Source organism: Pongo abelii, chromosome 23 (genome assembly GCF_028885655.2).
Source record: "Pongo abelii isolate AG06213 chromosome 23, NHGRI_mPonAbe1-v2.0_pri, whole genome shotgun sequence".
Lineage (NCBI taxonomy): Eukaryota > Metazoa > Chordata > Mammalia > Primates > Hominidae > Pongo > Pongo abelii.
The window spans coordinates 30,918,588-30,979,535 of record NC_085929.1 but is presented as its reverse complement, the minus strand read 5'-3'; the positions used below and the strand labels follow the sequence as shown (position 1 = coordinate 30,979,535).

Here is a 60,948-nt window from a genome sequence, read left to right as displayed (position 1 = left end):
ACTTAGTGGAGAAGTCCGTGGATCTGAGAAGCCCCCAAGTTCCTCAAGGGCAATGGCAAAAGTGTCTATGAGACGGCAATGGTGGGGAGCAGTGAACTGGGCAGGAAGGAAAGAGGTGTGATCTACATCCACATGGGAGAAGCATGCTGCTGCACCATGAGAGAGAGTAATAGTCAAGCAGCAGCCCGGGGAGCCTGAGAGAGGCCACATGGACAGAACTTGAAGGCTAAGATGGGTCTCAGTCCCGTGACGGTCACATTTTATTTCTCAGCATGATTTTGTGTTTTCTCATTGATGGACACTGATGTAAGCATCAACATAATAATAATCCACACTAATTCCTTCAGTGCGAGACAGAGTGACCTTCTGAACAAAGGCCCCAGACAGGGAGAATGAGTCAGCTGTCCACACCAATAGGGAAATTCGATCAGGAGTTCCCCGCTATGGCTCCGTTGCTCACCCTCAGCAGCAGCCACCTGCTTATGTAGATGACACAGTGAGAGAGAATGAAACCAGGCCACAGGAAAGGTGCTGTGGAGTCTGTCTCCCAGGATCTCATTTCAGTGGCTCTGCTGCAACATGTGCGGTCACAGGGCAGTAATGACATGTTGACGGCTTCATGAATGTGCCGTAGCAGTGATCAGTCACTTTCTCCAGTGCCCTAGAGAACCGTGAGTGATTCTCCACCTGGCCTGGTCCATCTTGGCTGCCCTTTCAAAACCAGCTTCACAGCACAAGTACATACTTATTTTATTTTTTATGTTTTAATCTATTTTCATTGAGGTGAAATATACATATATAATTTACTATCTACAGTTTATAAGTGCATGGTTATTTTAAGACTTCTTTAAGACTCCATATAACACAAAAGTACATATAATTTTAAAAAAACTTTACATTCCTTTTTTCATCTTCTACCCTGAAGGAACTCTCCAAAGTTACTTTTCCTCCCCAACATCTAATAGTGTCTACAAGGAGCCCACACCATGTCTTCCTATAGGTCCATTGGACCGTCCCTCAGTACACTGAATAGGTTGGAGGAAGTTCACAGGTTTGTATCTTGTTTCCCTATGGGCTCCCACACAATGCAGTCCTCAAGGTTCCTGTCCTGTGCTAAATGGTAAAAATCAGCACAGAACCAATGCGGAACACTGAGGAAATCACAAACATAAGTGGCATATATTTTGTCATAAATCTATGACTCCAGGGCCCATCTTTTAGATGGTGAATAAGAATCCTTCCAAAGCCCCAACCAGACGTGTGGTGCTCATCTTAGGTGTTCATCTTTTTCTGGCCCCCAAAAACCTCTCAATCTCATTCGTTTTTTACCAATTACTTCATTTTATATCTAAAATTGCTCCTTTTGCTTTTTTTCACTTAGGAATCTATAAAAAGACACCATCATCTCATCCTGAATTATTTCCTCTGAAACATTAGTGTGCCTGTCTCTGGTGTTGCCTCAGTTTACCTTGCAATCCATTCTCCATTCTGCACCTGAAGAGCTCATAAACACCAGCTAAGGATTTACTATCTACAGTGACTCCATGTGGCCTCTGTGGACATGTGCACACTTCTCAGGATCTGTCCTCTTCATGATCTGTTTACATTATACCTTTCTGTCGTCTGGACACATCTAGAATCACTTCCCCTAATCCTGTCCCCGCTGAGATCTGCCATACCCAAGCCAAACACAAGTCATATTAATTAGTTAAATGAACAGCTGTTTTATCCCTATTCTTGGCAAATGCTATTACCAACACCTGCAATATTCTATCATCGCTCCTCCTTATAGCTCACCTCCATTAATACTAAAGATATCATATTAGATCTCTTATTAGGCCTCTAAGGTCAGGCATCTGTGACCTAAAGCTTTCCCATCACAAACCCTGTCTGGGGAGTAAACTCCATAGGTGTCCCCATGCAACTTTTAATTCTCCTCACACATCTGATGATGGTGAGTGGCAGAAACAGGAGGAGATGGAGCTCTAGAGGCAGCATTGAGAAAGTTGGCCTTTGGAAAACTACAGAAGGAAGTTGTGTTGTGGCATTACTGTTCCTGTGCTAGAAATGACAGCAAGGGGTCAATGCACACTGTAATGGTGCAAAGTCCCCTTAACTGATCACCACATAGAATTGAAAGACTGTTGGCAGAAAAGATGAGTAAGTGAACCATCTTTTAGCGACTCCAGGCATCCTTGTTTTTATCAGTTTCTCTATGAAATGAAATCAGAGGTTAAGTAAACATATCTAGACTTTCTGTTCTTTAGATTTACTATTAACAATCTATGTAATGCTTATCATTAAACAGATCCTAAAATACTTTAGAATTGGGCTGCACGTCAATATTAGTTGAATGAGAAATTCTGAACAGTCTTAACTGAATTTGTGGAGCACTGTTAGTACTCCCAACTTTAAAAAGGTCCTTTAGTTAAGAGCCCCTTCAAACGTCCAATAGTGTCCACAAGGAGCCCACATCATGCCTTCCTAGAGGTCCACTGGGCAATTCCTCAGCGCAGTGAATAGGTTGGAGGAGCTCACAGGTTTGTATCTCATTTCCCCGTGGGCCCCCACACAATGCAGTCCTCAAGGTTCCCGTCCTGTGATAAACAATACACATCAGCACAGTTCCCAGGCTTCAGCCCAGAAGTGGTGAGGGAGGCCATGTTATTTGACTTGTACCCAGGGAAGAGGAGAGGCTTGATGGTAAATGTATCACAAGATAACTCATAAAGATACAGAGGGAGAGATGTGGTATTTTTGGAGAGAAAATTGGAGAAGTCATGAGTAGACAAGTCCACCTCCAGCATTCAGGCAGGAAATTGGAGAGAGCTGATGGGGACAGGCTGAGAGCTGAGCCAGGGTGGGGTCACTCTGGGGAGTTTCTGTATCACTTCCCCATGGGTCTGGAGAACTGTGTGATTACCGCCGCTATCACAAGAATGACAGTAGTAGTTGACCTCATCTTCAGACTGCAGCCCAGAGATGGTCAGGGAGGCAGAGTTGGATGGAGCTGCTGGAGCCAGAGAACCAATGTGTAACACTGAAGGGTCTTCAATGCATAACACTGAAGGGTCTTTTGTTATCATTGTAGATTATGGCGGTGGGGGCACTGCCCAGGCGCTGATGGCACCAATGCACATATTTGCTCTCAATGCTACCACTGCTCCAGGTGCCGAAGATGGTGTTCTTTTGTCCCAGAGACCCTGACAGAGTGGGACTGAGTGAACACATCCTCCCACCAAGACCCTGAAAGAAGGGAACAACACAGAGAACAGAGAGGACAGATCAGGCCTGCTTCCCAGAGAGGAGGGAAAGGTCATCATCGCAGGTGACATCCAGGAGCTTCCCTTGAATTCTCTGCAGGCAGCCACCTGTGCAATGTGTGAAGAAAGGGAGGATGCATGGAACCCAGGCCACAGTGGAGATGCCCCAGGCTCTGCTGCCCGAGTCCATGGCCAGGACTGAGCCCACCATCACCTCTTATCCATCACACTGATTCTAAGGGTGGGAGGACTCCATGCAAATCTTCCCCATTTCTGGAGGCTGTGCAAGCCCCTCCTTTAACCTCAGTCTGAACTACAGCTGAGAAAAGGAAACACTGTAGAAGGAGAAAGACTTTCACCCCAGAGAGGGCACAGCAACACCTTCCTGAAGCAAGAAAAAGGGGGCTTTCAGCTGAGGAGCCCTAAGCAGGTGCTTAGCCCACAGCACCCTCTGGTAAATGTGGGAGTCATGTGGACTTCAGGCAGGCACTGGTTCCCAAGGCTCCGGCCCCCCACACCACCACCACCACCAAAATTTCCATCTTTTCAGATTGGCTTCTGTCATTTAGCAATATGCACGTAGCTTTCTGCATATTCTTTTGTGCCCCGGTACCTCCTTCTTACTGTAGAATAATACTTCATTCTATCGGTTACCAAGGCTTGTGGATCCATTTGCCTATTGAAGAACACATTGGTTGTTTTCAAGCTTTGACAATCATGATTAGAGTAGCTATAAGCATTTGGGTACAGGGTCTTGTGTGGCACATGTTGCTCATTTAGTTACATAGCTAGAAGTATATTCAGTTCAGCTAGGGTTCTGAATTGTAGGCTAAGAGTGTGTTCAGCTTTTTTAGAACCTGCCAACATGAGATCACCAATATTCTCATGTGTTGGAGAGATATGTCCTCACTCTGGAATATGCTAAGGCAAGGAGGGAGGTGACAGACAATTTTGTTAGAACGGTCTCTTTACACAAGAATGATGGATGTGGATTTTGTGTTTAAGGCTTGGATAAAGAGTCAGTGACCTCGAAATCACATGAAAGAATATGCAGAAAGCTTACTGTGCACTGTCCTAGAGTCATCTAGTTCCTGAATTTTGAGAAGCAAGTAATAGGTCACTCGGGCCTTCACTGGGGAAAGTGATGTTCAGAACCATGTCACCTCAGGTGCACACTGCAGGTGACAACAGTCTCAACCCAGCCATCCCCCATCCCACGCCTGCTGCAGCAACATTCTCCACACTCTCACATAAAAAGGGTTACCTGGGGCCAGGCGTGGTGGCTCACGCCTGTAATCCCAGCACTTTGAGAGGCCGAGGTGGGCAGATCATGAGGTCAAGAGATCGAGAACGAACACGGTGAAACCCCGTCGCTACTGAAAAAAAAAAAAAAAAAAAAAAAATTAGCCGGGCATCGTGGCACATGCCTATAGTCCCAGCTACTAGGGAGGCTAAGGCAGGAGAATCGCTTGAACCCAGGAGGTGGAGGTTGCAGTGAGTCAAGATCGCACCATTGCACTCCAGCCTGGGCAACAAGAGTGAAACTCCATCTCAAAAAAAAAAAAAAAAAAAAAGGATTATCTGTGCATTTACTCAGGTCTTCTTTAAGACCTGCATCTAAGCAATGTTTTATGACTTCTAGTGTGTAAAACAACAATTTTTGTCATACTTATCATTTCATGCTTTACGCTATTTTCAATGTATTGACTTTTCAACTACTGATGGTTCCTTACTGATATAGAGAATACAATTCCCATCTGCATCCCTGTACTGTATCCCAATGCTCATATATTAAAACTCTCAGACCAGCAGCATCTCTGAGTTACTTCTAGACTCTGGGCTGAGATGAACCCCAACCCACCCCTCTTGCCTTCTTCAATGTCAACCCTGAGAGATTTTACCCCTGAGCAAGGGATGTCTGCCTGTGAAATGTGAGCAAGGTAGGACTTTGTTAGATCTACTTGTCCGTGGGAGCTCCAGTGCTGTTGATGTGACAACAGATATCACCCCCTGAGCTAGATTTGGTCAGAGCCACCAGCAGGGGTGACTTCACTAGGGCAGGAGAGTAGAGGGGAGGTTTTTGTCTTACTTCCTCATGGGTCTGGAGCACTGTGTGAGTCTTAGAGTTGCCGTGCCATGTACCACAGTAATAGTCAGCCTCATCCTCAGGCTGGAGCCCAGAGATACGCAGAATCCCTGCATTGGCTGATGCATCATTGGAGCCAGAGAAGCGGCTGGGAACTCCAGAGCCTTGGCCCTTATCGGAGTCTGAGTGGTAGTACAGGAGATACCGGGGAGGGTTCCCTGGCTTTTGTTGGTACCAGCTTATCCAGAAGTCCCCAACACTGAAGCCACTGCTCAGTGTGCAGGTGAGTCTGGCTGATGCTCCAGAAGATGCAGAATGGGAAGATGGCTCAGTTGGCACAGGCTGGGAGAGGGAACCTGAAAACACAGACATCATGGGTGATAAGGCAGTGCCCAGGGTAAAGCTTCTCGTAGGTCTGAGCCAGAGGGGATGGTGTAGGTTGGACACTGAGACTCAGTTTATAAGGACTTTCCCTACCTGTGCAGTGAGAGAGGAGCACGAGAAGGAGAAGAGTCCAGCCCATAGTGGACACAGCCCCTGAGCCCTAACAGTAGGCCTGGGCTGCCCCAGGTCTCCTTTTCTTCTCCATCCTCTGCCAGAGGAGGGGCTGCTCATGCAAATATGTTTCCATCCAAGGACTGCCCAGCCCCTCCCTGAGCCCTGGGGCTGAAGCTCAGCTCACACTGCAGACTGAGGAGGAGGAAGGTTTGGTTTCCCCCTTGGGAGGGCCCTGGGAAGAAGCACCTGCCGAGACCATATCCAGGTCTCTGCTTAGGGGACTCTGCCAGGCCAGAGAGGACACAGCTCCTGAGTCCCCATCATTGAACACAGGGCACAGGTTCCTTGGAGTGAATGGTTCTTACTAAGCAGCTGTGTAGGGACCATAGGGCAGTCCTGCAGCATCCCCTGCTGGTTGCAAGGCACACACCTCCTGATATAGTGTGGATGTGTGTCCTCTCTCAATCTCCTGTTGAAACGTAATCCCCAATGTTGCATGTGGCACCTGGTGGGAGGTGGTTGGGTCATCAGAGAGGATTCCGCGAGGCTTGGTGCTGTCCTCATGACAGTGGGTGAGTTCTTGCAAGATCTGATTGTTCAGATGTGTGGAACCTCCCGCCTTACTCTCTTTCTTGCTCCCACTCTGCCATGAGAGATGTCTGCTCCCACTTCATGTTCCACCGAGTAAAATCCCCTTGAGATATCCTCAGAAGCCAAGCAACTGCAGGCACCATAACTCTTGTACAGCCTGCAGAACCATAAGCCAATTCAAACTCTTTTATTTGTAAATTTCCCAACCTCGAGTATTTCTTTGTAGCAATGCAAGAATGTTCTAACACATATACTTGGTAAATAAAGTATTGCTAAAAGATACCTGATAGTACAAAAGCAGCTGTGGAACTCAGTCATGGCCAGAGACTGGAAGGGTTTGGGGGGCTCAGGAGAAAACAGTGTGAAAGGAAAAGTAAATCTTGGGACCCCACTCAACCTGGGAACTGCTTAGAGCACACCTGCCTCCCATTCTATTGAAAGTCTCCCCTCTGCTCACTGAGATAAACACATACCTGATTGCCTCTTTTTGGAGAGGCTCATCAGAAGCGCAAAAGAATGCAACCATGTGTCTCTTATCTATCTAAGACTGGAAGCCCATTCCCTGCTTCAAGTTGTCCTGCCTTCACCTGGAGCCCCTTTCCAGACTGAACTGATGTACATCTTACATATTGATTGATGTCTCATGTCTCCCTAAAATGTATAAAACCAAGCTGTACCCCTACCACCTTGGACACATGTCGTCAGGATCTCCTGAGGCTGTGTCACAGATGTGCCTTCTCAACCTTGGCAAAATAAGCTTTCTGAGTTAACTGAGACCTGTGTCCAATTTTGGGGGTTCACAACAGGAAGAGTAGAAAATGTTTCAAACTTTATAGAGACTAGTTAAATGGTTGTGATCAAAATGCTGATGGTGTTATGAACAATGAATATAGGCTGTCAAAGTCTCAGATGGAAAGTGAGTAACTTATTGGGAACTGGGGCAAATATCTCCCACATTATGCCTTAGGAAAGAGTTTGGCTGAATTCTATTCATGTTCCAGGAATCTGTGGAAGTTGGAACTTCAGAACAATCAAGAGTATCTGGCAGAAGAAATTTCTAGGCAGAAAGAGTTCAAGATGTGGCCTGGCTGTGTCTAACAGCCAATACTCAGATGTGAGATCAAAGAAATTACTTTAATTTGGAATTTATATTTAAAAGGAAAGCAGAGCATAAAAGATTGAAAAATTTTCAGCTTGACTATGTGGTAGAAAATAACATCCTCTTTTCCTGAAAAGAATCCAAGTGGGCTGCAAAACAATCACTTGCTAGAGGTATTTGCATAACTAAAGAGGAGCCAAGTGTTGATAGCCAAGACAATGGGAAAAAGACCTCAAAGGTATTTCAGATATCTCTGAGGCCGCCTCTCACATTACAGGTCCTGAGCCTAGGTGAACTGAATGGCTTGCTGGGTCTGACCTAGGGCCCCACAGTCCTGTGCAGCCTCATGGCTGATTCAGCTCCAGCCTTGGCTCAAGAGGCTCCAGATACTGCTATGCGGCCAGGAGTTCGAGACCAGTCTAGGCAACATAGTGGAGCCTGTCTACACACACACACACACACACACACACACACACACACACACACACACACACACACACACACACACACACACACACACACACACACACACACACACACACACACACACACACACACACACACACACACACACACACACAGCCACGGCAGCATACACCTGTAGTCCCAGCTACGCGGGAGACTGAGGCAAGAGGATCATTTGAGCCCTGGAGGTTGAGGCTGCAATGAGCCGTGATGGCACCATGCAGTCCAGGCCAGGCAACAGAGCAAGATCTCATCTCTAAAAAAAAGAAAAAAAAGTATAGCCCATCACTAACCCATGTTATTGAAACTGCCTTTGCAAAAGTATAACTGAGGAAATTATGACAGTGAAAGAAATCAGAGGTAACTGACTCCATCTTGCTTCTAACCTTTAAGCTGTCCTCCTTCATTCCTGGGTGTAGGCTGAACTAACTTTGGGAAGGAACTCTGAAACAAAATTGGTAATAGCGCTTTCCCGAAAAGACCTCCTTCTTGCCTAGGGACCAGTCCGCATTTGCAGGACTAACAAATTAGCTACAAGGTTAAAAATTACCATTTAGGCCGGGTGCGGTGGCTCACGCCTGTAATCCCAGCACTTCGGGAGGCCGAGGCAGGCTGATCACAAGCTCAAGAGTTCGAAACCAGCCTGGTCAACATGGTGAAACCCCGTCACTACTAAGAACACAAAAATTAGCTGGGCATGGGGGCACATGCCCGTAATCCCAGCTACTTGGGAGGTTGAAGCAAAAGAATCATTTGAACCCGGGAGGCGGAGGTTGCAGCAAGCCGAGATTGCACCACTGCACTCCAGCCTGGGTGACAGAGCAAGACTCCGTCTGGGTGGGTGGGTGGGGGAATAAATTACAGTTTAGGGGTCATGCCGCCTCTGGCTCCAAGAGTCTGAACCTCCCCAAATTGCTCCTGGGGATAACATCACTGTCGTAAAACTTAAGATCAGGGCTGGAGATATTTGGCAGACCCTACACACCATGGATCAGCTGACACCACCCCGACTGCTAATCTGGTTCAACCAGTTCTGCCATCGCACCAGGAACAGAAGACAGCAAGAAAAACTCACTTCTACCGGCTGTGATTCCATTTTCAACCTGACCAATCAGCACTCCCCACTTCCCAAGCCCCTACTCACCAAATTACCTTTAAAAACTCTGATCCCCTTGGTCAGGCACCGAGGCTCATGTCAGTAATCCCTGCAGTTTGGTAGACCGAGGCAGGTGGATCACTTGAGGTCAGGAGTTCAAGACCAGCCAACACGGTGAAACCTCATCTCTACTAAAATCGCAATGATTAGCTAGGTGTGGTGGCACACGCCTGTAGTCCCAGCTGCTCGGGAGGCTGAGGCATGAAAATCACTTGAACGCAGGAGGTGGAGGTTGCAGTGAGCGTCTCAAAAAAAACAAAAAGCAAAAAACAAAAAACTGTGATCCCCGAATCCTTGGGGAGACTGACTTCAGTGATAATAAAACTCCGGTCGACTCTGCATGAATTACTCTTTGTCTACTGCAATTCCCGTCTTGATAAATAGGCTCTGTCTAGGCAGTTGGCAAGATGAACTCATGGTGCGGTTACATTACCTCTCTAAACCAGTGACAATTCCTGCTAAGCAGCGTTGTATCAGCCCACTCCTTATCTTCTTTTTTACTTTTTATTTATTTTCTTGAGACAGAATCTCGCTTTGTCGCCCAGGCTAGAGTACAGTGGCGTGATCTTGGCTTACTGCAGCCTCCACCTCCTGGGTTCAAGGGATTCTTCTGCCTCAGCCTCCCAAGTAGCTGGGACCACAGGTGCGTGCCACCACTCCCAGCTAATTTTTGTTTTGTTTTGAGACGTAGTTTTGCTCTTGTTGCCCAGGCTGGAGTGCAATGGCACAATCTTGGCTTACCGAAACCTCTGCCTCCAGGGTTCAAGCGATTCTCCTGCCTCAGCCTCCCAAGTGGCTGGGATTACAGGCGTGTGCCACCACACTCAACTGATTTTGTATGTTAGTAGAGTTGGGGGTTTCACTATGTTGGCCAGGCTGGTCTCGAATTCCCAACCTCAGGTGATCCACCTGCCTCGGCCTCCCATAGTGCTGGGATTAGAGGCAGGAGCCACCGCACCCGGTGACATTCCCTTTAAAGCTAAAAGAAGGCTCAATATAATTAAGAAACAATAAAACCACCTTCTGAGACTCCAAAACCACAAGAAGCGTGAACTTTGCTTTTCTAGATTTTAATCTCAAACTCTCTTTGGTACAAGGATGTGGTGCTGAGCTGGGGCTTACTGGGTGCAAGCTCCCTGCCAGGGGTTCAGCCCAGAGTGTTAGAAGCTGGTCTAGTAATTGGTATTGGTTTTGCGAGGTAAATATAAGATTTTTAAAATTTATTTGTTGAGACAGGGTCTCGCTCTGACACCCAGACTGGAGTGAAGTGGCACCATCACAGCTCACTGCAGCCTTGATCTCCTGGGCTCAAGCAATCCTCACACCTCAGCCTCCTGAGTAGCCGGGACCACAGGCATGTGCTGCCATGCCCAGCTAATTTTCTTTTAATATTTTTTTGTAGAAATGGGGACTCACCATTTTGCCCAGGGTGGTCTCGAGCTCCTGGGCCTCCCAAAGTGCTGGGATTATAAGCACGAGCCACCATGCCCAGTGAGATTTGATTTTTTCTTTTCTTTTTTTTTTTTTTTTTAAAGACGGAGTCTTGCTCTGTCGCCAGGCTGGAGTACAGTGATGCGATCTTGGCTCACTGCAACCTCCGCCTCCTGGGTTCAAGCAATAGTCCTGCCTCAGCCTCCAAGTAGCTAGGACTACAGGCGCGCAACCACCACGCCCAGCTAATTTTTGTATTTTTAGTAGATTCAGGGTTTCAGGGTCTCACCATGTTGGCCATTATGGTCTCGAACTCCTGATCTCATGATCCACCCACCTTGGCCTCCCAAAGTGCTGGATTACAGGTGTGAGCAATCGCGCCCGGCCAAGAACGTACATATTTTGATTGTGTTCCTCTGCCTCTGTCCTTCCCACCAAAGGCGCCTGTTTTCCCCCTGGGAGAGCCAAGCTCCCCACTACCCACATCTGTAAGAAGCAGGCTCTGAAAATCAAAGTGGTTTCCAAACCCCAGTCTCTGAGGAACACTTAATCCAGGTGTCTCCTGGGAGCCATGCTCTACTCCAATCCCCTCTCAGACACACCACTGCTTTTACAGGATCCCATGTGCCAGAAACCCGGGAAGATGGGCAGAAAGAGGCATAACCTCCAGGCTGCCCTACCACTCCTGCAGAGCACAGTCAAATCCCAGATGATGAGAACCATGACCATTTCTTGAAAAGGGATACTGAAGTTGGAGGTTGGCGCACAGTTCTTGGGAACTACCAAGACTGTCTGGGAGTCTCCTAGCTCTGGGACTATATGGGACATCTGTCTCATTACTGCCCTGCCTGGCACACCTCCCTGTCCCCTAATACGCAGTATTTCCAAGTGGCCTGGAGAGAGCAGGAGAATGACAAAGACCACTAGGCAGTCACTGCAAGCCACGCATAACCATTTCAACCCTTAAGGCTAAGAGTCAAGAGTGTTATCTGCACAAGCCTGTCAATTAAAGATGCTGGGAAGACCGATGGATGGATCAAGCCTTCTGGAAGGATGAGAAGGGGCCTGAGCCTGACCTGACCCTGTGATGAGAGGGGGAGGAAGGAAGAACTCATCAAATTTAACACCCAGCATGGAGTTTGGGGAATGCTTAAGAGAGGCTGGCAGCTACAGCCTGCTCCAGGCCTCCCATGGCCACCAGCGCCTGCAGAACAAAGGTCAATAGTGTTCACTGCATTGATTTCAGATGCTTAAAAACAAAGAAACTCCAGATACAGCAAGGGAAGGAGAGATCACTTAGCACCATGATGAAACCAATCACTCTTTCTCCTTGAGTAGGTTAAGTCCATGGCCAAAGCCATCAGGATGGCTGGAGCAACATAACAATGAGATGAAGCCAGGGGCTGGGAAAGCTAATGCCTGCCTGCATTGCAGGCAAGAGCACAGCACATTCAGGAAGAAATAAAAGACTCCATGGGCCTGGGGCACCCTGGCCCCAGCCAATCCCTCCCTGTCCCTATCCAGGTCCTTCCCTGTGCCTTCCCCCCCCACCCCCCCACCGCCTCTTCCCACACAGACTAGTTCTGCCCAGGCTCATACCCACCTGGCTGCCTCTTTGGCCCCTGCATGGCTAGTCTTGACTGCTACTGGTGGGGCTGTCACCACCAGACATCTGACCTTGGTCACCAGGGGCACAGGCTCAGGGAGAGAAAAGTGGGAACAGTTCTGATCAACCCCCTTCGCCCCCATGCAGCATTTAGTACCTTTCCATCGCATCTCCACTCATGTGATCTGACTTGAGCCTCATGAGCCCTTTGTGGGGAGGTAGAAACGGAGGCTCACAGAGATGAAATCTATCATCACACCACAGTCAGTAGATGAGCCAGGAAGAGAACTTCTAGCTCTCTGTGCAGGGGACTTTTCATCTCCAACCCCCAACCGCCACCCATTCTATACTCAGAATCAGGAACCGGTCCCATCCATCTGCTTTTCTATCAAACACATTTTCCTTTTCAGCCCTCAAAGCAGGCCCAGGCTATCTCAGACCAGCCATCCCATACATCCTTCTGGCTTTAGAGAGCTGACCTGTTCACCACCACTCCACAGATAAAATGCTGAAGGGCAGAAAACAGAACGGAATCCAAGTCCAGGGGAAGATGGGCTCCAGAGTTCCCACGGCAGCTTCTTCTGCTAGACACACATGCCCCTGGCATCAGCCATTCCTAGACCACTTGCACGATTTCCACTATATTTGATAATACTTGTACTATTATTACTACCATTTCTATTAAACAGATTCATTTCAGCCAGGCACGGTGGCTCACGCCTGTAATCCCAGCACTTTGGGAGGCCAAGGCGGGCAGACTGCCTGAGCTCAGGAGTTCGAGACACCGTGGTCAACATGGTGAAACCCGTCTCTACTAAAATAAAAAATTACCTGGGCGTGGTGGCGGGCACCTGTAATCCCAGATACTCGGGAGGCTGAAATTGAGAATTGCTTGAGCCCCAGAGAGGTTGCAGTGAGATAAGACTGCGCCACTGCACTCCAACTTCAGCTACAGAGTGAAATTCCGCCTCAAAATAAATAAATAAATAAATAAATAAATAAATAGATTGATTCTTGTGACTTCATATGTTTAAAGTGATGCTTTATATCACTACCACACATGGAAAAAAAATCAGTACCACTGACCATTAACCAGGAAAGAATCCTAAAAATAAATGAAACAAAAGCAAAAACAACCTAAGCTCTAGTCAGGCACTGTTCCCCACTTTGAGGACCTGAGCCATAGGTCTGCTCTTTATTACGAAAGGAAGATTAGCAAGCATTTAAAAGGTGTTAAAGGCAGACTAGCACCAATCTGAAACTTTCCTCTAAAAGAAATCACAAGGATTCGCAGAGAACTGAAAAGGGAGGAACTTTCTCACTAGGAGACTCAATGTTATTTCATGTTTAACCACCTCATGTCATTTCACTGGGAAGTCATTCTGTGCTGTGGAAACATCTTGTTACTCTACATTACAGCAAGGAGGGATGAGAGGAATGGGGGACAACCTACCACAAAGGCAATTCATGCCAGCTTCTCAAAGACCCCCTATTCACTGCCTACCATCACCCCAGGTAAGTTCAGCCTGTGGGCAAGTCCAAGGGCTGCTGATCACCTCCAAGTGTCTCTGTCTCCACTGCCCGTGTCTTACAGGGTGCAGTATTAACCACTCCAAAACTCCTCTGGAAATTAGGATCCGGCAGGGTCACTGGAAGCTACCCCAAATCCTGGCAACATCTCTGTGGGCAGTCAGCTTCCATACTCCCCTCCCCTCATTGCTGGAGGCTCTGCCATGCACCCTGGCAGAACTGGGTGGCTTTGTGCCAACGACCTGCCTGGGTTGCTCCTTGACATCTGGTGGATGTCAGACCTGCAACTGAGGGTTGCAGTCCAAAAAGCTTCCCCAGAACCTCCTTTGCCCACCCCAACACTCACACTTCTCACCACAAAGGTCGTCCCAAATGTTTCTGAAATAGCTAGATAAAACTATTTTCAACACCCAAGAGCACACAAAAGAGAAAATTCAAAAAAGATGAAGAGACAAAGACAGAAAAGCCTTAAGTTACCCCTGGCGGTGAGGCGAGGGGGTGGGTGGGAAGTGAGCAGCCTCCAAACTTGCTCCTCACCTGCCGGCACCCAGCACAGAGCAAGCAGATCGCTGCCAGGCAGGCACCTCGGGCTCAGCCAAGTTGCAGAGAAGACAAGGGCAACACCAGCGCACTGAGCCGCTCGGGCTGGATCAACGCTATCCACGGCTGCAGGCTTCGGGAAAGGGGCCGCAGTCTGCAAAGGCAGGGTCTGGGGACGACAGCCTTGGGGTCCCTCTGTCAGGGATCCACCTCGATGGGTCCTCCTAGTCGCCCTCCTATTCTGCCAAGATCCTGCCCAGGTTCCCTTGCACCAGTCAGTGTCTGGGGCAAAGCTCTGAACTCTCTCCCCGCGACGTTACCTGGAGGGGAGGCTTTTTTCCAACCAACACCTACTGGAGAAGTCCACCCCAAAGTAAACTGGAATTTGGCAGAAGAGCGGAGGAAAGAGGCAGGCGGCGCTGACAGGGTTTATCTTTTCTCTTTATTCTGTCTCCGGGATTTGTGCAGGAGTCAGATGAGCACCTTGGCGGCGCGGATCCCTGCCTTCCAGCAATGCCTCTTCCCTGCGGGCTGGGACTTAGCGAGGCCAAGGGCGGTGTCCGACCCATCGCGCGTCCCCACTGCCCCCGTTCCGCACCCTGCCCCTGCGCCCAGGCCCCCGGCCTCTGCCTCGCAGGGCCGGGCCCCGCCCCACCTAGGTACGCCCCGGGAGTCAGGTGACCGCGCGCTCCCCCAACTCCCTGCTGGGGACCTTCAGCGTCTCCTCAGGTCCCACGGCGCAACCTCCATCCGCTCCCCCCGGCGCTGGCATTTGCGAGGCTCGCTCCGGGCGCTGCCCGAGCCGGCAGCTCCCGGCTCCCACTCGTGCCACCGCAACGGGACCCACCCCGGCCCAGCCTCCCGCGCCCCAACCTCGGCCACTCGGATGGTGGAGGGCGTGGGGCGCAGGTACCGGGCAGAAGCGGACAGCGCTCCCGCGACCCCCGCTGCCCGGCTCCCAGGCGCCCTCCCGGCCCCAGCCTCACCCGGCCTCCCCTTGTCCGCTCCTGCTCCGGCCCCGCCCGCACCCCAGTCGGGGGCCCAGGGCTCTCTCCCCAGGCAGAGGCGTCTGCCGCCCTCCCCGCCCGGCCGGGATACTTCCCCGGTTCTGTCACTGTCTTTAAAATGGAGAGAGAGGCCACGCGCCGTGGCTCACGCCTGTAATCCCAGCACTTTGGGAGGCCGAAGCGGACAGACCACGAGGTCAGTAGATCCAGACCACCCTGGCTAACAGGGCGAAACCCCGTCTCTACTAAAAATACAAAAAAAATTAGCCGGGCGTGGTGGCAGGCGCCTGTAATCCCTACTCGGGAGGCTGGGCGGGAGAAGGGCGTGAACCCCGGAGGCGAAGCTTGCAGTGAGCCGAGATCGAACCACTGCACTCCAGCCTGGGCAACACAGCGAGACTCGTCTAAAACACAAACAAAAACCAAAAAACGGAGAGAAAACAGGCACCGAGAGGAAACGCACGTCCTCAGTCCAAAGGAAACTGCCTGCGTGCGGTCCCCTCCTGGTCGCCCCAAACTTACAGGGGGCACCAGAGCCCGGCGCCCGCCTGGACCCCGGTCGCATCTTCCGGGCCCTAGTCCTGGTGCGGGGGCGTGTGGACGGAGCGGAATGAGGCGGGATTCTGCCCCCAGCCTCCCCAGAGTCCGAGGAAAGATGGCCAAGCAGGGCTGCAGAGCGGGCTGGGGTCGGCTCCCCAAGAATACTGACTCTCCCGGCCCTGGGAGTTTGACTCCACACAGGTTGGACGACCAACTTAACTTCACTGCGACCCCGCTTCCTCCTGGCGGGCCGGGCGCTCCCACTCCACCCTCCCCGCTCCCCCCCCCAACCCCCACCCCCGGCCTGACCACTGCGCACTCACCACGGGATCCCTCCCGCCCCTGCATGTCCCGGGCGCAAGCCTCATTGGTTCAAGCAACTGCCCTATGTATTGGTCAGGCACAGTGGCTCAGGCCTGTAATCCCAACACTCTGGTAGGCCGAGGTGGGCAGATCACTTGAGGTCAGGAGTTCCAGACCAGCCTGAACAAATTAACATGGTGAAACCCCTTCTCTACTAAAAATATAAAAATTAGCTGGGCGTCGGGCATGGCGGCATTTGTCTGTAATCCCAGCTACACAGGCAATACCAACACTTTGGGAGGCTGAGGTAGGCAGATCACGAGGTCAGGAGATCGAGACCAGCCTGGCCAAAATGGTGAAACCCCCTCTCTACTAAAAATACAAAAATTAGCCAGATGTAGTGGCGGGCGCCTGTAGTCCCAGCTACTCTGGAGGCTGACGCAGGAGAATCACTTGAACCCGGGAGGCAGAGGTTGCAGTGAGCTGAGATCGAGATCTTGCCACTGCACTCAGAGCGAGACTCCGTCTCAAAAAAAAAAAACCTATGTATCAGTTTTGTACTATTATTAATTTTGTAAATAAAATAAAAAGACAAGTAAATGTTAATGCATGCGAAAGCACCCTGAAAGTCATCTGTAAGTGGCCTTGTTCGCTGTGCTGTTGGAGTTCATGTCCTCGCAGTGACTGTTGTCACCTCTGCCACTCACTGGGAAACCAGATAACCCAGCTTGACAAACATGAGAACGAGTACCTGAGGCTTTCCGTTCCCATCTGCAGAACTTCTCTGGCTCTCCGCTTTTCCTCCTGACTTGTGTCTGTTTGCTGTTTGCAAGAGGTTTTAGAAAGACTAGGCCGGGTGCAGTGGCTCATGTCTGTAATCCCAGAACTTTGGAAGGCCGAGGCAGGCGGATCAGTTGAAGTCGGGAGTTCAAGAATAACCTGGCCAACATGGTGAAACCCCGTCTCTACTAAAAATACAAGTTAGCCAGGCGGGATGGCGCGTGCCTGTAATCCCAGCTACTCGGGAGGCTGACACAGGAGAATCGCTTGAACCCGGGAGGCAGAGGTTGCAGTGAGCCAAGATTGAGCCACTGCACTCCAGCCTGGGCGATAGAGCGAGACTCCATCACCCACCCAACAACAACAAAAAAAACTTGGCGGGATGGGGGGGAATTAACTGAGTCATTTTCTCCACCGTAGACGTCGCCTCCCAGACCGAGGTTGCAATGAGCCGAGATTGTGTCACTGCACTCCAGCCTGGTGACAGAGCAAGACTGTCTCGAAAAAAAAAAATGTTGCCTCTGAGAGAGGGCTTCCTTGACCACTCACCTACACGGCACACCCTCAGTGGTTCTGCACCTAGCCGCTGGCTTGTTTCCTTCATGTTAATTATTCCAGGTTGAAGTTTGGGGGTTTTTTGTTGTTGCTGATTTGTCTGTGTGCTTGTTTTTTTGGTCTATTTGCCCCCCGGCCCTTGATGGAATGTAAACTCCATGAAGGCAGACCAGGTGCACACCTTAGTCATCACCATCATCTCCCCAGCCCACACTCAGGATGGTGTCTGCTCTACGCTAGCCCTCAATAAATATGATGGAAAGCAAAGAAGGGGAAAGAATGAGAGGAGGAAGAGAGAAAAGGAGGATTTTGTGTTCTGGAGCCTGAGCTTCCTCTGCCCCAGAAAAACTTTCCCAGGCTTTTGACTTGAAAGAATTGGATTGGCTGGAGGGGAGGGGAGGGCAGAACAGCGAGGTCTCAGTGATGGAGACCTACCCTCAGCCCGGACACCAGAGGCATAAACTCAGATGGGCGTATAAAGGATGCTCATATCCAGTCTCATACCACCAGCCTGCCAAGGAAAGGCATCAAAGCAGCGTCTCAACTCGAAGGTCTCTTTTAGGGAACCCAAGGCTTTTAAACAACTCTAGGGAGGGGAAGGCTCTAAAAATACTGTATTTCATGCCAATCCAAGAGGGTGGGATAAAGTCATATTTTTATTTATTTATATTGAGACATGATCTCACTCAGGTCACCCAGGCTGGAGTGCAGTGGCACGATCACGGCTCACTGCAGCCTTGGCCTCCTGGGCTCAAGCAATGCTCCTGCTTTAAGTCTCCAAGAATTCCAGAATAGCTGGGACTACAGGCACGTGCTACCACATGCAGCTAATTTTTTTTTTTTTTAAGAGAGAGAGATGGTCTCAATTTGTTGCCCAGGTTGGTCTTGAACTCCTAGCTTTAAGCGATCCTTCTCAGCCTCCCAAAGCACTAGGATTACAGCTGTGAGCCACTGCGTTTAGCCCATATTTTTATTTTATTCATTTATTTTTATTTTTTTGAGATGGAGTTTCACTCTTGTCACCCAGGCTGGAGTGCAATGGTATAATCTTGGCTCACTGCAACCTCCACCTCCTGGGTTTAAGCGTTTCTCCCGCCTCACCCTCCTGAGTAGCTGGGATTACAGGCACCTGCCAACACGCCCAGCTAGTTTTTGTATTTTTAGTAGAGACGGGGTTTCACCACATTGGCCAGGCTGGTCTCAAACTCATGACCTCAGGTGGTCTGCCTGCCTCGGCCTCCCAAAGTGCTGGGATTACAGGCAAGCCACCACACCTAACTCATATTTTTAAAAGACTTTTTAGAAAAATGAATGTAACTTGTTTCAAATTCAAGAGTGGGAGGTCAAATCATCACCTATTAACCAAGCCTGGCTCCTGACCAAGTGGTGACCTGTAGAGGTCTCCTCTCAAGTAACAAGAAGGAGAAGGATCCCAATACTCACCCGGGTTGTGGAGGAAACCAGGTAACATGGGTGGAAGGACCCAACACCTAGTACCGCCTTCCCGACCCTGAGCTGTAGAGACTTGCGCTACACAGGGCTGGTTGCACGGGCAGCTGCCACAGCCTCCCTGGCCCAGGCCTTCTCACCTGCCTGTCAGAAACTGCTGGGAATGCTGTGGGGTCAGGAGGAGCAGGAGAGAAGGGAGGGAGGAAAGCCATGGCCCCAGGGAGTCATCGCACCCATCCCTGGAGTAGCCATGGCCCTTCTGCGCTGTGTCTGAGACTTCTCAGAGACCACATCAGTCACTGCCTCTTCCTTGTCTTAAGGGGATTTGGGGAACAGGCCAGGAGCTGACACTGAGGCCCAGGCATTTTCCCAGTCCATACTCTCAACATCTTCCTGCCTTCAGCGTTTCTCTGACATCTACCATTCCAGGATGGCTTTCCTGTTTTTGAAAACGTCCCCATATCTCTTCTAACTTTTCTCTACTTAACATTTTTCTTTAAATGGACTTAATTTTTAAATTAAATTAATATTTTTAAAGACCTTGTGTTATTTATTTTTAAAATTTAAAAAAAATTGTTTTTCGAAACGGAGTCTCACTCAGTCGCCCAGGCTGGAGTGCAGTGGCGCAATCTTGGCTCACTGCAACCTCTGCCTCCCAGGTTCAAGCGATTATCAGTCCCAGGCCACTACACCCAGGTAATTTTCATATTTTTTGTAGAGTCAGGGTTTCACCATATTGGCCAGGCTGTTCTCTAACTCCTGGCCTCAAGCAATTCACCTATCCCAAAGTGCTGGGATTACAGGCATGAGCCACAGTGTCCAGCCAAGACTTTATGTTCTCATCATAAATGGATATAATCATTTCTCATAAATAGAAGGTAAAGTAAATATAAGCCAGACATGGTGGCTTGTGCCTGTAGTCCCAGCTACTCATGAGGCTAAGGCAGAAGGACTGCCTGAGCCCAAGAGTTTGAGCCCAACCGGGGAAACACAGCAAGACTCTGTCTCTCTCTTTTTTTGTTGTTTTTTTAAAAAAGGAAATATAATACCCTACTCCTTAAGTGTGAACAGTATCGTGTGGATGGAAGAAAATAAAGAATAACAGCCAGGCATGGTGGTTCATGCCTGTAATCCCAGCACTTTGGGAGGCCGAGGCAGGCAGATCACCTGAGGTCAGGAGTTCAAGACCAGCCTGGCCAACATGGCGAAACCTTGTCTCTACTAAAATTATTAAAAAATAGCTGGGCGTGGTCGCGGGCACCTGTAATCCCAGCTACTCAGGAGGCTGAGGCAGGAGAATTGCTTGAACCTGGGAGGCGGAGGTCTCAGTGAGCCGAGATCGCGAGATCATGTCACTGCACTCTAGCCTGGGCGACAGGGCGAGACTCTGTCTCAAAAAAAAAAAAAAAAAAAAAAAAGAAGGAACACGAACATCATCCTCCTTTCCAGATGAATAAACTGAGACCTAGAAGGCTAATTCTTCTGTTCAGGATAGCATAGCTACTAAGAAGCAGAGCTGAGACCCAGACACAAATGGTCCTGTGGACACTGACTTCCATAAAATCCAAAATGAAGAGGAATGGAGCCCCAGGAAACGAGGAGCTGACTCAGCCAGAGACTCACGATGCCTGTCACCATGGAATCTGCCTTTCTGCCTGCTCCATGCCCAGGCCCCTTCATCTGGCTGACAGTGCCTTCATGCTCCCCTGGGGAGCACTCTGACGCCACTGTTGGTTTTTGTGATTTAGATGGGGCTGTCCCTTTCTCAGCCTACCCAGCGTGAGCTCTGGGGTAGGTACATGATGCAGGCTGCCAATTCAAGTTCAAATTCATGTTTGTTTTTCAGAGACAGGGTCTTGCTCTGTCGCCCAGACTGGAGTTCAGTGGCACAATCATAGCTTACTGCAGCCTCAACCTCCTGGGCGTGAGCAATCCTCCTGCCCCAGCCTCCTGTGTGACTAGGACTACAGGTGTGTGCACCACCATGTTCAGTTAATTTTTTAATTTTTTTGTAGTGACAGGGTCTCAATTTGTTGCCCACACTGGTCTTGAACTCCTGGCATCAAGTGATCCTCCTGTCTTGGCCTCCCAAAGTGCTGGGATTACAGGTGTGAGCCACCGCTGCTGGCCTCAATTCATGTATTCTATTCACCAATTCACTACGATTTCTTCAGGAATGGGCACATATATCTAGTCGGTCCAAACAGAGTGAATGCCGAATTTTTACAGGTACTAAAGAAGGAAGCAGCTTAATTATACCCACTGAGGTTTGCAAAGCGGCAGACTGGAGCTGCCAGTGGCTGCCTTACAACATGGGAGGAGAGGTGCCTATGAATGAAATGAATGCAGAAAGTAGAGCCAAGAGATAGAGACAAATAGATGGTCTGATGTTGCTGCACCTGCCTGATCTAGCTGGGCCTGAAACCACTTTTTTTTTTTTTGGAGACTGAGGCTCCCTCTATCACTATCACCCAGGCTGGAGTACAGTGGTGTGATCTCAGCTCACTGCAACCTCCACCTCCCGGGTTCAAGCGATTCTCGTGCCTCAGCCTCTTGAGTAGCTGGGAATGCAGGTGCCTGCCACCACGCACCATGTTGGCCAGGCTGGTCTTGAACTCTTGACCTCAGGTGATCTGCCCGCCTCGGCCTCCCGAAGTTCTGAGATTACAGGCTTGAGCCACCGCACTCAGCCAAAGCCAGTGTTCTTAACCTTACCAATTACACAAGTTTTCATGGACTTTGTTTTTCCTTTAGTTTTTTTTCCTTAAGCCAGTTTGAGTGAGGTTTCTGTCACTAGTAACCTAGTTAGTGAACACAGGAGACCTCTACCCATGAGCAAGGAAACACAAGAGGGAACAAAATAACAGCTTCAGGCAAGGGAGCCGGCCACACCACTCATTCTCCTGCAGGGAGCACCCCCCCAAAGGGGCTATGGCACACCTTCCCAGGAGGAGCCCCTGGAGCTACCTCCTAACATCAAACACACCCAGATGCACCAACACACCTCGCCAGTGGTTTGCCAGGTCTGCTGTTCTGTATTTATTTGGAGATAGGTTCATACTCTGTCACCCGGGCTGGAGTGCAGTGGTGTGATCATAGCTCACTGCAGCCTTAAACTCCTGGGCTCAAATGATCCTCCCACCTCAGCCTCCTGAAGAGCTGGGACTACAGTTCACCACACCCAGCTCTGTTCTGTATTTAAAGAGACAAAAGAAATGTGACAACCATGTACAATGAGTGACCATTAACAGTAAGTTCACGGTGGCTCACGCCTGTAATCCCAGCACTTTGGGAAGCCGAGGCGGGTGGATCACCTGAGGTCAAGAGTTCAAGACCAGCCTGGCTAATATGGTAAAATCCTGTCTCTACTAAAAATACAAAAAATTTAGCCAGGCATGGTGGCAAGCGCCTGTAATCCCAGCTACTTGGGAGGTTGAGGCAGGACAATTGTTTGAACCAGGGAGGGAGAGGCTGCAGTGGGCCAAGATTGCTCCATTGCACTCCAGCCTGGGCCACAGAGCGAAATTCCGTCTCATGAAACAAAAAATAAGTTAATAATGTAATCTAACATACAGTCCATGCTCCAATTAGGGGCCAACTGGAGACATTTAGATATGGACTGTATAATAGGTTATATTATTAAATTAATATCAATGTTCTTATGTGAAATAATAATATTGCAGTTAGGTTAGAGAATGACATTATTTGGGGTCAACACCTGCTGAAGGATTTAGTTGTGAAGTGCCATGATGTCTGCAGCTTACTTTCTCTACCTTACTGTCACTATAGAGGGAAAGAGAGAGAGAAAGAGAAAGAAAGAAAGAGAGAGAGAGAGAGAGAATACCTGGGGCAAAATGTGAAAAGTGGTGAATCTAGATGCATACAGGTGTTCATTGTACTAGTCTTCTAATTTTTGTGCAGGTTGGTTATCTTCTCTTTTTTTTCTTTCCTTTTTTTTTTTTTTTTTTTTTTTTTAACAGAGTTTCATTCTTGTCACCCAGGCTGGAGTGCAGTATCATGATCTTGGCTCACTGCAACCTCCGCCTCCCGGGTTTGAGCAATCCTCCTGCCTCAGCCCCCCAGTAGCTAGAATTACAGGCCTGCACCAGTATACCTGGCTAATTTTTATATTTTTAGTAGAAACGGGGTTTAGATATGTTGGCCAGGCTGGTCTTGAACTCCTGACCTCAGATGATCCACCTGCCTCGGCCTCCCAAAGTGCTGGGATTTCAGGCATGAGTCACCACGCCCGGGTAATTTAATTAATTTAATTTAATTTAATTTAATTTAAGGTCAGGTGGATGGTGAAGGATTCCGTGGCATAGTGAATGGGGTAGGAACTGAGGCAGAAGCCCAGATGAGATGGACCTTTCTTTTTTTTTCAGATGGGGTCTCGCTCTGTCACCCAGGCTGGGATGCAGTGATGCGACCACAGCTCCCTGCAGCCTCAACCTCCTGGGCTCAAGCAATCCTCCCACTTCAGCCTCCTTAGTAACTGAGACCACACCCTGCTAGTTTTTGTATATTTTGTATATTTTGTAGAGATGGGGTTTTGCCAGGTTGCCCAAGCTCATCTTAAACTTCTGGGCTCAAGCAATCTGCCCACCCCGGCCTCCCAAAGTGCTGGGATTACACATGTGAAACACCACCTCAACCAACATGGTCCTTTCTATCATGAAGTTATTTCTCAGGTGGTATGTCTAGGTGGCAGAAACTGTCTGCAAGGTCAATCCTCTTCCCACTCAACTGCCAGATTCTAGGCCTCCCAAGGGACGGAGTTCTTAGAACTTGACCCTGGGTTTGAGACTGGCAGAAAAAACCCCTAAACTAGCCCAAGGGAATTAGCTGGCTGGGCTCAATCTGCAAAGGAAATGCATTTGGGCTTTAAACTGTGGCTTCCCCCAGGGACACTCAGGGCAGAACCTGTATCTCCAGAACTGGGATAGGATGAAAATCTAAAGGACCCAAGCCATGAATGCAAATTCCTAGAATGTCAAGGATAAAAAAGAGCAGGCTGGACGCTAATCCAACCCTCCCGTTTTACAGACAGGGAAACTGACCCAGAAAGGGTAACGATTTGCCCATGTGTTAACCTGGGGGTATATCCCACACGTAAGCCTCCTTCTCCTGCAGGGTACTGTTGCCACCTCCTCTCCAGCGTTCCAGTGTGGCTCCATGGCCCCTCTACCCCTACACTTCCGTTAAGTAAATCCTTGCTTCTGAGTGTCCAACTCATCAAGGCACCACAGATCCCATTCAATCTGGGCCTCCAGCAAGGGGATGGGCCCCAGCAAACCAGGGGCCTTCTCACCCATGGTGTTGTGGAGGCACAGGTACATTCTCCGGCCACAGACTCTATATACACAGCCCCTGACATCAGAGAAAGAAAATGGGGAAGCAGGGTGGGAGGCAGGTGCTGAGAACCCACTCAGCTCCACCCACAAAGCACAGACCCAGATTCAAATCCCAACTCTGTGACTTCCTCACTGAAGACCTTGAATGAGTTTCCTAAACTCTCCGGGTCTCCATTTTCTCGTCTGTAAAATGCAGCGAATAATGGTACCTGCTTCATGAGGTGGTTGCAAAGCCTCAGGAAAACAGTGCAATGAAGCCTTAGCACACAGTCAATGCTTAATAATGGTGAAGCCAGGCCCCTATCGTCAGAGCTGCATGCCTCAGGGACGCCTGGGGAGGTGTCAAGGACACCAGGTCCCTGGGGAGGGAGCCAAGGCAACCAGAGAGCATCGGATGCAGCCCAGGAGTATCTGCTATGTGGCAGTGAATGCAGTGAGCTGCTGTAGAAGGAGAGATGCCTCACTCAGCAGAGGTAGAGGGAGGAGGCATCTTGGTGACTCAGGAGCCCCAACAGTGGGGACTTGGCTGCCTCATCAATTCACCAGAAATGCAAGGGCTTATTTCTGAACTCTGAATTCTACTAGATCAATATGTCTGTACATCTTCATGTGAGTACCACACTATCTTAATTATCATTGCTTTGCAATACTTTTTTTTTTTTGAGACTGTCTCACTGTGTCACCCAGGCTGCAGTATAATGGTGTGATCTCAGCTCACTGCAACCTCCACCTCCTGGGTTCAAGTGATTCTCCTACCTCAGCCTCCCAAGTAACTGGGACTACAGGTGTGCACCACCACGCCTGGCTAATTTTTATATTTTTAGTAGAGTCGGGTTTTCACCACGTTGGCCAGGCTGGTCGCAAACTCCTGAGCTCAAATGATCCGCCTGCCTCAGCCTCCCAAAGTGGGATTATATGTGTGAGACACCGTGCCTGGCCACAATACATTTTGAAATCAGAAAGAATGAGTCCACCAACTTTGTTCTTCTTTTTCAGGATTATCTTTGAACATCTACGTGAATCTCAGGATCAGCTTATCAATGTCTGCGAAGAAGCTAGCTGGGATTTTGATGGCAACAGGTTTCCAGTTCCTAGTTCAGCTGCTCCTGAGCTCCAGCTCTGCTTCCTCCCTTGGGCTCCCTGGGGCACCCTGCTTTCTTTCCCATAAATTCCATCTTTTGCTTAACCAGATGACACTGGGTTTTCATTTCTTGCAATCAAAGGAATCTTAAACAACAAAACTAGAAACACAGTATTGCATACTGTACCAAGCCATCATCCCAATGTCACCTTCCCAGATATCACCCAGAGACCCCACTGGGGTCCCAATCTCAACACTGGCCCATGCCCCCAGCTTTTCACTCTACCCTGTAACTGGTGTCACTTCCAGGTTACAAATATTGTATTTACAAACAGGCCCTCCCTGGATAAATGCTTGTGAGATTGAACTAGATGTCCCCAAACAGCACCAAAAGAACACTCTTACCACTCTACACACCTTAGTAACTCTGCTTCATGCCTGGCATCTCACTCAGTATGCAAATGTGCTCTAGAAAAGCCAGACATTATTGTGCCCAATGGACAAAAGATATAGAAACCTAAAGCCCAGAGAAGGCAAGCATCTTGCCCTGGGTGACTTGCCCTGACAGCTCCAGATTGAATGGTGTCTGCACTGATGCACACACCATGCCAAGCCAGCACAGACATGGGGGTCCCACTGTCCTGCCCCATCTTTAAGAGCTGCTTTAGAGGCCACCTCCTGCAGGTAAGTCTTTCAGGACTGCTCCATGGTACTTCTGGAATCAGCTCTAGACTTTTTTTTTTTTTTGAGATGGAGTTTCACTCTTATTGCCCAGGCTGGAGTGCAGGGGCACGATCTCGGCTCACTGCGCCCGGCTAATTTTTTCTATTTTTAGTAGAGACAGGGTTTCACCATGTTGGCCAGGCTGGTCTCAAATTCCTCACCTCAGGCAATCCGCCTGCCTCGGCCTCCCAAAGTGCTGGGATTACAGGCATGAGCCACCGTGCCTGGCCTCCTGGCATCAGCTCAACAGAGAAACTGAAAGCTCTGAAAGGGCAGGAACAGTCTGTCCTCCATCCCAGCTCTGCTAACTGCCCAGCCTCATCTTTCTGAGAAAAAGCAACCAAAGTGGGAAGCCTCTTATTTTGACCCTTTTCTATGCCAACCCTTAAGACTGGCTGTACTTTGCCCAGGAACCTGCATCCAGGGGATACACAACCAGTGCTGGCAACTGAATGGCATGACAGAGGGAGACCAGGCAGGAAAAACCTTCTGCCGAGATGGGGGAGTGACAACCCAGAGAAGCTGCCTCAGAAGGAGGGCAACTCATTGGAAAAACTTTCCACGTATCAGCTAATTCACATGTGCCGGGAGAATGTTTTGAGCTAGAGGACAATGCTTTTTTCCTCCTAGAATTTCCCTCTTTTTCAATTCACTCCATTGGAGCAGGCGGCTAGCCAGTACTCACTGCCCCAAGGAAAGGATGCAGCTGGAAGTCGGCTATACTTTGGTTAAGTCTCAAAGGAAAAAGGGGGTCAGGATGCAGAAAAAACAGTTTCGCCAGAAACATAGAGGAGAAAGGAATGAAGGTGGTGAGGGGAGAGAGGTCAGAGGTTCTAGAAGAGTGCTGTGCCTGCTTAGGACCTCAGCAGATGGACCAAGAGACACACGGTAAACTGAGGCAGGCAATTCCCTGACCCTGAGTCTGGCATGGAAGCCTCAGAAAGCCCCAGGGCCAGGCTGCCCATGCTGACATAGCTGGCAACAAATGACTTGATGAGCGGCTGACACCACACACATGCACACACACACCCTGGGGTGTTTAGTCAGGTCCTAGTAGGTGGGGAATGTCAGAAAGTCACTGAGAGGATTGGGACTTCACATAAAAATTAAAGTGATAGGAAATACAATTATCTTTCTTTCTCTCTTTTTTTTTTTTTTTCTTGTTTCTGGGAAGTTGACAGGATGTTTTTGTTCGGTTGGTTTTGGTTCGGATGTTCTTTTAAGAGCATCATATAATCATTTATATATAAATTATTAATGTTGGGAAGGGACAAGGGGCATACATTGTGCAGAGGGGGCGCGCACACAGGGATCGCGGAGGGTCAGGGGTAGCAAATGATGCTATGCAAAACAGCCACATCTAACAGATGAAATAATCACACCAACGGGGTGGGGTAGGGGCGGTGGCCATGGGGATTGGGCATGGGGCCGGGGGGGGGGAAGGCAGTGGGGACATGGAAGAGAGACCTGGTCCAAGATTCTGTGCACTTTCTGTCCCTACCCTCGCCTCCTCCCCACCTCTGAACACCACACGAGGCCTTGACCTTCTGTCTGTCTCTCCCTCACCCCGTCTCTCTGTCCAGCTTCGGAGGCCCTGCAACTGAGCAGCACCCTCTTGGCTCTGGGTGGCAGGCCAAGGGAAGGGCGGGGGGAGTGTGGGGGGGTACTCCAAGGTCCAATGTAGGAGCCATGGTGTTCTCTTGATCGCAGGTTCTACAGTGGCTTGTCGCCTTCCTTCTTCAGGTGACTGTAGTCATCCTCCTGACAGGCAGCCGCACACTGTGCAGCAGGTGATGGTCACGCAGCCACTGCGGCTGTTCCAGTGCCAAGTGCTGCAGCTCAGCTGACTGTGCGTGCATGGCCTGCAGCTGATGAGCTGCTGACATCGGGGCAGAAAGGGAGGCCGAAAGGTCCCGGTAAGGGGCAGCAAAGAGCTGGTGACAAAGAACTTCGTTCTCGTGCAGAGGGTGAGGAAGAAGGGGGTTATGGAGAGTCCCAGCTGGATAGGGGATCCGGGTCAGGTGAGACCCTGAGGCCAGGGGTTCAGTGAGACGGTGCACCGAGGCAGAGGCTGCATGGATAGCATCTTGCTGGTGCAGGCGCAGGTGTGAGTGGAAGTGGGAGTGCTGGTGGTGATGGAGAGTCACACTGAGCATCTGCAGCTGAGCCAGTGGGTCATTGCCCAGGGCCGCCACTCTTTCTGCATGCTGTCTCTCAGCTGCCAGCTGCTCAGCATAGGACATGTCAGGCCGCAGGGCTGTCCCAGCTGCCAGCACTAGACATTCTGGCTCCAGGGGCCCCAGGCTCAGATGAACCCCAGGCTCGGATGAAAAAGGAAAGGGTGCAGGCCAGGTGGGCCAGGCTGCAGAGCCAGGCCCCCATGTTGGGGAAAGTTATCCAAGTCTGGCCCAGGGACCCCATGTAAGGGGTTCCAGCTCTAGGCTGCACCTCGAAGCCAGGCTTGAGGCAGTCATGGAGGTCTCGTTCACAGGCTTCCCGTTTCCTCTCCCAGGCAGCTGGATCACTGCTGTACAGGGCCGGGACGCTGTAACCCAGGAGCCCCAGGTCCACTGCCCCCAGGGGCACGTAGAATGGATGGTTGTGATTGCCAGGAGACATGACAGGAGGCCGGGCATATTCACTGAGTGTGCGGGGCTGGAGTGTCAGGACCCAGGTAGGGGGGCACTGTAGCCACTGCACTGCCTGGTTCAAATGGAGGCCGATGGGGCACTGAGCCCAGAGATAGGCACTCCACCGGAGCACAACCCTCCTGTGCCAACTTCACGCTGTGTTCGAGCTCGCGCTCTTTCTCACGCTCGTGCTCTTTCTCGCGTTCCTGCAGGCAGGCGCTCTTTTTCTTCGTGGGTGCTGCTTGGCCTCGCCACCACACCTTCTCCACCAGGTCTGTCTGCTTCTTGGCCAGCTTGCAGCCCTCCAGCAGCATGAAGTACAGGTCACTGTGCATGCATGAGTTGAAGCCACGATCCAGGTGTTTGTTGAACCTGGCAGGCTGACTGGCATGCCTGGGCACATCTACCACCTTGGGAGGGGGCGAGGGGCTGTGGGCTGGGGGCACTGGGCTCTCATACTCCTCAGCCAGCTCCTGTTTGATCTGCATGGTGCTCAGAGGAGGCCCTGAGGCAGGGGCCGCAGGTGGTGGTGGCAGAGATGGCAGGCCTGAGGGCTCCACAGGTGGCATGGGCCCAGGTCCCATGATGGGCGAGCCCAGGTTGAAGGTCCCTGGGCCTGCAGGTAGTGAGGTGCCTCGATAGCCCGGTGGGGACCCCGTTTGGGAGGAGGCAGGCAACCCAGGCTTGTATCCAGATGGGGTGGCTGTCTTGTAGGCCCATGGGGACGGGGCTCTCTTTCCGTACAGTGGGGGCACAGGTAGGGAGGCTGTTTTATAGCCTGCAGCCAAGGAAGCCACGGTGGCAATAACAGTGGAAAAGGTAGCTGAAGAGGTGGTGACCATACGCACCGGTGGGAAGGGGTAGGACGCCCCCTTAAAGGCCCTGGGAAGGGGAGGGGTGTGAACACGGGTAGGACCCTTGAGAAGTGGAAGATGAAGAGTTGGAAGAGGAAGAGACTGGTGGGCCACCAGGGCCTGCTTGGCTGTAGGACACCTAGCTGTGAGGTGAGGCAGGTGTGCTGGCCCTAGTGGGTCGGGCCTCAGAGACCCCAGGGAGGGAGACATGGCATAAGGGTGTGCATGCTGGGAACTACCGCCCTCCAGGGGGTAGGGAAATACTCCAGGAGGAGGGGCCCAGAGCTTCTGTGCTGCTGGTGCTGCTGTTGCTGTTGTTGCTGGTGGTGATGGTGATGTGTTGAGGCTGGTGGGTGGGCAGTGGACTGGGCCCCAGTAGAGGGAGGGAAGGGGCCTGGATGGGCATTGCTGTTGGCTAAGAGGCGGCCATAGGAAGGAGGTGGTGGGGGACCTTGGCTCCACACAGCCTGGGATGAGAGAGAAGGCTGAGTATACTTGGGGGGCTGATTGGAGACAGACAGGCTTGTTGGGGGAGGGGAAGAATGGGGGTAACTGGGCAATGCCTGGGAAGCTGGGTACCGGGAGGCAGAGGAAGAGGAGGAAGAACTGGAAGAGAAGGCTGCTGCAGGGCTACTACTAGAAGATGAGTAAGAAAACCTCATGGTGGCAGCTGGGGCAGAAGAGGAGGAAGCAGGAGGCAGAGAGTGGGGTGAAGGAGCCAGAGTCGGGCCCTTCTCTGGGCCAGGAGGAAGTCCACTCATACCCTGCCCCATGGCATGGGGAGAGGGCAGATGACCAGGTAGTGGTTGGGCCCCCAGGCCAGGGGGAGAGGCTGATGCATTGTTGTGGGGTCTCAGGGCAGGTAGGGGAGGCAAGCTCGGGATCACATGGGGGAAGCTGGCTGGTGGTGGAGCAGAAGGTAGGTTCCCACTACCCACTGCAGTGGTAGGCGGCTTTGCTGGCGGAGCACTCCCACTGTCAGCATCTCCTCTTGTGGAAGGGTCATGACCACCACTGTCAGCACTGCCACCAGCACTGACGCTGCCTTTGTCACATCACTACTCGTGTCACTATCACTGTCGATGTCACCAATGCTATCATCAGTGTCGCCATCACTATCAGCTTCACTAAAATTGCCACTAGCTCCAGGATGCTGGAAACCCTGGAGGCTCTTTCCGGCACCCTTGTCTGGCCAGCTCAGCTATGCCTCAAGCTTCCTACATGCACAACTCCAGGGGGCGGGGCGGGCGGGGAGGGGAGGGGTGGGGAAGGGAAAGGAAGGAGCGCAGGGCAGGGCAGGGCAGGGGAGTCGGACATGGAGCTGGGCCAAACCACAAATCACCCTAAGGCTCTGAGCTAGGGGCGGGGTCCTTTCACTCTGAGTAAACTCCCAGCACCTTCTGATCTCAGTTCCAACAGCAAAGCAAGTGGCACCCCGAGGGGCCTGGCCCACGTCTCTCCCAGTTTCTTCCCCACATGCCCTCTTCAGTCCCTTCCTTGGGACTTCCACTACTGGTCTCTGAGGGTCTCACCCTGGAATCCCCACCCGCTTTGAGATGCAGACCCTCCTCTTCCCCCATTTAACCCACAGACCCCCAGATCTGAGCAGGACTCAGAGCCCCAGCCTCTGCTCTAATGCGTGTAACCCAGAGCCACCCAATGGCAACCCCTAACAGTAAGTACTCAGGTTTTACATTTCCTCAAGGAATCTCAATTCTTACAACAGCCCTGTGTTGTGGGTAAGGCAGAAATCCCCCACTGACACATGGGGAAACTGAGACCCAGAGAGAGGAAGTGTCCCATTCCAGTTCCTCAATGGTCAAGGTGGAGTCAGCGCTGGAACCTGGGCTCCTGGGCATGGACCTCTGAGCTCTGGTCAGCCCTGCCCACCACAACGTCCACAGGCACCACGGTCACAGCAGCCCCGGTCCCCGAACCATGCCCTAACCTTCCAAGCCCGGAAGGCCCCGCCACCCCCTCAACCTCAATGGGCCCCAAGCAGACACCTGCTGTGTGCAAAAGACCTTGATGAGTCCAGTCCGCAAGCATCGACTGAGCCTGTGTGACATCCCAGGCTTCCACGTGAACGTGATGGGGCAGGGCCTGCCCTCCTGGAACCCACAGTCCAGTGGACACTGAGTCAGCACATGGGGACCTCTGGGACATCCTAGGGCTCTTCCTTCACCTTCGGCTTTGCCTTGAAGGCAGCCCTGGCCAGCCACACTCCTGTCTTACTCCTCACCTGCACAGATTCAAACCTCAGGCCCGGCTTTGCCTTGGACTCTGGAGCAGTGAGTCTCAACACAGGGGGCTTCATATGGAATGAAGCTAGGCTGAGACCTGGACCCGTCCTCAGGGAGCTTTGTGAAGACAAGCCTCTCATCTGCTCCACACCTCCCAGAGAAAGGCGGGCCTCAGAGGGCACAGTCTCATTGCTGGGCCCTGCCCTGCATGGCTCCCAGCCCAGACACACACACCCCTCCCAACCAGAAGCCAACTCCTCTGCTGCCTCCCGTACACTGGCCCCTACCCTCAGGGCAGCAGCTCCCAGGCCCAGGCATCAGGGAGGGCCCGAGAGCAGACACAAGCCACACTGTGCCATCTTCTCATCTGCACCATCCCGTCTGCCAAATATACAGTGCCCATGGTCCCTCCCTGCCAGAGGATGGATGGCAAAGTGCTTTTGAAGAGGAGGAAGGAGGAAATAAAAAGCCACACACACTTGGAAGCAAAAAATTACTGAGGAACACAGCCCCTCTCTCCCTCGCCCTTTGTGCCACCCCCATTAGTCCACCATTTTCCACACCGGGCCACCCCTGGCCACCTCCCTTAGAACCCTCTCCCAGTCTGACAATGCCCCCAGCCCAGGAGCTGAAAGGAAACCGATCATGAAAACCACCAGACTCTGTTCGCCAGCTGCGGAGAAACTGCCAGTGCTGGGAACCAGAGACAAACCTTTGGCTTCCATGTGCCTACTTTCTGTCCCCCGGGGAGGAAAGAGCACATCCCTCATCCCAGACAGAAGCTCAGAGGCAAGAGTGGCCAGAAGGCCAGACAGGAGGCTGGGGACAGATGAAGCTGCTCAGGCTAGGACACAGCTAGGGTGGACTGCCTGGGGTGCAGGTGGGAGACCTCCTCTCACAACCCACCCCCAAGAGAGCGGGCAGACCAGACGTTTAGCAGGTCACAGACTCCCCCACCACAAGGCCACACCCATGGCATAGACTAGGAGCATCACACACGCATACACACAGACATGAGCACACACAGACATGAGCACACACAGATACAGAAGGCCAGAGGTGCAGACAGGCAGCTACTCAGACACAGAGTGCATGGGTGTCCACATGCATACACCTCACACATGGTCACAGACTGGCAGTCACAGCCACATACACAGGCCTGCACACACAGGCTCAGACACACACACACACACGCGCGCGAAAACCTGCGGACACATAGACATACACATTCAACTGCAGTCACACAAGGTGCAGACCTCCGGGATTTGCCAGCAGATTGTGCCCAGGGACAGTGGGGGAAGGCTTACAGTCTCTGATGTCCCCACCAGGATCCTGCATCTCGACTTCCCAGGGCATCGGCAGACCCTGCTCTCAGGCACAGCCCAAGCTCCTCTGTTCCCCTGGCCACCAATGCACTTAACAAGACTTCACTTCTAAGTCCTCTCCCATCATTCGACTACTCTCCCGCCTGGCACCCACCATCCAAAGCCCCCAAAGGAGACGCTGCACTTCCAGCCAAACATGGTTGTGGCTGCAGAACCCCAGCTCCCAGCGATGTCCCTGGGGCTGTCTGCAAGAGGGCCGTGGTACAGCGGGGTGTCCAGCATGGCACCTCCCTCTTCACCTGCCCCAACCTGAGCTTCCTATGGGTGAGGCTGCAGGGCTGGGAGGTGTGTCCTGCACGCCAGGAGGCATCAAGATATGCCGAGGAGGTTGTGGAAGGCAGCTTCCCCATACCCAGAGGAACTCACAGCTCTAGAAACGGCTCAGCTGACAGACTGCTCCACAGCCCCAGTTAGCAGCCCGGCCCACACAGCCCCAGCTTCCTGGGACCCAAAGGCACCCCAAGGATTCCCGCAGCCACACCCAGGAGTGACAGAAAGATCCAGCTGGAAGCCTCAAGGGCGCCTGAGCACTGGGGCCCTTCACACCCACTCCCGAGGGCTGCCTGAGACAGGAACCTTTGCCTGCCTGCTCCACCATGGCTCGGCACATGCCAGGAACCAGCCACACACATCATTCCACTAGCACACATGGATGTTAAGTGTACATGCACACGTGTGGGCACGGGCATGGGATGCACACATGGGCACGCACATGCACAGGACACCCAGGTACACACATATATCTGCATCTGGACATACATATTAGACACCTGTACACACCTAACCACAGTGCTGCACACTCATGCACAATGCACACTCACATGCGACAGTGTATAGGCTTCAACAGAGACACCTGCACACACTGCTCATATACTGACAAATCCCCACTGGACACACGCACAGAATGCAGACTTGTGCTCACAGGCACTCATGAACATACACTGCATGCACACTGCAAGGGGCATTTGCAGGTACACACACAGGCACAGATCTGTACCTGTCAGCCGCCCCCCCCCCCCCCAAGTATCTACACAGAGGTCAGAGCAGTGCCATGCTTCACACTGGCAGTGTGGGGTGGGTGGGTGGTACCCATGTGCGGGTGTATTTGTCTTCCCAGCTGAACCGCAGGGCTCGTCCTCATCTCTACATGCTCGGGTGCTAGTCCTCACGCAAACAGGGCTAGCGTGTCCTGCCTCATACCACAGGGCTAGTGCTCATCTCTGCATGCACTGGTGCTGGTCACACCTGGTACACAGCAGGCACTTACTAATGGCAGTCTCTCAAAGGGATGTGGCCCATACACTACAACAGACACTGGGGTGGGTGGGCACAGATATGGACCCAGGCCCTGCCTACCCCCAAGCAGTGGAGAAAGAGAAAAAAACGGCCTAGCTGGTGCCATTGGCCTCTTTCCCACCAATTCTCCCTGAAGTTTCCTCTCTGGGGCCTGCTGCTACCACTGTGAAGGTCCCAGACTCTGTGCTGAGGTGCCAGGGGCCAACCCCAGGCTGTGGACCAAGGACACAAGGATTTCTATTTTCTTGACTCCTTCACACCAGGGGATACCACAGGGGCCTCAAACCCCTGGGAGTACAGGTGTGGGAGCAGCTTCAGGGTCCTGGGCCAGTGCAGGGCTGGGGGCTGACTCTTCCTCCAAGGCAGGTAGCCCCCAGCAGGAGCCTGGAGGCTTCCCCCCACCCTCACTTCTGCCCCAGGAAAGTTAGGATTGTGGGGTTCATGCTCCGGGGTGGCTTCAGGCCACTGGCTTCCCACTGGATGGCCACTCCAGAGTGCCCCAAGTGCCTCTTACCCCAGTGGCACCCACCCATAGCCAGGAAATGCTGGTGGACACCTTGGGTCCTGCCTGCCCTGCCTCCATCTGGCCTCCTTCTGAGAAGAACACCTCTGCACTCAATCCGCCTCCAGGGTCAGAAGTGGGCACCTGACCAGGCCTGGCCAACCAGGGCATCTCATCTGCTCCTGGCTGCGGGGACTGGTTCAGGAGACCTAAGTGAACCCAACAAGATACCTTCCCAGGAGGCTTCCCCTGCTAAAGCATGAGATGAAAGCCTGGGGCATTCGAGAGTGCAGGAAAATGAAACTCCCCTGCAGGAAGGCAGGGAAGAGAACTGACAGACATAGGGAAAGAGGAGAAAGATAGCATCTTTGTTTTTTTGAGAAGTCTCTCTCTGTCACCCAGGCTGGAGTGCAGTGCAATGATCTTGGCTCACTGCAACTTCCACCTCCCGGGTTCAAGCGATTCTCCTGCCTCAGCCTCCCAAGTAGCTAGGATTACAGGCGCCTATCACCACGACTGGCTAATTTTTGTATTTTTAGTAGAGACAGGGTTTTGCCATGTTGGCCAGGCTGGTCTCGAACTCCTGACCTCAGGTGATCCACCCATCTCAGCCTCCCCAAAGTGCTGGGATTACAGGAGTGAGTTACAGTGCCCGGCCTCTATGGGCTTTTGAGGCAGGTAGAGCCAAGAAAGCTGGCTGGACTTGGAGGAGAGGGCAGTCCAGGCTCCTGTCAGCAGCAGACCCTCCACTATGTCCCCTGGCCCTTGGGGCAGGACGGGAGGAAGGGACAATGTGGTTTCCTCTGCTTGGGCAGCTCAGGCCTCATAGCCACCGGGGGGAGCTGAAAGATGAGACAAGCTCCTTTCCCAGGCATGGGGATGAGGCAGTTACAGGAAGTTCAGAAAACAGGTGTCTTGAGACAAGCAGGAGCTAGGTGGTCTGACCCAGATCCTCCCCTTTGCAAACAGTACCCATCCGGCCCCAGTACTAATCCCCTGGAGCTCAGCTCTCATCCCAGCTCCACCTCTAAGTCAATGAGGGCAGGCCATCTACTCTTTTGAAACTTCAGTCTACTATTCATCCAAGGGGAAACTTACATTGGCTTCCGTATCTTTCATAAATCACATGAAGATAAAGGATGATGGAGAGGCCAGGGGGTGTGGCTCACGTCTGTAATCTCAACACTTTGGGATGCCAAGGCGGGCGAATCACTTGAGGTCAGGAGTTGGAGAACAGCCTGGCCAACATGGTGAAACCCCATCTCTACTAAAAAGACAAATTTCAGCCAGATGTGGTGGCAGGCACCTGTAATCCCAGTTACTCAGGAGGCTGAGGCAGGAGAATCGCTTGAACCCGGGAGGCAGAGGTTGCACTGAGCTGAGATAACGCTACTGCACTCCAGCCTGGGCGACAGAGGGAGAATTCGTCTCAAAAAAAAAAAAAAAAAAAAAAAAAAGAATGATGGAGAAAGACACTGGTCTCCAGGGAAACAGGGCACAGTGGGCATTCAGAGCCAGCAACCCCACATAAGTTAGGAATTCACACCTTGGGGTTAAGAAAAACACAGCATCTAGTATCTGCACAGTGATTTACGGTCCACAGATCACCGCCTGCCTGCACTATTTCAAGAGCCAGACTGAATTTCCCATTGCACAAGTGCTGAAAAGCAAGATGATTGCAGATTGCAATAATAGGGTGTGAAAACTGAGTTCCAAGAGCAGGGCCCAGACATATACCATGATTGCACAATTTATTCTTTTTTTTTTTCCTTTTACATGGAGTCTCACTCTGTCGCCCAGGCTGGAGTGCACTGGTGCAATCTCAGCTCACTGCAGCCTCCACCTCCCGAGTTTAAGTAATTCTCCTGCCTCAGCCTCCTGAGTAGCTGGGACTACCGGTACGTACCACCATGCCTGGGTAATTTTTTGTATTTTCAGTAGAGATGGGGTTTCACCATGTTGGCCAGGCTGGTCTTGAACTCCTGACTTCTGGTGATCTGCCCACCTCAGTTTCCCAAAATGACTGCACAATTTATTTTTATCTGTTTAGTAAGGCCCTTCTACCATGAGAGTTGCTAGCAATACATGTCTATGAACTGAAGAAGCTACAAATTTTACTACAATTGAAAATTTTAAATAATAACAAGGTATCACTTTTACCCATTAGATAAAATTTTTAAAAAATTGATAGTGTCAGGTGCAGTGGCTCACACCTGTAATCCCAGCACTTTGGGAGACCGAGGCAGGTGGACCACTTGAGCTCAGGAATTCGAGATCAGTCTGGGCAACATGATGGAACCCGTCTCTACAAAAAATACAAAAATTAGTGGGGCATGATGGCAGGCACCTGTAGTCCCAGCTACTTGGGAGGCTGAGGTGGGAAGATCATTTGAGCCCAGGAAGCAGAAATTACGGTGAGCCATGTTTGTGCTACTGTGCTCCAGCCTGGGTGACAGACAGCAGACCCCGTCTCAAAAAAAAAAAAAAAAAAAAAGAAAAAGCCAGGCACAGTGGCTCATGCCTGTAATCACAGCATTTTGGGAGGCCAAGGTGGACAGATTACTTGAGATCAGGAGTTGAAGACCAGCCTGGCCAACATGGTGAAACCCTGTCTATCAAAAATACAAAAAAATTCACCAGGTATTGTGGCGTGTGCCTGTAATCCTAGCTACTCAGGAGGCTGAGGCAGAATTGCTTGAACCCAGGAGGTGGAGATTGCGGTGAGCTGAGATTGCGCCACTGCACTCCAGCCTGAACAATAGAGCAAGACTCCATCTCAAAAAAAAAAAAAAAATTGATAATAGTGTAAAGGTAGAAGAAAATGAGCATCCCATTAATGTGTAGGTATTTGGCAGTATCTCTGTGCTGGTTAATTTTACGTGTCAATTTGACTGGGCTAGGGGATGTCTCCATAGCTGATAAAACATTATTTCTGGGTATGTCTGTGAGTTGTTTCTGGAAGAGATTAGCCTTTGAATTGGTAGACTAAAGAAGATGCCCCTTTACCAATGTGGGCGGACATCAATCCACTGAAGGCTTGGGGCTTGAATAGACCAAAAAGGTGGAGGAAAGGAGAGATCATTTTCTGCCTTAGCTGAGACACCCTTCTCCTGTCCTCAGCTATCAGCGTTCCTGGTTCTTGTGCCTTAGGACTTGGACTAGAACTATACCACCAGCTTTCCTGGATCCCCAGCTAACAGCAAATCGTGGGACTTCTTGGCCTCCAAAATTGCATGAACCTGGCCAGGCACAGTGGCTCACGCCTGGCCGGGCTCAGTAATCCCAGCCCTTCGGGAGGCCGAGGCGGGTGAATCACTTGAGGTCAGGAGTTCAAGACCAGCCTGATCAACATGGTAAAAGCCCCGTCTCTACTAAAGATAGAAAAAAATTAGCTGGGCCTGGTGTGGGTGCCTGTAATCCCAGCTACTTGGGAAGCTGAGGCAGGAGAATCACTTGAACCAGGGAGACAGAGGTTGCAGTGAACTGAGATTGTGCCACTGCACACCTGCCGGGGCGACAAAGCCAGACTCTGTCTCAAAATAAAGAAACAAACCTAAAAAACTGCATGAACCAATCCCTCATAATAAATCTACACACACACACACACACACACACACACCCCTATATACATATGTATACATCTCCTATTAGTTCTACTGGTTGGCAGAACCCTGACTAATACACTCTATCAAAATTGTTTAAGTGCACATACCCTTTGTGTCAACAATTTTGTTTTTAAAAATTTATTGCACAGGTTAACTCATACAAGTTGACAAGATCTATGGATACAGATGTTAATCATTTCATTGTAATAGCAAATTCAAAACATAATCTATGCTGGGTGTGGTGGCTCACGCCTGTAATCCCAGCACTTTGGGAGGCCGAGGTGGGCAGATCACCTGAGATCAGGAGTTCAAGACCAGCCTGACCAACATGGTAAAACCCTGTCTCTACTGAAAATACAAAAATTAGCCAGGGGTGGTAGCACGCCCATGTAATCCCAGCTACTCAGGAGGCTGAGGCAAGAGAATCGCTGGAACTTGGGAGGCAGAGGTTGCAGTGAGCCGAGATCACGCCACTGCACTCTAGCCTGGGCGACAGAGCAAGACTCTCTCTGAAAAAAATAATAATAAGCAGCATCATCATCATCATCTAAATGATCACCAACTGAAAATTAACTACACTGCAGAATAAGCATACAATGGAATACTACGTAGCCACTGAAAATAATGGGGTAGCACTTAATATCTGTTAATATATGAAGATACCCTAAAAATTCAAGTTTAAAAAATAAGCACAGTGTGTAGTGGCACACACCTGTAATCCCAGCACTCTGGGAGGCCGAGGCAGGAGGACTGCTTGAGCCCAGGAGTTTGAGACCAGTCCTGGCAACATAGTAAGACCCCATCTGTACAAAAAAATTTTAAATTAGCCAGGCATGGTGCTGTACGCATGCAGTCCCAGCTACCTGGAAGGCTGACGTGGAAGGATCACTTAAGCCCATTGGGCTGCAGTAAGCTATGATTGCGCCGCTGCACTCTAGCCTGGGCGACAGAGTGAAACACTATCTCAAAAAAACCAAACCAAAACAAAACAAAAAAGGCCGGCATGGTGGCTCACACCTATAATCCCAGCACTTTGGGAGGCCAAGGTGGGCAGATCACCTGAGGTCAGGAGTTCGAGACCAGCCTGGCCAAGATGGTGAAACCTGTCTTCTACTAAAAACTACAAAAATTAGCTGGGCGTGGTGGCGGGTGCCTGTAATCTCAGTTACTCGAGAGGCTGGGGTTGGAGAATAGCTTGAACTCTGGAGGCAGAGGTTGCAGTGAGTAGAGATCGTGCCACTGCACTCCAGCCTGGGTGACAGAGTGAGACTCTGTCTCAAAAATAAATAAATAAATAAAAGTTAAAAAAAAAAAAAAGAAAGAAAAAAGAAACGCTTGGATGCTGGGGGCTGTATGAAGGCGCTTCTCACTAAAGGAGATCACACAGCCAACTCTTTGCCCACACCTATGCAGCTGGGTCACTCCAGCCCTCCCCTACTAAGGTAGGGCACCTGGCACCTCACAGGACAGGCCAGAAGGTGGGCGTTCGCGCCCTATGCAGGCAACCTTGGGTGGTCCAAGGAGGAAAGGGAGCATCTTCTTGGGCTTATATGTAGGATGGCAGCCATGTTGCTCTCTGGCAAAAGGGTCTGAGGGAAGGGGGAAAGCCTCATTGTTGCAACATACAAGCAACCACCACCTGGTGTCAGAACACCCAGACTCCAGCCTCAGTTCTAATATTAAACGTAGCTGTGGGGAAACCACTTAAACTCCTTCCACCTCAGGTTTTTCATCTGTGAAGAATAACTTCAGGCCAGGTGCGGTGGCTCACACCTGTAATCCCAGCACTTTGGGAGGCCGAGGAAGGTGGATCACGATGTCGGGAGTTCAAGACCTGCCTGACCAACATGGCGAAACCCCATCTCTACTAAAAATACAAAAATTAGCTAGGCATGGTGGTGGGCACCTCTAATCCCAGCTACTTGGGAGGCTGAGAGAGAATTGCTTGAACCCGGCCGGGCGTGGTGGCTCATGCCTGTAATCCCAGCACTTTGGGAGGCCAAGGTGGGTGGATCACGAGGTCAAGGGATTGAGACCATCCTGGCTAACACAGTGAAACCCCGTCTCTACTAAAAATACAAAAAATTAGCCAGGCGCGGTATCAGGAGCCTGTAGTCCCAGCTACTCGGGAGACTGAGGCAGGAGAATGGCGTGAACCTGGGAGGCGGAGCTTTCAGTGAGCCGAGATCACACCACTGCACTCCAGCCTGGGTGACACAGTGAGATTCCGTCTCAAAAAAAAAAAATTGCTTGAACCCGGGAGGCAGAGGTTGCAGTGAGCCAAGGTCACACCACTGCACTCCAGCCTGGGTGACAAGAGCAAAACTCTGCCTCAAAAAAATGAAAATAAAAAAACCAGGCACAGTGGCTCACGCCTGTAATCCCAGCACTTTGGGAAGCCGAGGCAGGTGGATTGTCTGAAGTCAGGAGTTCGAAACCAGCCTGGCTAACATGGTGAAACCCCGTCTCTACTAAAAATACAAAAATTAGCCAGATGTGGTGGTGGGTGCTTGTAATTCCAGCTACTTGGGAGGCTGAGGGAGAGACAGGAGAATCGCTTGAACCCAGGAGGCAGAGGTGGCAGTGAGCTGAGATTGCGCCACTTCACTCCAACCTGGGCGACAGAGCAAGACTCCGTCACCAAAAAAAAAAAAAAAAAAAAAAAAGTCATACTTTTTATTTCTTTTCATCCTCACCATACCACAGTCTCCCTCCTGCTGAGTAACTGGAGCCTCAGAGAGGTTGAGAGACTTGTCCAAGGTCACGGAGCTGGAAAGTGACAGCAGAATTCAAACCCAGAGCCTCCCTTTGAGCCCTTTTGCCATTTCTTCAGGGAAGGCTCATGGCAAAGCAGGCCCTAAATGAGGGCTGTGATAGATGGGAGATGCTGCCAGGCTGGGCTGGAGCAAACCCCCAGATTCTTCCTGGGCTCCCTCCCAACGCCCTGCTCAGGAGCAGCCCCAACCTGGGCCACAGGGAGTAAACCCTGAGATTCCTCCCCGAGGCTAGCAAGCGAGGCAGGGGGATGATGCCTCAGGCAGATGAAGAGTGACTCAGGTGGAAGCAGGAGGCAGTGATGGGGAGAGGCGGAGAGCTCCCTCAGCTCAAACACAGCATGTTCAGGGCTCGCTATCCTGATTTTCCCTGGATAAAGATGGGGATCCTGGTGGGGTTCACCCCAGCCCCAGGCCCAGAGCAATTCTGTCTGAGCCCCAGCCTCGTGGTATCTCCATCAGCAACACTTGTCCCAGGCCCCTTGAAGGGAGCAGGGCTGACCTGGAATGAGATAATAAACTAGGACAGAAAAAGCCTTTTCCATTCAAGCTCCCCCTTCTCTCCTCATTACAAGCCCTATTCTCAGCAGGGCTCTGCACAGTAAGATGCCTCCTGGATTACATGACAGTGGGTTGGGATCTGAGGACAGACCCTGTCATTTGGGGAGACCCAAGCCTCACCCGTGGCCAGGGGATCAATGGGCAAGTGTACTTGCTGCTAAAAGAATCAACTGCTGGCCAGGCATGGTAGCTCATGCCTATAATCCCAGCACTTTGGGAGGCCAAGGCGGGCAATTACTTGAGGTCAGGAGTTCAAGACCAGCCTGGCCAATATGGCAAAAGCCTGTCTCTACTAAACTACACAAATTAGCCAGGCATGATGGCGGGCGCCTGTAATCCCAGCTACTCGGGAGGCTGAGGTGGGAGAATCGCTTGAACGCAGGAGGTGGAGGTTGCGGTGAGCTGAAATTGCACCACTGCACTCCAGCCTGGGTGACAGAGTGAGACTCCATCTCTAAATAAATAAATAAAACAAAATAAAAAGTGAAATAGCTTTCACCTGGCTCTCTTTCTGGGCATGCTTGTGCCTTAGCTCAGCCACCATGCTGGGAGGAAGCTCAATCTAGCATGTGGAGACAGCATGTAGAGAGGCCCATGTGCAGAGGAACTGACCCAAAGCCAACAGCCAGCAACAGACGCCAGACGTGTAAGCAACCGAGCCTTCAGATGACTTCGGCCTCTAGACCTTGAACCATTCCAGACAATGCTGAGCGGAGAAGCGTTATCCCCACTGAATCCTGCCCACATTGCAGATTCATGGACAAAATCAATGTCACCATTGTTTTAAGCCATAAGCTTTTGGTGGTTTATTAAGCAGCATTAGATAACCAGAACCACTAGCAGGGCCAGAATTTGAACCAAGCAAGCTGGCTCCAGAGCCTGTGCTCCTGCCACTCTGCAATGGTTCCTGCTGTATAAGACAGTACACAGAAGGGATTTCAAGCTTAGGTCTGAAGTCAGACCTCTCTTCATTCACTAATTCATTCATTCATCAAATGTTTATTGCATCCCTACTGTATTCCAAGCTGTCTGCTAGTCCTAAGAATATTTTAGTGAACAAGACAGACAGATCCCTGCTCTAGGTGGGGAAGAGGCGGTTAGGAAGTAGAGGATAAAAGAGGGCTATGGCTACCTTTATGCAGGTATTTACAATTGTGTGATCTGATCCAAATGGGACCAGATGGCTAGGGAATGCTGTGTAGACGGGGTGATCTGGGATGGCCTTTCTGAGACGGAGACTGCCAAGATGAGATGGACACAGCTTTGTGAAGAGTGGAGGAAACAGCAGAGGAACAGGTCTGGGTTCAGAACCCGGCTCCATCACTAATTAGCTGTGTGACCCTGTTGAAATCACCCAGGCTCTCTGAGCCTCTAAGTCCTCAAAAAATGGGAAAACTTCCTCATAAAATTGGGATGCCCTTTTTTTTTTTTTTTTTTTTTTTTTTTTTGAGAGAGTCTCACTCTGTCACCCAGGCTGCAGTGCAATGGCATTATCTTGGCTCACTGCAACCTCCGCCTTCTGGGTTCAAGCAATTCTCCTGCCTCAGCCTCCCAAATAGCTTGGATTACAAGTGCATGTGACCATGCCCGGCTAATGTTTTGTATTTTTAGTAGAGACGGGGTTTCACCATGTTGGCCACGCTGGTCTCGAACTCCTGACCTCAGGTGATCTGCCCATCTCAGCCTCCCAAAGTGCTGGGATTACAGGCATGAGCCACCATGTCTGGCCAGGAATGCTTTTCCACCTAATAGGACTACTATCCCCTGGGATGGGATTGTTCTGAGGAGTAAATGAGCTGATTACATGTACAGTGAGTAGTCCAGGGCCTGGTGCAGGAAGAGTTACATAAATACCAATGATTATGTTGAGATGAATTATCCTAAGGCCAAGGCCCCCCAGTGGATGCCCAGAGCCCCAGAGACCACCCTGCTCCCCATCAGAAACTGTGCCAACCAAGGCTACTGCGGAAGAGTGTATGAACAGCCAGGTGACGGAGCCTTCTCACAGCTGCACTGGTGCCCAAGCCACTGACGGCGGGTCAGGTGGAGGGGGGCAGGAGCACACACTTCCCTGCAGCATGGTGACACACACGCCACTTCTGCCCACCCCCTGCAGCCATCCCTGACTCATCTCCTCAACCCGGAGCTTGAGCCCATCATCCTCAGCTCAGACTCGGGAGGACAGGGCTAGAGGTTGGACTTGCCGTCCCTCTTCAGGCCCTGCCCAGAAGGCAGTGGGTGCCCAAACAGCCAGAGGGGCAGAAGCAACTTCCTCAGGCAGAGGGAGGAACAGGGTGAGGAAGCCTGGAGACGGCAGAACAGGGCATGGCAGAAGACACAAGAGAGCCTCAGTGGGGACAGGAAGTCCTGCAGGGAAAAATTACCACCTGCCATCTAGATGGGCACAATCTCGAGAACCCTGAAGAGCACCTAGTAGGTGGCTGGCACACATATCCAGAGACAAGTACCCATGAACAAGCTAGAGCATCCAACAGTGCACACACAGAGACACGCTCAGAAGAACCACACGTAGCCACCCAGAGATGTCCAGACACACAATCCAGCAACAAGCTATCTGGGGCCACATGTGCACGCCAAGCACAGATGTGTACACGTGCACAGGCACACCTCAATCTTGCTGCCTGTCACTCCCTGTCTCTCCCCTCTTGCTCTTGCTCACTGCCAGCCATCTAATCAGCAGGGCCCTGGCTGTGCCAGGGTCCTCCCAGGTGCCCACTCCCATCTGCTGACCCAGGCCTGGGAGAGCCCGGGCAGCAGCCCCAGCATAGTCCAAAAAGGAGACAGTAATCCTGGATCTGAACCAGGGAAAGGAGTGGAAACCAGCTGGCCTTGAGAGCAAGCCACAAGTCCAGAACCAGAGCGTGGGCAGGGCCAGGGGCTCAGCACAACCTTGTCTCGGGCCAATTCCCCCAAAGCAGAATCCTTGCTTTGGCATCACACCTGCCTTGGGTGACCCTGTGTCTGCTTCGGATTTTGAGTAGGTAGACAGCAATCCCCTTATAACCATCTGGAAGCCCTGAAGGGTTGCAACAAATAGAGAAGCAAAAACACAAAACATACCCAAAAAAGTGCAGCATATCAGGCTGAGATCAGATAAGGAGCAGAACTTATTAGACAGGCACCAAAGCACTGAGAGGTTGCAGTGAGCCAAGATCACACCACTGCACTCCAGCCCAGACAACAGAGTGAGACCCTGTCTAAAAAAAAAAAAAAAAAAAAAATTCAATATGTATCTCATTAACATGCAAAACAACCAGCTAAAGAAATCGAGGCTCAGAGAAGTCAGGTAATTTGCCCAAGGTCATGCAGTGTTAGACACCTCGGTGTGCTATTCAAGCCCTCCCGGCCCCACCTCTCACTCCAACCACTTCTGCAACGACCAGGTCCCTGCAGGCTCCAACCAGCATCTTACTGGTACAATAAGACAGTGCTTCATGTCAGGCCATGCTGGGCCTTCTTGGAAGCTGCAGTGTGGAAGGCACACAGGAAATCACTAGAGCCCCACACATGTGCAATCTGGAAGTACACACGGGAGTTAATGTCCACGGAGCCACCCTTGTCCAGCAGGGGATGGGGCCAATGGATAAATGCTTCCCTGTTTCTCTCCCCAACAGAGCAGTTCTCAGTCTGTAAGGCTCCTCGGGAGATGGCCCAGGAGAGTGGTGGGAATAATCACATAGTTGCTTTCCCTTCCTCTCCTTCAAATCCCATCCTTGCCCTTGTTTCCTGAGATCACTTCCCAAATAAGCCACAGCCTGCAAGCCTTTCTCTCCGACTCCCATGGAGGAGAATGCAGGTGGAGGCACACCAGCAGGTGCTGGAGCTGGGACTCACACCCAGGTCTGAGTGACAGCAGGACCTTCATGCTTAACCACTATGCGACCCTGCCACCAACCCCATCCATGCCAAGGTCCCTTTCCCTCAAGACTCAAGTCACTCCGAGGCATGGTGGCTCAGCTGAAGTTGATCAGACAGGTTCATGGGAAAGAGGCTGAGGAGGGCTGCTAGCGTGCCTCCAGCAGCAGGGTCCTCTTCTCTCAGACTGAGACCACCTCCCACCAAATCGCCTCAACATGCTGAGCTGAGCAGTCCCACTTAGATCTGCCCGACACTACCCAAGCTTAGTATCTGTCTCTGCCCACAAACATCAACCACAGGGGCCAAGAGTGGCTGCTGTAGCTCTTCAGCTCCAGCCCCGCCATCCCACCCCGCTAGCAGGCCCCCTAGCCCCATCCCTCACCAACTCCTCGACATCTGGGAAGGGAAGAGGGACCTGAGGCAGCTTCCGGAAGCCTGAACAGCCAGATCCAACAGATGCCCACCCTACCTCACCCCTGGACTCTGTCCAAGTCGAGAAGATGTGCCGGGACTTTCCTCTGAAAAATCGCTGCCCAAGACCTCACAGGCCCTGAGTCACTCCCCACCTCCCAGCCTCCCTGCCCCAGGCAGCTGTGCCAGCTGTTTACTCCCCACCCCACAGCAGGAAAAACGGGGGGGGGGCAGTGCACCATGGAAAATTGAGGCCTATGGGGCTTGAGGGATGGCCCCACGGTCACAACCCATGCAAAGAACCCGAGAGCCCTAGGACCTGGCTCAGGACAACTCTCTTATTCCCTATGGAGACTTCTCTGATGAGAGCCACTCAACAGGGGCACATCCCAGCAAACCCCACTGGCATAAAAAGTGCCCTTCAGGTTTGTTAAGAAGGATGCAGGAAGAATTATTAAAAAAATGAGAGGAAAGAAGGGTGCCCCTCAGCCAGCTCCCAGGACCAGACACCCAGTACCTGGCACTGGCAAAGCCAGAGAACAGTCTGCACGGACTCCTGCGGTCTTCTGAACACGCCTGCCCTGAACCCTCACACAGGGCTAGCACCCCCACACCCATCCATGCCTTTGGAAAGGAGCATCAGGCTGGAAGCAGGTCCCGCTCCCAAAGATCCCTCAAGGCCTCTCAGCCAGCATTCCACCACCCTAGCTCCTCTCCCTGCAACAGGCACAGGCTGGAGCGAGGACTGGATGGGGTTTCAGCCCTTTCTGGAAAAACTGCAAACCTGGCCTAACTACAGGGTCCTCTGTGGCTCCTGGCTGTTTTCCTTCTACCGCCACCTGTAAACAGCTCATCATCTCTGACATCCATCCCTGTCAGCTTCCCTCGCCAGACTTTGACAGGGGCTGAACATCTCACGCACGCGCACACACCCTATAGGTGGACGTGTGTGCAGCGCCCACCCGCGGGGGTTTCTGAGGACGGTCACTCCACCCCCCCAGCACAACCTGTGACGCTGGATGGCTCTGCGGGATCGCAATACCGGCTCACGCCGTCCATACATACCAGTGTCTGTCTGCAAAAACACACGCATTCACACTCCACACACGGCCCGACTCTCCTTCAGTCACACCAAGAAGCACGTCCGGATCCCGGCTGGCTGCGGAATCCCAGCCCCGGGGCTGACCTTCTGCGGCCTGGCGCGCGACTGCCTCCCAACGTGGAGCGAATGGTGCGTCAGTGCCCGCGGCCTCCCCTCCAGCGAGCGGCAGGTGACTCCTTCCAGGTGCGGAGCAACTGGGCGGGCAAACTCTGAAAAGTGTAGAACAGGATCCGCAGAGCGGTAGCGTTAGAGCCTCATCTTGTCATGCTGGCCACAGGGTGGCCGGGCCGGTTTTAACGAAGGCACTCACACCCACCCTCCAAAGACCAGCCACTACTTTTGGCCCAAGTTGGCCAGAAACTGGGGCCTGGGGCGGGGACTGAAGACACCACAGTGCCCGAGCTTCCTACTCCACAGAAACCGCTGGGCCCACCCTGGCTGCGCTCCTCGGGAAGCAAGAGCAGCAGAAACTCAACCCCAGCCAGCCCGCCCCACCCATGCGTCAGTTCCCGTTCCTGATGCCTCCATCCACAGGACCCTGTCGCCTACTACGTGCCTGGAGGACCCAAGCGGTCCCCGCAACACAGAGCAAGAGGGGTGGGTCTGGGACCCCTGCGGTGCTCAGGATTCCCGCGGAAACGCCGGGTGCCCGCCACACTTAAGCACGAACAGGAAGAGATGGCCGGCGAGAGTCTAGGGTCCGAGGAGAGAAGAACCGCTTCTCTCTTGGAGGCCACCGCTGTCACTGACGCCTCCACCTCCCTCCACCGGCAGTGCACCCCCAAAGGCGCCCCTAACTCGACCTGCCTAGGACACCGCAGCACCCAATGGCGCCCGAAACCTGCCCCCTGCCACGGGCAGCACAGCCCGGGATAACGCCCCCACACCACTTCCTGCCATGGTCAGTGCAGCCACCGATAGCGCCGCCAACCAGCCCCCACCTGCCCCCACCTCCTCCCCGCCCCGCCCCGCCCCGGAAAATGTCTCCTGGCGTAGCGCCCACAACTAGACCACAGCCTCGGACAGTGACGCCCGGAGTAGGTCACCCAACCCACCCCCTGCCACGGGCGGTGCAGTACCTGACAGCGCCCCTTACAAGTCCCCCCCCACCAGGGATGTAGCCCAGGATAGCGCCGCCAACACGCCTCTCACCGCGGCAGTGTAGCCCCTGATAGTGCACCCAATATGTCACCCACCGCCGGCAGTGCAAACCCGGATAGCGCACCCAGCCCACTCCTGCCCGGCAGCGCAGCCCCCCCATAGCATCCAACCCAACCCCCCACCTCCGCCACTGGCAGTCCGCCCCGATAACGCCCACAACACGCTCCTGGCTGTGGGCCGCGCAGCCCATAGATAGCGCCCCCAACCAGCCCCCAGCCATGGGCAGTGACGCCTCAGATATCACACCCAACAAGTTCCCCGCCATGGGCACTGAGGGCCCAGATAGCGCCCCCAACCCGTGCCCCTCCGTGACCTGCGCAGCCACGGAGAGCGCACCCACCAAGCCCCACTGCCGCTGTGGGAAATGATGCCAGGAATAACGCACCCAAACCTCCCCCGCTGGAGCCAATGCAACACCCAATACTGCCCCTAACATGACCCCCACCACCAGGGGTGTAGCCCATGATGGTACCCCTAATCCACCCCTCGCCTTGGGCAGTGTAGCTCCTGATAGCGCATCCCGCCCGCCCAGCCCCTTGCCCCCCCGCCCCCCCCCCGCCCAGCCCCTCGCCCCCCCTCCCCCCCCCCGCCCAGCCCCTCGCCCCCCCTCCCCCGCCGCAGGCAGTGCGGCCTGGGACACCTCACCTACTCAATCACCTTTCTAACACTCTGGCTGCGCTGTACTCTCCCTCACCGCGACCAACCGTAGCGAGGCGAGCCATGCTGCTGCAAGCTCAACCCTCCAGCATGCGACCGGTGAGGCCGCCTCCTCTAAGCTGCGAGCGGAACAGACAGGCCCGCAGACGCAGTAGCTCCTGGAATGGCAAGATTCTCTCTCACCAACGTTACGCAAGTGACGTTCCTAGACTACATGTTCTGATTGGATGAGGGAAAAAGCTCTAGGTCTATTTTGATTGGGCTTTATTTTCGTGTTCTGACTGGATGAGAGGAAGTCTTAGAATAACCAATCAGAACATGATAACAAAGCCCAATCAGAGTAGGCCTAGAGGTTTCTCTCATCCAATCAGAACATGTTGCTCAGGAACTTCATTTGCATTAAACCTCATATATAAGGGATGCCAAGCCAGGAGGTTTGTCATTACAGGTTCTTCTGCATCTGGTCGGGTAGCATCTCCATTCTCGGCTTAGAGGAAAAAGAGGAGGAGGCACTCGCCGTGCACGCTGGAGGCTGGAGCCTTCCTTGGCTCGCCTCGCTGCTGCGGTTGGTGGCCGCGAGGGAGACTACAGCGCAGCCAGAATGGTAAAAAGGTGGCGGGGATAGGTTCGTTATCCCAGGACGTACTGTTAGTGCCTTCCTGGTAACCCTCGCGCCCGACCCCGGGGTAGGGGGGTGGTTGTGGAGTCCCTGGCTCCCACCCAGGGTGCGTGTGTCTCCCCACGGGGGGCATCCCAAAGCGGCAAGAAGTCTTCCGGGGGACAAGGACAGGCGCCCAGGGTTCCAGGGGGAGGTTGAGGCAGGCCGCGGAAAACTGCGGGGCCGAAGAAGGGGCTGGGTTCCCACGGCGGAAGTCAGTGCCTTCTCGGCAGACCCCGCGCCCAACCCGGGGGGTGGGGGCTCTTGGAGTCCCTGGCTTTCACCCAGGGTGAGTGTTTTTCCCCACAGGGGCACCCCAAAGCAGCAAGAAGTTCCCTGGGGACAGGGACAGGCGCCCAGGGTTCCAGGGGGAGGTTGAGGCAGGCCGCAGGAAAAAAGCGGCGAGGCCGAAGAAAAGGTTGGGGTCCCCGGACTGTTTCTTCCCAGCAGCCCCGCGCCCAACTTGGAAGGGTCAGGGAGTTCCTGGCTTCCACGAAGGGTGCGTGTTTCTTCCCCCAGGGGCAGTCCAAAGCAGCAAGAAGCGTCCCCAGGAGGCGCAGACAGGCGCCCAGGGTTCCAGGGGGAGGTTGAGGCAGGCTGCGGAAAAAAAGCGGCGAAGCCGAAGAAGAGGCTGGGGTCCACCGGCGGAGGTCAGTGTCCTCTTGGCAAACCCCGCGCCCGACGCGGGCGGGTCATGGAGTCCCTGGCTCCCACCGGGGTGTGTGTCTTTCCTCATGGGGGCACTCCAAAGCCGCAAGAAGTCCCCTGGGGGACGGGGACAGGCGCCCAGGGTTACGGGGGGGTGGGGGTTGAGGCAGGAAGTGGAAAAAAAGCGTCGAGGCGGAAGAAGAGGTCGGGGTTCCTGGACGGAGGTTATTTTCTTCCCCTTAGCCCCCGCGCCGGACCCAGAGGTGTCATGGAATTCCTGGCTCCCACCCAGGGCGCGTCTCTCCCGCCCTGGGGGGATCCCCAAGGCGGAAAGAAGTCCCCTGGGGGATGAGGACAGGCACCCAGAATTCCAGGGGGAGGTTGAGTCAGGCTGCGGGAAAAAAGCCGCGAGGCCGAAGAGGCTGGGTTCCCACGGCGGAGATCAGTGCCTTCTTACAGACCCCGCACCCCCGGGTCGTAGAGTCCCTGGCTTGCACCCAGGGTGCGTGTCTCTCCCCACGGGGGCACCGCAAAGCGGCAAGAAGTTCCCTGGGGGATGGGGACAGGCGCCCAGGGTTCCAGGGGGAGGTTGAGGCAGGCCGTGGGAAAAAAAACGCGGGGCCGAAGAAGAGGCTGGGTCCTCATGGCGGAGGACAGTGCTTATCCCGCAGCCCCCGTGCCCGACCCGGGGAGGGGTGGAGGTTGTGGAGTCTATGGCTCCCATCCATGGTGCGTGTCTCTCCAAACGGGGCCACCGCCCAAAGTGGCAAGAATTTCCCTGGGGGACAGGGACAGGGCCCAGGGCTCCAGGGACCCCGTGGGGTTGGGCTGGGGGTCCTATCCAGGGCATTACTGCCTGTGTTGGGTGTGCTATCTGGGGCGTTACTGCGCTCAGAGGGGAGTGGGTTGGGGGCACTATCCGGGGATGCGCTGCCCTTTGGCTGGGGGTGGGTTGTGGCACTATTCCAAGCAATACCGCCGCAGTGCATAGTTTTGGGAGCACTATTCGGGGATATACTGCCCACGGCCGTGGTGTGGGGGCGAGTTGGGAGAACTATCGGGTGCTGCAGTGTTCTGGTCGGGGATGGGTTGGGTGCGCTATCGGGTGCCAGAGGTGAGGCGCCTGTTGGGGGGCACTATTGGGTGCTTCACTGCCTGCGGTGGGCAGGGGGTGTGATATCCAGGGCATCATTGCCTGCGTCTGGGAGCTGGATGGGGGCGCTATCTATCTATCGAGGGCTGCACTGCCCATAGCTCGGAGCGTGTTGGGGGCACTATCTGGGGCTGCAGTGCTGGTGGTGGGGGATGGGTTAGGGTCACTGTAGGGTGATACACTGTTAGTGGAGGGGAGGGGAATGTTGAGGGTGCTATCTGGGGCCTACACTGAGGCAGAAGTAACGGGGTTTGTTGGAAATGCTATTGGGGCGCACTGCTCCTGGAGAGTGAGTGGGGGCCTGGTTGGGGGCGATATTGAAGGCCAGATACACTGCCCGTGGCTGGGGGGATGGGTTAGGGGTCTGTATTGTCTGGTAGGGAGCTGGCAGGAGTACTGTCTGTGGCTGCATTGGCTTGGACAGGGGCGGTTTGGGTGCCCTATCGGGGGTACACTGCCTGAGCCAGGGGTGGGTTGGGTACATTATCCGTGGCTGCACTGCCTGAGGTGGGGAGAGAGTTTGGGGTGCTATCCTAATTTGCACTGCCTCAGGCAAGGAGTAGGTCGGGGGCACTATCCCGGGCTGCTGCTCCTGGTGGGGAGCAGGTTAGGGTGCTATCCGGGGTTGCACTGCCCACAGTGTGGGGCGTCATTCTCTGTGCCAGGGGTCTGGTTGGGGGCAGTATCTCGCGCTATACTGCCCACGGCAGAGGGCGAGTTGCGGGTGCCATCAGGTGCTGCAGTGTCTGAGGCAGGGGCGGGTTGCAGTTGCCAGTGGGTGCTACACTGCCGGCGGTGGGGAGCAGGGTATTGGGGCGCTATCTGGGGGCTACATTGCTGGTGGCTGGTTAGGGGCGCTATTAGGGGCTGCACTGCCACCCTGGTGGCAGGTGTCGGAGGTGTCAGTGACAGCGGTGGTCAGAAGAGCGGTTCTCCTCTCCCCGACTCCAGACTCTAGACAGTGATGTCCTCCTGGAATGTGGCTGGGGCACAGTGTTCCCGCGGAAATCCTGAGCACCGCCCAGCCCGGAGAGCCTCCGTGGTTCTCAGGCCCGCGCTCTTTCTCTATGTGTTGCAGAGACCACCTGGGACCCCCGGGCATGCAGTAACAGACACCACAGGGTGACAGGGCCCTGAGGGTGGAGGGATCAGGAAGGGGAACCGGCAGTTGGGTCGGGAGGGCTGGCTGGGGTTGAGTTTCTGCTGCTCCTGCTTCCCGAGGAGCACAGCCAGGGTGGGCCCAGCGGTTCCTGTGGAGTGGGAAGCCCGGACACTGTGGTGTCTCCAGTCCCCACCCCAGGCCCCAGTTCCTGGCCAACTTGGGCCAAAACGAGAGGCTGGACTTTGGAGGATTCGTGTGAGTCTCTTGGCTGAAACTGGCTCCTGCCACCCAGTGGCCTGCATGACGAGGTGAGGCTCTAATGCTACCGTTCTCTGCATCCTGTTGTAGGCTTTTCTGGCTTTGCCTGCCCAGTTGCTCCATGCCAGGAGGTGGAGCCACTTGTCACATGCTGAAGGCTGGACCCTGTAGCACTGCAGTGCCTCACTGCGTTTGGTAGCTGCGATGGAGACTACAGAACACCGAAGCGGTAGGAGGGCAGCTGGCTACCGCCAGGGCAAGGGCAGGGCTGCAGCAGTGGCGAGGTAATAGTCTTGTAGGATGGGCCGGTGCGTTGAAGGCGACAGCAGTGGTGGCTCTATTGGCATCGGCGCTAATGGTGGCAGCAACAGCAAGTCTGGGGACCGGGAAGGCAGCTAGGAGCCCTGCAGGGCTGGCCCGCCTGGCCTGGCCTGGGGTGGGGTGGGTAGGAAGCTGTGAGTGCTGTACAGTGGGCCTCTATGGCAGCCATGGAGGCACAGCAAGGGGAAGGAGGAGTCTTCCCCGCTTCTCCTGCAGAATCTGGAGGGCGCCCTCCTCCTGCTGGGGTCTGAGCCAGGCGTGAGTGGCACCATTGTGTCATTATTAACAAAGTTTGGGTGGTGACTATTTGTGAATCTTTTTGCTTGTTTTTTGTTGGGATAGTCTTAGACTTTCTAAAATTTTATGTATCAGGGAGGGGACAAAAGATATAATGGGCCTCCTGATTCCCTTGCCTGTTCTATTTCTTTTCTTCCAGTTTGGTTTTTATCATCATTTTCTTGTTCCTCTTCATTTTTTCATGCTGTTGTTTCTATTTCTTGTATTATGTGGAGAGGGGAGTGGGAGATAGAGGTGAGGCCCTCCCTAGAAGCAAACAGGTCCCCAAGGAAGGCTGATGCATTTTCTAAAGAGGATTTTCATTCATGAGATGTGTGCAGAGTGACCCTGCCTAGGTATCCAAAAGCCTCCTTGTCTATGGTGTGACTCCAGGCCCAGGAGGTAACCCCTCTTTTGTAGAAGAGCCTGTCCTGGAAGCATCTGTCCAGAGAGCACCCGATGGCACAGTAGGGAGCTGAGAGCAACTGAGTCAGGAGGAACAATGGCCAGCCCCTCCCAGGAGTCCTGTCTCAGGCAGATGCTGGCCCACTGAGTTATACAGCTCAGGGGCTGACACGGACATCTTCTCCAAGTCACTGTGGGCAGGCGTTGCCAGGGTAGTGTGGTGTTGGATGACACTGAAGCTGCTGCACAGCCTGAGGTATTCATCTCTGACAGACTGAGGGCCAGGTACTACACAGCCTGAGGTGTTCATCTCTACCAGACCAAAGGCCAGGCCCAGGGCGGCTCCCCATCTCCTGCCATGACAAGGCCCCATTTGTTCCGCAAACTGACTCCACGCACCCATGCTGGCAGGCCCGAGTACGCCAAGCACCAGGCCTGGTGAGCGCTGGTCTCTCCATGCTGCAGACACGCACCTGCCTGGGCACCTCCTCCTCACCTGCAGGCAGGGGGTGACCTTTTCCTGCCCTTCACACCGGTCACACCCCACGTGCTGTAAGGCTGAAGTCAAGCAGGGATGCAGCAGAGAAGGCGTGGAGATCGACAAGCGCCACAGCAGGGTCTGAAGGAAGCTCTGGGGTCCACAGTTACTGGCCAGATCTCCAGAGAGCAATTCCGGGGTCCTGATCTCCAAGGGAGAAGAGGGGCTGGGGAGAGGCCTTTGGTCAGGCGTGTGGCCCATGCTGTTCCTGAGCAGGTCGGGCAGCTGGTGTGTGCCTGGCTAATGCAGTTTCCGATGGGCCACACTTCCTGGAGGAGAGCGTGGCCTCCTTCCCAGCTGTTTTCCAGCCAAGATGCACAGAGAGCAGACCCCAGATGCAGGTCACAGCCATAGCAAGTGGCAGGTGGTGCTGTTTCCCAGGGGACATTGCTGTGGCTGTTCTGTGGCTTTGAGATGCTTGGGGTGCCCACCTGGAGCTGTGAGCTGGCCTGGGAGGGCCCCTTGGGCGCTTTTGAACGTTCCTTTTTCTTGAATTTAACAGAATCTTCCCATGTCCACTCTCCAGTACTCTTTTTTGTTGTCTCCAGACAGTGCCAGCAGAGGCCACATGCTGTCTAAATATGGCCACACACACTCACTGCAGGATCCTGGCCTGTGGGGGCATGAGGACTGGGAAACCCTCACTTTAGGACTGAGAAACCAGTTCCCGTGTTTCCGAAACAGCTGAGACAGCTGCCACTTCTGTCACCCAAGCCTGGCCTCTGCACCTCACTTTCCTTTTGGGGCCTCAGTGCCTTCTTCCTATCTTAGCACCTCTGTTCTCCAAAACAAGGGCAAGGAGGGATGGAGATGTCAAGAGGCTGCCCAGCTCCCAGGCTCTTGTCCTAGCCACTGCCCATCCTTGGCTCTCACTGTCCCAGCCTCCCAGCTGGCCTGTAGCCACCTGAGCTTGGGCCTCTCTGCACCTCTGCTGCTTGTGGGCTAAGCACAGATGGGACCTGGAGAGCTGCAAGCTGAGGAAGAAGGCAGGTGCATCTCTGGGTTCCCTCTCACCCAGCTGAGGCCTTCCAGTGAGGCCTTCCATGATGCAGTCCCCAGGTAGAGACAGACCCACCTCTCTCAAGACCACTGTGGCCACAAAGCATTTCCTCTGAATTCCATTCCTTGGGCCCCGAGCCTGCACCCAGCTGCCCAGTGGGTCCTCTCGAGGGCCAGGACGGGGACCACATCTGGCAACCATGAGAGAGGCTGCAGGAGATGGGGCTGAGTGAGCTCTGCACCAAGATGAGGCCCCCGCCAGTGCTGTTGAGGAAGGAGTGACTGTGCTGAAAGAAGAGAGAGGATGCTGCCATGCATGGTAAGGAGGAGTCGGTCTGCAGTCAGCGCTTGGAGGATGAGGCCCCAGGTCCCACCCCTACCCTGCTCCGAAGGCCAAGCAGGCCAGATCCGAAGAATCTGGGGGTTTCCCTCTGCCCCTGCTTCACCTGACTGAGTGACAGAGTCAGACTGGACAGTACTGCCCACAGCCCTGGTGCCTGCCGCACAGGCTGGGAAGAGCACCCCTCATCTTATGCATCTGCCCAGCCAAGGACTCCAGGCTCCATGTCCCACCAAGATGGACAGGGCAGCTGGACAGAGCAGGCCCTATGCCCGCACTGGCTAGGGCGTCCCCCTCCGGAGGAGCTGTGGGGAGCAGATCATCCAGGGCACCCTCCCCTGGCTCTCTGTTGCTGGGAAGGCCCTGTCCAAGCTTCTGCTCTCCTGCTGTCTCAGCTCAGTGGTGAGTGGCATCCAACAGTCCCACAGAGACAGCCCCGGGGCCACTGTGGGCTGCTGTAATCCCCAGAGCTGAGCGGGGGCGGGGTGGGGTTGGGGGTGGGGGAGGCTCCCTTAGGAAGAGGCGTTGGCAGATGAGGGTTGATGTGGGCAGGGAAGACCCAGGCCAGGTTCTTGATATGAGCCTGGGAAGTTTGAGGGCCCTGGGGGAAGGTGCTTGCAGCTTCTGGAGACTCAGGGGAGAGCAATCCAGGGTCACAGGGAGTCATGTCTGGGGCAGCCAGCTTGACATATCCAGCTTTGTGCCGCTTGTCACTGTCCCTGCCACCATCCCTCAGGGAAGGCTCAGCAGGAAGAGCTCTTTCATTACTTTCCATTTGCATTTGTGCTCCCTTTTATTTACATTATTTGGGTTTGTTCTGTTGGGTTTTCCCTCTACTTTTTTTTTCCTTTTTGAGACAGGGTCTCATGTTTTAAATTGGATTATTTTTGTGTGTTTTGACTTACTTAAGGTCCTTGTTGTGTATTTTGGCTATTAGAAGTTGGTCGGATGCATAGTATGGGAACATTTTCTCCCATGATGTGACTGTGTGTTTACTCCGTTGGCAGTTTCTTTCTGCGCCCCAGCTCTGTGGATCATTAGGCCCAACTTGCGCGTTTCGCTGCTGCTTGCAATTGCTTTTGGAGGCCAAGCCATATAAATGCTTTGGGAAAGCCCATGTGGAGGAAGTTATTTTCCAGGTTTTCTTGTAGGATTTTTATAGCTTGAGGTCTTCCATTGAACTCTTTCATTGATCTTGAGTTAATTTTTGTATGGTGACAGGTAGGGCTCCAGTGTTATTTGAGGTGTTTTAGGTGACCAGTGAGGTGGAGAACCCATTCTTTTACCTGTTAGTTTCGTGTGTCCTTACCCAAAGTGACCTTTAAGTTTGTTTGCCCAATTTTGGTTGGAGTGTGTGTGTGTGCGTGTGTGTGTGTGTGTGTGTGTGTGTGTGTGTGTGTGTGTGTTTTCTTCCTTGGTAGTCTTTGTTTCTGGTAAATATTCAATATGAACCTCTCTCAGATATGTGATTACTTATCATTTTCTCCCAGTTTCTAGGAGGCCTGCTGTTTTGCTTCATTTTAAAAAAATTCCTGTGAAGAAGCTCCAGTTTTTTGTCTTCTGACATGTTTATTTTTCTTCTGTTGGTAGTGGTTTTTTGTCCAATCAAGAGAAAAATTAATTTCAGATTCATTCCTTTGGCAGTGAGTGTTTTCCTTCTGTGTTTCTTTGATCTTCTTTTCTATTTGCATCTTCTTTTCTATTTGCACATGTGCGAAGGTTCAGGTTTCCCAAAAGTGATGCTCACCCTAGGTTTTCTCATGGAAATTTTGTATTTGCAAGTGTCCTGTTTGGATTTTGAAAAAATTTTGAATAGGGTTTTTGTGTGGCGTGGAACACAAAGGTTTTATTTCATTCTTTTGTATATGGATTTCCAGTTTTCTCAAAATCATTTACTGAATTGACTAGCCATTTTCCATTTTGTGTTTTGGGGGCTCTTTTGAAAAATGTGTTGACTTACACATTCAGGTTCATGTCTTGGCTGCCTAATTGTGTCCATCGGCATATGGTTCTATTTATGACTCTCCCTTATTATTTAGATAACCTTAGCTTTTCAGTGTAATTTGACATTGTGAAAAGCGAGGCCTCCAGCCACATTTATATTTCTGGGAACTGCCTTGGATCTTCAGGGACTTTCATGGATCTGTGTGTATTTTAGTATTGCTTATTTCTAGTTCTAAAATTTGTTTTGTAATACATGTCCAAAATTAGGGGGCACAGTGGGATCTTTTCCTACTTGTATACACTGAGGAATGATGAAATCAGGGTGTTTGTCATGTCTATTCCCATGTCTAGTTTTTATTTCTATGTGTTGTGAACCTTCAGTGTCCTTCTTTCTAGCTGTATTGAAACAGAGGCTGACGTATTGGTACCACCAGTCACCCTGCTGTGGAGCACATCAGCAGAATTGATTCCTCCCCTGGAAGCGCAGCTCTGCACGCATTAGCAATGACTCTGCACCCATTACCAATGACTGCCCATTCCCTCTCCTCCCCACTGCCTCTCATAACCACTGTTGTACCTTCACCTTCAATTAGATACTTTCTTTTAGCTCCCACATGGTTTAGATGAGATACAGTGTTTGTCTTTCTCTGCCTAGCTGATTTCATTTCACTTGATGTCTTCCAGGATCATGTGGGTTGCTGCAAATGACATCAGGCCATGAATTTTTAGGGATGAAGCATATTTCATTGTGTCTGTGTGCTGAAGTTCCTTCATTGCTCTATCAGTTGATGGACAGGTTAGGTTGATTTGGTTGATCTTCATACCTTGGCTACTGTGAGTAGTGCTTCCCTAAACCTAGGAAGGCAGCTATTGCTTCAATATACTGATTTCATTTTCACTAAGCATATACTCACTATCAGAATTTCTAGATGAAATGGTAGTCTCTTTTTTGGTTATATTTATTCTAATTAGAGTAAGTTGGTATCTGAGTGTGATTTTTATTTACAGTTTTGAGATGACTAGTGATGTTGAGAACCAAAGTTTTTACCTGTTAGTGGATTTCATATCTTCTTTTCAGAACTGTCTCTTCGGGGTCTTTGCCCCGTTTTGTCTGGGGTACTTGAGTTTTTGTGTTTAGCTCCTTAGTAGTGTTGGTTTCTGCTGCATGTCAGATAACAAACCCTTTCAGATACAGGATTCCTCGTCATGTTCTTTCTATCAGAAGAATGTCTTCTCATTGTTGGTTGGTGCATTGTTTTCATTACTGTGCAGTGTTTCTTCGGGGGGGGGGTGTTCACGTGTTGTTGTGTTTTTTTAAGTTTGCAGTGATTATTTTTCTTAGGTAAGGTCCAGCAAAAAAAATAAGAATTTTCAACTCATGTTATTGGAAGTGAGCATTTTCCTTCTATTTTTTTTTTCCGAATTCTTGTTTGCTTTACATCCTGTGAACATAGATTCATTTAGGTTTGCCTAAACTTAAGCTCAGTCTGTGTCTTCCTTTAGGAGTTTCATGCTTTTGGGACTTGTGTTTAGGTCTTTTATTTCTTTTGAGGTAATTTTTGTGTATTTTGCAACAGTAATATCCTACTTCATTCATTTTTATGTGGATGGCCAGTTTATTCGGAATTACTAATTGAATAGATTGGCCATTTCCAAACATTTTGTCTTTTAGGTGTTCTTTTGAAAAATGTGTTGACTGCATACTCATTTACGTTTAGTTTTTGGCTGCCTAATTATGTCCATAGGTGGGTGCATGTTTCCGTTTTTATGCCACTACCACATTGTTTAAATAAGGAGATAGCTCTTAAAAGTAATTCTGATATCAGGGAATGTGAGACCTACAACGGAGTTTGTATTTTCTAGAATAGCTTTGCATATTCAGGGTCTTTGGTGGTTTCAGATGTATTTTAGCATGAGAGTGGTTAGCCTGAAAGTGATAGATAAAATGATAGTTGTATTTTTAATTTTTGGGGGAATATCCAACTGGTTTCTGTAACGTGTATACTAACTTACATTCCTATCAACTGTGGATGGAAGTTCCCCACTCTGGAAATCCACACCAGTATTTGTCTTTCATATATTAAATTTCTTGTAATATTCATTCTACTTAGGGTGACATGGTATTTACATTGTTCTGGTTTATGTCATTTTGTGATTAGTTATTTTAACCAAGGGTGTGTAAACTTGTTATTATTTTTGTGTTATTTACTGAAAAGTTTATTTAGGTTCCTCTCCTTAATGTTGGTTAGGTTGGTAGTTTCTCTTTCATTTTGTTTTGTTTCATTTTTTTGCCTGTTGGTAGTCATTCTTTACGCTTTTTGGGCTTTTTGTCTGTTGGTTTGTTTTTGAGACAAAGTCTTGCTCTGTCACCCAGGCTGGAGTGCAGTAGTGCAATCTCTGCTCACTGCAACCTCCGCCTTCCGGGTTCGGGTGATTATCCTGCCTCAGGTGATTATCCTGCCTCAGCCTCCCAAGTAGCTGGGATTAAAGGCATGCGCCACCACACCCAGGTAATTTTTATATTTTTAGTAGAGACAGGGTTTCACCATGTTGGCCAGGCTGGTCTTGAACTCCTGATCTCAGGTGATCTGCCCGTCTCTGCCTCCCAATGTGCTGGGATTACAGGCATGAGCCACTGTGCCCGGCCAGTTGCTTATACTTTTTTGAAAAGAACCCCTCATCAGCTGCATGTTTTCCCATACTTTCTTATCATTTTTTTTGGATTTTTAAAATTTTATTTATTGTTTCCTTCATTGCTCACAAGATATAGAATTTGATATAGTCCCGCATATGTATAATTTTTTTTGCCTGTCATGTTGGTGACTGATGAAGAAGAAAATTATGAGCATACTACTCTGTGTTAATAAGGGTTTGTTTTTTTTCTATGTTTTTATCTTTGTTGTGTTGTAAACTGTGAGCGTAGATCCAGGTTGACCTACTACATATACCCACACCCTGTGTCTTATAGAAGATGGTTTCAAGTTTTGTGTTATATGTCTTTAATTAATATTGAGTGCATTATTGTATATTTTGCACAATAAGGGTTCTGTTTCATTATTTTGCATAGGAATATTCAGTTTTCAGAACGATTTATAAAACAGACTCTCTCTTCCCCATTGTGTTCTTTTAACAAATATGCTTAGTCAGGCTGGGCACAGTGGCTCATACCTGTAATACCAGCACTTTGGA

At 51.9% G+C, this 60,948-nt stretch overlaps 1 protein-coding gene, 1 long non-coding RNA gene and 1 pseudogene across 2 annotated transcripts; all 3 read right to left on the bottom strand.

Moving 5' to 3' along the window:
* Positions 1-748: 748 nt before the first annotated feature.
* Positions 749-5,697, bottom strand: LOC134761163 (uncharacterized). Its single transcript, XR_010139445.1, has 3 exons — positions 5,585-5,697; positions 4,528-4,639; positions 749-3,371 (listed from the first exon to the last, which is right to left on the bottom strand). It is a non-coding gene; the product is annotated as an uncharacterized LOC134761163 (long non-coding RNA).
* A 6,465-nt stretch (positions 5,698-12,162) lies between these two features.
* On the bottom strand, positions 12,163-17,235 carry LOC134761189 (uncharacterized; the record flags this gene model as incomplete). The annotated part of the gene is made up of 3 exons (XM_063722942.1): positions 12,163-13,016; positions 15,000-15,559; positions 17,121-17,235. Coding segments are annotated over 3 exons (912 nt in total), but the record flags the coding sequence as incomplete, so codon positions are not given.
* A 9,835-nt stretch (positions 17,236-27,070) lies between these two features.
* LOC112131545 (atrophin-1-like) lies at positions 27,071-33,391 on the bottom strand (annotated as a pseudogene).
* Between the last annotated feature and the right edge of the window lie 27,557 nt (positions 33,392-60,948).